The 72089-nt window shown below is 46.5% G+C and overlaps 1 protein-coding gene across 1 annotated transcript; it reads left to right on the forward strand.

Annotated features, from left to right (window-relative positions):
* Nucleotides 1–9305: 9305 nt before the first annotated feature.
* Nucleotides 9306–46155, forward strand: LOC146019777 (up-regulator of cell proliferation-like). Its single transcript, XM_083152329.1, has 3 exons — nucleotides 9306–9364; nucleotides 37846–37910; nucleotides 39398–46155. The coding sequence occupies exons 2-3, from the start codon at nucleotides 37895–37897 to the stop codon at nucleotides 44131–44133; spliced, it is 4752 nt and encodes a 1583-aa protein (XP_083008455.1). The 5' UTR covers nucleotides 9306–9364; nucleotides 37846–37894; the 3' UTR covers nucleotides 44134–46155.
* Nucleotides 46156–72089: the final 25934 nt, after the last annotated feature.

Consider the following 72089-nt stretch of genomic DNA (forward strand, 5'->3'; position numbering starts at 1 on the left):
ATGCTCCGTGTTCTGTAGCTATCAGCCGCTATGATACAATGCTCTGTCTTCTGTGTGTAGCTATCAGCCGCTACGATGCAATGCTCTGTGTTCTGTGTTTAGCTATCAGCTGCTGTGATACAGTGCTCTGTGTTCTGTGTGTAGCTATCAGCCAGTATGGTACAATGCTCTGTCTTCTGTGTGTAGCTATCAGCCGCTACAATGCAATGCTCTGTGTTCTGTGTTTAGCTATCAGCCGCTATGATACAATGCTCTGTGTTCTGTGTGTAGCTATCAGCCGGTATGGTACAATGCTCTGTGTTCTGTGTGTAGCTATCAGCCGGTATGGTACAATGCTCTGTGTTCTGTGTGTAGCTATCAGCCGCTATGATACAATGCTCTGTGTGTAGCTATCAGCCGGTATGGTACAATGCTCTGTGTTCTGTGTTTAGCTATCAGCTGCTGTGATACAATGCTCTGTGTTCTGTGTGTAGCTATCAGCCGCTATGATACAATGCTCTGTGTGTAGCTATCAACCGGTATGGTACAATGCTCTGTGTTCTGTGTGTAGCAATCAGCCGCTATGATACAATGCTCTGTGTGTAGCTATCAACCGGTATGGTACAATGCTCTGTGTTCTGTGTGTAGCTATCAGCCACTATGATACAATGCTCCATGTTCTGTGTGTAGCTATCAGCCGCTATGATACAATGCTCCATGTTCTGTGTGTAGCTATCGGCCGCTATGATACAATGCTCTATGTGTAGTAATCAGCCGCTACGACGCGATGCTCTGTGTTCTGTGTGTAGCTATCAGCCGCTATGATACAATGCTTCGTGTTCTGTGTGTAGCTATCATCCAGGATGATACTTTGCTCCATGTTCTGTGTGTAGCTATCAGCAGCTACGATTTCTGTGTGTATATATCAGCCGCTATGATACGATGATCCGCGTCCTGTGTGTAGTTATCATCTGCTATGATACAGTGCTCTATGTTCTGTGTGTAGCTATCAGCCGCTATGATACAATGCTCCGGGTCCTTTGTGTAGCTATCAGCCGCTATGATACAATGCTCTATGTTCTGTGTGTAGCTATCAGGCGCTATGATCCAATGCTTTGTGTTCTGTGTGTAGCTAGGCCTCCTGCAGCACCCACACATTGGCCTTTATTCAGATCTGATCGCAGTGCAAATTTTTCGGGAAAATGGGCAAAACCATGTGTACTGCAGGTAGAACAGATGTAACATGTGCAGAGAGCGTTAGATTTGTGTGAGTTATTTTGTTTCTGTGCAGGGTAAATACTGGCTGCATTATTTTTACACTGCAATTTAGATTTCAGTTTCAACACACCCCAGCCAAATGTAACTCTCTCTGCACATGTTACATCTGCCCACCTGCAGTGCACATGGTTTTGCCCATTTTCCAAACAAATTGTACTGACCTGGGAAGGATGCTCTTGTCATTTGGACAAATTGAGCTCCCTGCGCACCATAGCAGTCGCGTCTGTGATCGCGTTGCAGGATTGGTTGACAGCTGAATACATTAGAGGACAAGTACAGGGCACATAACCATAGCTGCATCAGCAGAGGACACTGACATATATATCAGGGGGCAGAGAACAAGGGATCCACAGCGTCCTATTACAGAGTATATAACCCAGGAGACAGTGACTTACAGCTGTATCCCAATAGAGGACAAGTACAGGGTACATAACCATAGCTGCATCAGCAGAGGACATTGACATAAGTATCAGGGGGCAGAGAACAAGGGATCCGCAGCACCCTATTACAGAGTATATAACCCAGGAGACAGTGACTTACAGGTGTATACAATAGAGAACAAGTAAAGGGCACATAACCATAGCTGCATCAGCAGACGGCACTGAATTAAGTATCAGGGGGCAGAGATCAAGGGATCCGCAGCGCCCTATTACATAGTATATAACCCAGGAGACAGTGACTTACAGCTGTATACAATAGAGGACAAGTACAGGGCACATAATCATAGCTGCATCAGCAGGGGACACTGACCTAAGTATCAGGCGACAAAGAACAAGGGATCCGCAGCGTCCTATTACAGAGTATATAACCCAGGAGACAGTGACTTACAGGTGTATACAATAGAGGACAAGTACAGGGCACATTACCATAGCTGCATCAGCAGAAGACACTGACATAAGTATCAGGGGGCAGAGAACAAGGGATCTGCAGTGCCCTATAACAGAGTATATAACCCAGGAGACAGTGACTGACAGCTGAATACAATAGAGGACAAGTACAGGGCACATAACCATAGCTGCATCAGCAGGGGACACTGACATAAGTATCAGGCGACAGAGAACAAGGGATCTGCAGCGCCCTATTACAGAGTATATAACACAGGAGAAAGTCACTTACAGCTGTATACAATAGAGGACAAGTACAGGGTATATAACCACAGCTGCATCAGCAGGTGGCACTGACATAAGTATCAGGGGGCAGAGAACAAGGGATCCACAGCGCCCTATTACAGAGTTTATAACCCAGGAGACAGTGACTTACAACTGTATACAATAGAGGACAAGTACAGGGCACATAACCATAGCTGCATCAGCAGACGGCACTGAATTAAGTATCAGGGGGCAGTGATCAAGGGATCCGCAGCGCCCTATTACATAGTATATAACCCAGGAGACAGTGACTTACAGCTGTATACAATAGAGGACAAGTACAGGGCACATAACCATAGCTGCATCAGCAGAGGACACTGACATAAGTATCAGGCAACAGAGAACAAGGGATCTGCAGCACCCTATTACAAAGTATATAATCCAGGAGACAGTAACTTACAGCTGAATACAATAGAGGACAAGTACAGGGTATATAACCACAGTTGCATCAGCAGGTGGCACTGACATAAGTAGCAGGGGGCAGAGAACAAGGGATCCGCAGCGCCCTATTACAGAGTATATAACACAGGAGAAAGTCACTTACAGCTGTATACAATAGAGGACAAGTACAGGGTATATAACCACAGCTGCATCAGCAGGTGGCACTGACATAAGTATCAGGGGGCAGAGAACAAGGGATCCACAGCGCCCTATTACACAGTATATAACCCAGGAGACAGTGACTGACAGCTGTATACAATAGATGACAAGTACAGGGTATATAACCACAGCTGCATCAGCAGGCGGCACTGACATAAGTATCAGCGTTACAGAAAGCTGCAGGATTTGGTGCCATCAGAGTTGGTTTAGGTAAAAGCAGGGAAAGCACATGAGGGAAGAGGGTCCTGCTCATGTGAGCTTACATTCTAATATTCCTCATGCACAGTTGCACCAAATGGCCCCCTCGGCCATCTAGGTGTCCTGCGACTCACCTGCTCTGAGCGTCTTAATTGCTGGAAATGTGACTTAAAACAGCTGTCAGTGATAGGGCTGCATTGCATACACTGAGCACCGGGACGTACAACATTTGTACATCTGTCTGTGATGGTGTCCGGATCTGTGTACACAGGACCACAATTGAGCGGCAGCGGCATTTCCTCAGGATGATTCTGTTGTGTGTAAAACCAACTCCTGGGTGATTGAAGCCGCAGCCCAACGTGCACTGTGATTGGATTTTGCTGCGATGCGACTATGAAGCAAAACTTCTCAGTGCACCTCGCTCGCGCTGTATGGTGTAAAGACACCCAGTGCACAAGGACACATCTATACTGGTCAATAGATATACAGTAACTAAGGTCAACAAGCATTAGGTCGACACCATTAGGTCACCATGCATGAAGGTCGACATGCATGAATGTCGACATGACTGAAGTTTGACATGGGTTAGGTCAATAGGTCATTAGGTCTTGACCTTTTGACTGTCGAACTTCCCCATGTCGACCTAATGCTTGTGTCGACCTAATGACATGTCGACCTTCATGCATGTCGACCCTCAGTAATGCGACCTATTAGCTGTCTATCCTATGATCCCATTCCATGTGAATATTATCTGTGAGGTCATTGAAATTCTTCCAAAGCGTTCATCATTGTATCACTGTACGGCATAAGCCCTCTCCGCCTCTGGAACTGGTAACTGGAACTGTGCTCTGTGCTCCGCTATAGGACTACAGGACATAGTGGTAATTATAGTAGTGGTATAGTTACCTCAGGACCTCTCGCACTCAGCAGGAGCCCTCGGTGTCTGATGATTGCAGGACGTAGTGGTAATTATAGTAGTGGTATAGTTACCTCAGGACCTCTCGCTCTCAGCAGGAGCCCTCAGTGTCTGATGATTGCAGGACACTCAAGCAGGAGAATGGAATGAGAAGATACCCCAGTAATACAATTCTAATAGAGGCAGCACAGACCCCTCCCAACAGGTTAATAATTTGAATCCTGACATTCACTGAAACATCACTTTCTCATTTCTGCTTAATATACACATTGGCTGCGGAGTGGCCCCTCGGGGTGATTATGCCTTGAGGGGCCCTGTGCTGGAACATGATAGCTGTGATTCATAGCATGACTGTTACAAGCTGTAAACAGTAACTGGAGCTGGGAATGAAGCCGCTGTTAGTGTGGATTAGATACAACATGTAATCAGACCACGGGAACCTATGATGCTCTGAGGAGAAAACCACTGTTGACATCTGATGCTCTGACGAAAAGACCACTGTGAGCATCTGATGCTCTGACGAAAAGACCACTGTGAGCATCTGATGCTCTGAGGAGAAGACCACCGTGAACCTCTGATGCTCTGAGGAGAAGACCATGGTGAACCTCTGATGCTCTGAAGAGAAGACCAACATGAGCCTCTGATGCTCTGAAGTGAAGATCAGAGTGAACCTCTGGTGCTCTGAGGAGAAGATCACGGTGAACCTCTGGTGCTCTGAGGAGAAGACCACTGTGAACCTCTGATGCTCTGAGGAGAAGACCACTGTGAACATCTGATGCTCTAAGGAGAAGACCACAGTGAACCTCTGATGCTCTGAAGAGAAGACCACAGTGAACCTCTGGTATTCTGAGCAGACCACTGTGAACCTCTTATGCTCTGAGCAGAAGACCATTGTGAACATCTGATGCTCTGAGGAGAAGACCCAGTGAACCTTTGATGCTCTGATAAGAAGACCACGGTGAACTTCTGATGCTCTGAGTAGAAGATCATGGTGAACATCTGATGCTCTGAGGAGAACACCATGATGAACCTCTAATGATCGGAGGAGAAAGCTATGGGGAAGCTCTGAGAAGAAGACCACCATGAACCTCTGATTCTCTGAGGAGAAGACCACAATGAACCTCTGATGCTCTGAGAAGAAGTCCACTGTGAACCTCTGATGATCTGAGAAGAAGACCACTGTGAACCTATCATGCACCAAGGGGGCACATGGTCTCTACAGATTCCAATGGGTCTGACCATCAGTATGGAATCATCTGAAAATGTCCATCCAAAAATGTCCGCCGCCTTGGAGGAGACAGATGCTAGAGGTCCTACTGGACAGATGAATAGATGCTACAGGTCCTGCTACTGGGTAGTGTTTATTGCTACCAGGAAGTTACAGATTCCGGTAGCTATATATATATATTGCCCCTGGCAATAAGCATGTATCTTCCTGGCAACGAGCATGTAACCCACTGGTAACAACCAAAAACCACTGACATTGAATTGGAAATCCCTAACAATGAGCATGTAATCCCGGGCAACGGGCATGGAATCCCTGGTGACATCTTTTTTTTTCTTTTTACAGGGGGGCACAACATTTCAAGTTGCGCCGCTAGTCCTATTCAGTAAAATTTTGGGTTTGTGGCCTTATCGCAGGAGGCGTAGCCACCACCCATAATTAGGCCATGCCCCCAAAATGTTAAGGGGGGTTGAAAAAGCACTCCAAACTCAGGGGGGGGGGGGGGTGTTATTGTCACCCCACCACAGCAGCAGCAGTACACACCTACAGCATGTGCTGTGCTGACAGCAGGCTCGGCATGAGCTCTCACGCTGTCAGTGAGTCTCTCATGCTGAGCCTGCTTTTAGCACAGCACCTGCTGTAGGTGTGTGCTGCTGCTGCTGCTGCCCGGGAGGGATGGAGGGGGAAGGGGGGCTTTCGGGTCCAGGTAATTAGTACCCACTCCCCCCTGCTTTCGGCGGCCCTGGTCCTATTCAGTTTGATCACGCCCCACCAAAATCTAATCTCTCTGCACCTGTTACATCTGCCCCATCGGCAGTGCAGCATAGTTTTTCCTAGTTGTGTGTTTTTGCTTTACAGTACTTATAATATACTGTACTTGCCTACCCTCCTGGAAGCTGTGGGAGGCTCCTGATATTTGAGGCAGGCCCCCACAGCCACAGGAGGGTAGGCAGCTCCTAATGAATCAGGTAACACTCACCAGCTAATATGAGGGCAGCAGAAAAGGGAGGGACTAAATTCCAAAACATATATTTTGTTTCACTCTGTGTTGGGGAGGGGCCTAATGACCACCAGTTCGGACCCGCCCCCTGAAGTGGTCTGAAATATCTCCTCTCTGGGCATCTCCTGGAGCGGACAATAAAGAAGTATGGCTTACAGACCTGAATCAGGCCCATAGTGAGATGAATGAAGCACTATATGGACCTGTGCTGCATTGTGTATAATAGGTGGACTCTGTTGCCCAAGGAGATTACATTTCTATTGAGATGCACGATATCAGTGATGAGGGGGAAGATGTACTAAGTGAAAAGTGAAAAGGAAGAGAGAGATAAAGTACTAGCCAATCAGCTCCTGTCATGTAACGCATACCTCATTATTTTGGGGGGACCGTGTCCTGCAGGGGGGGAAGGGGGGGATTGAGAGTCCCCACAGCTACCCGCTGCTATGCTGAGCAAAGCATCCATGAATAAACACTGCGCGCATGTGCATAGTGTCTAGGGATGGCCATCGACCATCGATGATTAGAAATCATCTCGATGGTTTATGGCCGATGTCGAATAGTTTTGCCATCGATGGGGGAGAACCAGATGGTTTCCCACCATCGATGTAAAGCTTAAACGAATGTCCCTAAACTTAAACAAATGTCCCTAAAGTGCCGGGACATGGAGCATAGCTCTGCCCCCGACACCCGTGAAGCCCCGCCCCTGTATCTTGATTGGCCCACAGGCCACTCAATCACAGAAAATGGATGACTATCGATATACAAAAACATTGATGGTCATCCATTGAATAGTTATGCACTATCGATGGTCAGTTGCACTTTTACCATCGATAGCAACCATCGATGGCAAAGGCAACAATAGCCATCCCTAATAGTGTCCATTCAGTGAGACAGAAGGGCTGGGGGCAGGAAAATGCAGGGAAAATAGGACGCCTGGCCTCAGGGGAGTACCACGATCATAGGCCATGCCCCTTGATGCCCCCTTTTCCAAGGCACTCGCAAATATCCCTCCTCCACTGCCACCAATGTTGGGAGGTATGCGTTACAGGCTGTGTTTGAAAGAAGACAGCAGCTGATTGGTTGGTAGTTTATCGAGTGCAACTTTACCACTTTTCAAGGCTTAGTACAGGTTTGTACAAACTTTTTGCGACGAGGGCCAGATTTGGTGAAGTATAAATGTGTAGGGGCCGACCATTCAGCCTGACATTCTTTGAATCATTAATCAGAATGGTCCCCCACTCTGCCCCCATTCACTCTATGTCCACCAGCCTGCCCCTCCACTGTATTTCCCCCAGTCTGCCCCCATTCACTGTATGTCCCCCAGCCTGCCCCTCCTTCACTGTATGTCCCCCAGCCTTCTCCTCCTTCACTGTATGTCCCCCATTCACTGTATGTTCCCCACTCTGCACCCCAGCCTGCCCCCTTCTCTTAATGTCAATCAGTGCCTCCATTCATTGTATGTCCCCAAGCCTGACCCTCCTTCACTGTATGACTCCCATTCACTTTGTAATGTATGTCCCCCAGCCTGCCCCTGCTCCCCCTTCTCTGAATGGCCATCACTGCCTCCATTCACTGTATGTCCCCCAGCCTGACCCTCCTTCACTGTATGTCCCCCAGTCTGCCCCCTCCCTTCTCTGTATGTTTCCCAGCACCTTGTGTGAGCCAGAGGAAAGAGAGGCAAAGCAGGCACTGCAAGGACAGGAGATGCTTGGGCTCCCACTGCTGCCCTCCTCCGCTCTGCATGTTACGGGAGCAAGCTGCCCCCTTGCTCACCGGGACCCCACCTTTAGTGTCCTGTGCTGTGCTTCCCACATCTGATGCTCTGCCCCAGTGGCGTAACTAGATACACGTGGGCCCCATAGCAAAAGTGTGTAAGGGCCCCTATTCATCAACTAATGTTGAAAAATGTACATAGCACATGATACTTTGACAGGCAAAGTGGGCCCTTCTCAGCTCTGGGCCCCATAGCAGCTGTACCCCCTGCACCTATGGTAGTTACGCCCTTGCTCTGCCCGCTTCCAGCTGGAGGCTGTGGGCCGCTTGAAATGACAGCACGGGACACAATTGGCCCCCAGACCTGACTTTGGACATGCCTGGCTTAGTACATCTGGCCCAAGATAAGTAGAAATCAGGGCCTGATAATAACAATGAGAAGGAGGAGGAAATTATATGCAAACAAAAGCAAAATACGGGGGAATATTCTGCAGAAGAGATTTGGGTACTTATGTAATATCTGGACTCCCGTTTTTCTTATGAGACCGCGTCCCCTCGCGGGGCTCGCTGCGCTCACCACGCTTCGGGCACGGTGGCTCGCTGCGCTCGCCACACTATATAAAATCAACTCCATGCGTAGTTGGATAGTAGGGGTATGATAAATGGGGTGCATTTAACATGGGAGTCCAGATAATACATAAGTACCGAGATTTGGAATTTCCCCTAATGTCTATTCATAAGTCTCATGCAGGGAAACACGTGGGAGATAATAGATATATATCGCCATCTAGTGTTACAAGTGTAATATAGCGCATCAGCATAAAGACGCTGAGAAACATGTGGGGTGAGATGTACAAGGGTGTAAATTTTTTAGGTGTCTAAAAAAAATTGCACCAAATCGCACGTCACATTTGTGCTTTTTCCCTGAAATTCGCAAATGTACTATGTGAGATTTTTTTGGCAAAATCAGAATTCGCTTGCGATTTTTGGCAATTTTTTTAGCAACGGAATTGTTTTTTAGACAGGTCAAAACGTGTGAATTTTATTGCAATTCCAGAATCTTGCACCCCGCTGCAAGGTTGAAATTTCGCCTAAGGTGCGCTAGTGCCAATAGGTGTTAATTATGGCTGTGAGGCCAATAGTGCTGAGGATGACATCGAATAAGCCCGTTTGTAGATAGATCATAGGACGGAGGGTGCATCGGACTGCGCCCAGGAAGGTCAGGTCTCATCTTCTCTACTTCCTCCTAGATCCTCGTGTCCAGGTGCAGACGAGTACCAAGACCAGCGGTTTGTCACAGCCCGAAGGTGAGAGAAGCCCGGAGAGGAGACTTTCAGCAGTGCTTCTGGGGGCGGGGTCCAGTGCCTGACATCATCGAGCCCCACCCTTAGAAATGTCGCTGTTTGCGGATGAACGTGGAGGGGCTGGGAATAAAATGATGTGATTTGCATATTTTTAGCCCCGCCCCCTCTACGTACACCCGTGAATGACGGTAATTAGCCGGCTGGGTAGGAGGATGCTGGGGGAGAATGCGGTGGTCCAGGGGGATGCGGGAGGGTTGCCCACCCTTCCGGGAGGCTGGGGGGGGGCTACCCAAATTTTGGGAGCCTTGCGACCTTTCCGGGAGGGTAGGCAGGTATGTGTTACAGGTTGTGTGTTTAATAATATTGGTTTGAAGAAACACAACTTTCAACTGTGTCTTATATGTGAATAAGAGACATGTTAAAATTTCTGCCGACTGGAGGAGAAAGTCACTTTCTTGTACAACGAAAGAGTTAAATGATATAACGACATCGTACAATCTGCATCTTGTGCTGGGGATTTGTATAAACGTGCCGAGAAATGGCGCATATAGTTATGTTCTGCAAGCAGAGACAGCACTGTGCTGCATCAGCAGATAACAGACACTAAGGTGAGCAATGCAACAGCTATATACATATATATATATATATATATATATATATATATATATATATATATATATATATATATATATATATATATATATATATATATATATATATACATGGAGTCCTATAACTATGTGATCTCCATGCGGCTATACCTGCTGTGGGAAATGCTGATCGGCAGGATAACACCCAACGGCTGCAATTATTGGGCTGTGTCCAGAATTCTCTCTGATTGTCATCCAATGTGTGTGTGGCAGTCATCGCATAAGATTTTTTCTCCACTATTTATCAGAGTGAAGCTGACTGAAGTGTGAGCATGATATGAATATTGAAAAGTGTCAAATATACATTTATCTTTACATTTTGCTGGGGACCCTGCTCCTCCCACTATATAACTCAGTCTGTGGCTTTCTGCTGCCCCCATTCCCCTCCTCACATCATGTCACTGCCCCTGTCACATGCAGCCCTGTCCTCACTGACACATCCCTCATCTCCTGATACACTCTGTGCTGCTGGGGACCCTGCTCCTCCCACTATATAACTCTCAGTCTGTGGCTTCCTGCTGCACCCATTCCCCTCCTCACATCATGTCACTGCCCCTGTCACATGCAGCCCTGCCCTCACTGACACACCCCTCATATCCTGATATACTCTGTGCTGCTGGGGATCCTGCTCCTCCCACTATATAACTCTCAGTCTGTGGCTTCCTGCTGCCCCCATTCCCCTCCTCACATGTCACTGCTCCTGTCACATGCAGCCCGGTCCACACTGATACATCACTCATCTCCTGATATACTCTGTGCTGCTGGGGTCCCTGCTCCTCCCACTATATAACTCTTAGCCTGTGGCTTCCTGCTGCCTCCATTCCCCTCCTCACATCATGTCACTGCCCCTGTCACATGCAGCCCTGTCCTCACTGACACATCACTCATCTCCTGATATATTCTGTGCTGCTGGGTGACCTGCTCCTCCCACTATATAACTGTCAGTCTGTGGCTTCCTGCTGCCCCCATTCCCCCTCCTCACATTATGTTTCTGCCCCTGTCACTTGCAGCCCTGTCTTCACTGACTCATCTCCTGATATACTCTGTGCTGCTGCGGACCCTGCTCCTCCCACTATATAACTCTTAGCCTGTGGCTTCCTGCTGCCTCCATTCCTCTCCTCACATCATGTCACTGTCCCTGTCACATGCAGCCCTGTCCTCACTGACACATCACACATCTCCTGATATACTCTGTGCTGCTGGGGGATCCTGCTCCTCCCACTATATAACTCTCAGTCTGTGGCTTCCTGCTGCCCCCATTCCCCTCCTCACATGTCACTGCTCCTGTCACATGCAGCCCGGTCCACACTGATACATCACTCATCTCCTGATATACTCTGTGCTGCTGGGGTCCCTGCTCCTCCCACTATATAACTCTTAGCCTGTGGCTTTCTGCTGCCCCCATTCCCCCTCCTCACATTATGTTTCTGCCCCTGTCACTTGCAGCCCTGTCTTCACTGACTCATCTCCTGATATACTCTGTGCTGCTGCGGACCCTGCTCCTCCCACTATATAACTCTTAGCCTGTGGCTTCCTGCTGCCTCCATTCCTCTCCTCACATCATGTCACTGTCCCTGTCACATGCAGCCCTGTCCTCACTGACACATCACCCATCTCCTGATATACTCTGTGCTGCTGGGGACCCTGCTCCTCCCACTATATAACTATATGTGGCTTCCTGCTGCCCCCATTCCCCTCCTCACATCATGTCACTGCCCCTGTCACATACAGCCATGTCCTCACTGACACATCACTCATCTCCTGATATACTCTGTGCTGCTGGGTACCCTGCTCCTCCCACTATATAACTCTCAGTCTGTGGCTTCCTGCTGCCCCCATTCCCCTCCTCACATCATGTCACTGCCCCTGTCACATGCAGCCGTGTCCTCACTGTCACATCACCCATCTCCTGATATACTCTGTGCTACTGGGGACCCTGCTCCTCCCACTATATAACTCTCAGTCTGCTGCCTCCATTCCCCTCCTAGAAACACCTAGTAGGTGGCATTGAAAGTTTCCTGGGTTTCTCCCACTGTAATAAATGGTGGGAACGGCTACCAGGCAATAAAGCCCCTACAAAGTGTACAAAGTGTGAGACGCACAGAAATATCTGATAGGTGCATACCTCCCAACTTTTGAAGCGCTGGATGCGGGACGATGCTCCTGCGCGCCGCAGTCGCGCCGAAATTTTCGGGGGGGCGTGGCCTAATTTGGGGGCGTGGCCTATACTCGCGGCTCTTCCGCGAGGCCACGCCCCCATTTTGCCGCTATGGGGGCATGACCCAGAGGCTCTGTGAGCCTCTAGCCATGCCCCCAGCCCCCTGGCTGTGGGAATAGACGCTGTGCGCATGCGCACAGCGTTTATTCCCCGCTGCTTAGCAGCTGACAGGGGGGACTCCCAACAGCCCCCCCACACCGCGGGACACTGCCGCCCGCGGGTGGGACATCGGGACAGCCCCTGATAATCGGGACTGTCCCGATAAAATCGGGACTGTTGGGAGGTATGTAGGTGGCAGCTAAGCCGTATAATCTATATTGCACAAAGAGATACTAGAGAGCCTAATAGGTGGAGATAATAGAATAATACCTGGACTCTGCAATAGATATAAGACTCCATAGTACCCCATGTGGAAGTTACCAACCCGGACCTACTAATAAATAATCCAGGTTTATAAGGTACTCCATTACCGACACCAATCTGTGCTGAAAAAATCAGACATTTTCCAGGCTGACACCAGTATTTTAGCACACACCTTTCTCTCTTTCTTTTCACCATGATACACATCCTATGTACTGTATGTACGTCTATATGTGTAATTTTTAATTCTTGGTAATTTCACTGTTACCTCCCGGAAGAGATTATCTAAGGGAGTCTTAAAATATTAGACATTAAAAGTTATATTTTAATAATTTTCTGTGAGTTCCCGAGAACAGTCCCCTTCTCTTTTTCTGTGTATGCTATGATAATCCCTGTCTGTTGGAAACTGCACCCCCATAACAAATGCATCTTGGAGATAAAAAAACGTTTCAAAGATTATCAGTGTGCAGGTATATACCCGGCTCCCAAAAGGAGCTAACACCCTCTTGTGGTTGACCTAATGTAAGTCGACGTTCACAGTGTTGACCCAGCGGCCGTATCCCCACACAGTTTGGGAACCTTGTAACTCTCATATCCTGTCTGCTCACCGATAGTGAATAGAAATGTTTATAGTGCAGAGGTCAACAATCAATTGGTCGACACTAAAAAGTAATTCAACAACTATAAAAAGTTGACACACTAAAAGGTTGACACGGAAAAAAGATCGACACATGCAAAGGTCAACATGGTGTTTTTACGGCTTTCGATGTCTGTAATATCTGGCGTTCTCTCCCTTACGTTCCTGTGTGTCGGTTTTACAATGTAAAAGTTTAATAATAACAATTTTACAGGTAAAACTTATATAATAACCTTTATATCATAACCTTTATATCATATCCTTTATATCATAACCTTTATATCATAACCTTTTATATTGTAACCTTTATATCATATCCTTTATATCATAACCTTTTTATCATAACCTTTATATCGGTATAATAAAAAAGAAGCCAAAAATAAATGTCTGTTTTGACTGTGTAACTTGTTCCTGGCTACATTGTAATTCTATGACCTGCAGCCTCGTGTGTTCTAGACTGTACTCAATGAACTTCCTCTATGTCTGATATTATCCTTATATTTCACAGTATGGTCTACATCAGCGGTTCTCAAACTGTGGGTGCTGACCCCAAAGTGGATCCCGACCTTCTCAGCACGGGGTCTTGACTCCATGTTGCTGACCGTCAGGCTGATGACTTTTCTAATCTCACTTAAGGCCCATACACACTGGGCGACTTTGAGCTGAAAGCTGCTCAAAAAGCCGCCCAGTGATGCTCATCTCCTGGTAATACAGGCAGATGAGCGGCTTTTGAGGGTGGCACCATGCAAAGCCGTCCTCTCCCCTCTGTCAGCGCTGGGCAGGGGGAAAGCCGCTCAGTGTGTATGCAGTGTGTATGCACTGAGCGGCTTTCCCCCAGCGGTGAACGCTATTATCACTGTCGCCCAGTGTGTAGGGACCTTAAGTGATTCAAGGAGTATGAAACATCTGTTGAAATGTCTGTTATTTTAGACTCCTCCCAGCCAGTGGCGTAAGTTTGTTCCAGATGCCCGGAGGCAAGATATATATTGGTGCCCCCCCACCACACACACACACAACCCAATAAAACCTTATATAAAATATATATTTCTCAAAACTCAGCAACAGAAGCAATATTGCTGGCTATTAAACAAATGATTTATACTTTCATGGGGAAGAGAGGTGCCCCCTTGGGAGCAGGAGCCCGGCGGCAGATGACTCTATTGCCTCCCAGAGTTCTGCCTCTGCTCCCAGCACTCTGTACCTCCACAATGCTGCCATGTATGTGCTGTCTGCTGACTACACATGTGATGTGATGGGTTATGGTATATTAGACTCCTCCCATCACTCTGTGCCTCCACAATGCTGCCATGTATGTGCTGTCTGCTGACTACATGTGTGATGTGATGGGTTATGGTATATCAGACTCCTCCCATCAATCTGTGCCCCTACAATGCTGCCATGTATGTGCTGTCTGCTGACTACACGTGTGATGTGATGGGTTATGGTATATCAGACTCCTCCCATCACTCTGTGCCTCCACAATGCTGCCATGTATGTGCTGTCTGCTGACTACATGTGTGATGTGATGGGTTATGGTATATCAGACTCCTCCCATCACTCTGTGCCATCACAATGCTGCCATGTATGTGCTGTCTGCTGACTACACGTGTGATGTGATGGGTTATGGAATATTAGACTCCTCCCATCACTTTGTGCCTCCACAATGCTGCCATGTATGTGCTGTCTGCTGACTACACGTGTGATGTGATGGGTTATGGTATATCAGACTCCTCCCATCATTCTGTACCTCCACAATGCTGCCATGTATGTGCTGTCTGCTGACTACACATGTGATATGATAGGTTATGGTATATTAGACTCCTCCCATCACTCTGTGCCTCCACAATGCTGCCATGTATGTGCTGTCTGCTGACTACACGTGTGATGTGATGGGTTATGGTATATCAGATTCCTCCCATCACTCTGTGCCTCCACAATGCTGCCATGTATGTGCTGTCTGCTGACTACATGTGTGATGTGATGGGTTATGGTATATCAGACTCCTCCCATCACTCTGTGCCATCACAATGCTGCCATGTATGTGCTGTCTGCTGACTACACGTGTGATGTGATGGGTTATGGAATATTAGACTCCTCCCATCACTTTGTGCCTCCACAATGCTGCCATGTATGTGCTGTCTGCTGACTACATGTGTGATGTGATGGGTTATGGTATATCAGACTCCTCCCATCACTCTGTGCCATCACAATGCTGCCATGTATGTGCTGTCTGCTGACTACACATGTGATGTGATGGGTTATGGTATATCAGACTCCTCCCATCACTCTGTACCTCCACATTGCTGCAATGTATGTGCTGTCTGCTGACTACACATGGGATGTGATGGGTTATGGTGTATCAGACTCCTCCCATCACTCTGTACCTCCACAATGCTGCCATGTATGTGCTGTCTGCTGACTACACGTGTGATGTGATGGGTTATGGTATAATGGACTCCTCCCATCACTCTGTGCCTCCACACTGCTGCCGTGTATGTGCCGTCTGCTGACTACACATGTGATGTGATGGGTTATGGTATATCAGACTCCTCCCATCACTCTGTGCCCCCACAATGCTGCCATGTATGTGCTGCCTGCTGACTACACATGTGATGTGATGGGTTATGGTATATCAGATTCCTCCCATCACTCTGTGCCTCCACAATGCTGCCATGTATGTGCTGTCTGCTGACTACACATGTGATGTGATGGGTTATGGTATATCAGACTCCTCCCATCACTCTGTGCCTCCACAATGCTGCCATGTGTGTGCTGTCTGCTGACTACACGTGTGATGTGAGGGGTTATGGTATATCAGACTCCTCCCATCACTCTGTGCCTCCACAATGCTGCCATGTATGTGCTGCCTGCTGACTACACGTGTGATGTGATGGGTTATGGTATATCAGACTCCTCCCATCACTCTGTGCCTCCACAATGCTGCCATGTATGTGCTGTCTGCTGACTACACGTGTGATGTGATCTGTTATGGTATATCAGACTCCTCCCATCACTCTGTGCCTCCACAATGCTGCCATGTATGTGCTGTCTGCTGACTACACATGTGATGTGATGGGTTATGGTATATTAGACTCCTCCCATTACTCTGTGCCTCCACAATGCTGCCATGTATGTGCTGTCTGCTGACTACACGTGTGATGTGATGGGTTATGGTATATCAGACTCCTCCCATCACTCTGTGCCCCCACAATGCTGCCATGTATGTACTGTCTGCTGACTACACGTGTGATGTGATGGGTTATGGTATATCAGATTCCTCCCATCACTCTATTCCTCCACAATGCTGCCATGTGTGAGCTGTCTGCTGACTACACGTGTGATGTGAGGGGTTATGGTATATCAGACTCCTCCCATCACTCTGTGCCTCCACAATGCTGCCATGTCTGTGCTGTCTGCTGACTACACATGTGATGTGATGGGTTATGGTATATTAGACTCCTCCCATCACTCTGTGCCTCCACAATGCTGCCATGTATGTGCTGTCTGCTGACTACACGTGTGATGTGATGGGTTATGGTATATTAGACTCCTCCCATCACTCTGTACCTCCACAATGCTGCCGTGTATGTGCTGTCTGCTGACTACATGTGTGATGTGATGGGTTATGGTATATCAGACTCCTCCCATCACTCTGTGCCTCCACAATGCTGCCGTGTATGTGCTGTCTGCTGACTACACATGTGATGTGATGGGTTATGGTATATCAGACTCCTCCCATCACTCTGTGCCTCCACAATGCTGCCATGTCTGTGCTGTCTGCTGACTACACGTGTGATGTGATGGGTTATGGTATATTAGACTCCTCCCATCACTCTGTGCCTCCACAATGCTGCCATGTATGTGCTGTCTGCTGACTACACATGTGATGTGATGGGTTATGGTATATCAGACTCCTCCCATCACTCTGTGCCATCACAATGCTGCCATGTATGTGCTGTCTGCTGACTACACGTGTGATGTGATGGGTTATGGTATATCAGACTCCTCCCATCACTCTGTGCCATCACAATGCTGCCATGTATGTGCTGTCTGCTGACTACACGTGTGATGGGATGGGTTATGGTATATCAGATTCCTCCCATCACTCTATTCCTCCACAATGCTGCCATGTGTGTGCTGTCTGCTGACTACACGTGTGATGTGAGGGGTTATGGTATATCAGACTCCTCCCATCACTCTGTGGCTCCACAATGCTGCCATGTCTGTGCTGTCTGCTGACTACACGTGATTTGATGGGTTATGGTATATTAGACTCCTCCCATCACTCTGTGCCCCCACAATGCTGCCATGTATGTGCTGTCTGCTGACTACACGTGTGATGTGATGGGTTATGGTATATCAGACTCCTCCCATCACTCTGTGCCCCCACAATGCTGCCATGTATGTGCTGTCTGCTGACTACACGTGTGATGTGATGGGTTATGGTATAACAGACTCCTCCCATCACTCTGTGCCTCCACAATGCTGCCATGTATGTGCTGTCTGCTGACTACACGTGTGATGTGATGGGTTATGGTATATCAGATTCCTCCCATCACTCTATTCCTCCACAATGCTGCCATGTATGTGCTGTCTGCTGACTACACGTGTGATGTGATGGGTTATGGTATATCAGACTCCTCCCATCACTCTGTGCCTCCACAATGCTGCCGTGTATGTGCTGTCTGCTGACTACACGTGTGATGTGAGGGGTTATGGTATATTAGTCTCCTCCCATCACTCTATTCCTCCACAATGCTGCCATGTATGTACTGTCTGCTGACTACACGTGTGATGTGATGGGTTATGGTATATCAGATTCCTCCCATCACTCTATTCCTCCACAATGCTGCCATGTATGTGCTGTCTGCTGACTACACGTGTGATGTGATGGGTTATGGTATATCAGACTCCTCCCATCACTCTGTGCCCCCACAATGCTGCCATGTATGTGCTGTCTGCTGACTACACGTGTCATGTGATGGGTTATGGTATATCAGACTCCTCCCATCACTCTGTGCCTCCACAATGCTGCCATGTCTGTGCTGTCTGCTGACTACACGTGGGATGTGATGGGTTATGGTATATCAGACTCCTCCCATCACTCTGTGCCCCCACAATGCTGCCATGTATGTGCTGTCTGCTGACTACACGTGTGATGTGATGGGTTATGGTATATCAGACTCCTCCCATCACTCTGTGCCTCCACAATGCTGCCATGTCTGTGCTGTCTGCTGACTACACGTGTGATGTGATGGGTTATGGTATATCAGACTCCTCTCATCACTCTGTGCCCCCACAATGCTGCCGTGTATGTGCTGTCTGCTGACTACACGTGTGATGTGATGGGTTATGGTATATCAGACTCCTCCCATCACTCTGTGCCTCCACAATGCTGCCATGTATGTGCTATCTGCTGACTACACGTGTGATGTGATGGGTTATGGTATATCAGACTCCTCTCATCACTCTGTACCTCCACACTGCTGCCGTGTATGTGCTGTCTGCTGACTACACGTGTGATGTGATGGGTTATGGTATATCAGACTCCTCTCATCACTCTGTACCTCCACACTGCTGCCATGTATGTGCTGTCTGCTGACTACACGTGGGATGTGATGGGTTATGGTATATCAGACTCCTCCCATCACTCTGTGCCTCCACAATGCTGCCATGTCTGTGCTGTCTGCTGACTACACGTGTCGTGTGATGTTATGGGTTACGGTATATCAGACTCCTCCCATCACTCTGTGCCTCCACAATGCTGCCATGTATGTGCTGACTGCTGACTACACGTGTGGTGTGATGGGTTATGGTATATCAGACTCCTCCCATCACTCTGTGCCTCCACAATGCTGCCATGTCTGTGCTGTCTGCTGACTACACATGTGATGTGATGGGTTATGGAATATAAGACTCCTCTCATCACTCTGTGCTCCCACAATGCTGCCATGTATGTGCTGGCTGCTGACTACACATGTACTAACATTTATATCTGATGTACCTCAATCCAGCCTAACTAATGTCCTCATGAAGATCATTGGTGAAATTACAGGCTTGAATCCTAGAAGCAAAATATTGTTGGATTAAGGCCAAAGACCCCGATGTCTACCATTGGATAGATGTTGTGATGTCATTGGCAGATTCTATTATTAGCTCGTGAGCATTGACATCTACAGTGACAAAATGGTACATGTCCACTCACAGATAACGTAGCAAACTTGGTCTGAAACACTGATGAGGCTTCCTGTTTACCCGACAAGTCACCCAAAATGACAAGGTTGCTTCATTGCACACTACATCGGATCAATATTTTCTTCATTATATCAGGAATTCAACTTCTATTCATCCCGGGATGGACTGCCATAATCACCAAGTCATGGCCCCCAGATTGATGCCTGGTCCTGGTGCATCTGAGGATACTTGCTAAAGTGACCGCCATGACTGGGATCATCACATTATCTGCTACAATCATGTTTTATTAATGTTCTAGATTTGTTTTCATTGTTTTCCCACTTGTGACCATATTAACCCCTTGAGTGGTGGGTTTTGCTGGGGCGGGACAAACCTACCAGGGCAGGTTTGTCCTCCCCCAGCAAAACCCACCACAGGCATTTGGAAGCCCCCCTCCCTCACCTGAGCTCCGGTGTTAGTACGCCGGAGCTTCCTTGTTGCCTCTCTCCCCCCTGCCTAAGCCGCGGCGCCTGTCACATTGAGCAGTGACGTCGGCAGCAGGCTGGGGGATGATCGCGGCGGCTTGGAAGGACTCGGGTGCCTGAGCGCTCCCCAGTCCCCCCGAGTCGTGCCGACCATACTGGAGCCTGCCGCCGACGTCACTGTATAATGAATGACGGGCGGCTAATTGGCGGGCTGGTCAGTGGAGCTCTGGCGAGCCGATCGCCGGAGCAAAGGTAATGGGGGGGATGGGGGAGGGACAAGTTTGTGGTGGTGGTGGGGGGGTGGTCACTAGAGGTGGTGCACACCTGGACATCACTGGCACTCACCTATTGTCTATTAGTGGTATGCCCGGAGATTTTCCGGGACAGCCCGCTGCCGCAGCGCAGCTGAGCCCGGAAAATCTCCAGGCATACCACGCAAGGGGTTAATGTCCCTTTGTGAGTTTGACGGTTAATAGGCTGATCTCTATTGTTCGTTAGGTCATAGGTCGACACGGTCAAAAGGTTGATACATACAATAGGTGGACATGGGAAAGGTCAACATGAAAAAGGTTAACGTGAATTTCTCACAGTTTTTTCTAAAACAGGTGTTTTTTCATCATTTACCATCCAAGTGGACAGCGAGGGAGACTATAATAGTGCGCTGAGCGCAGCGAGGCAGTGCCCGAAGAATGGCAAATGTGTCGACCAGTGGTCGACCTAATTAATGTCAACATTTTTTTAGTCGACCCTATGACCATACCCCTTTTCATTGTGTATTCTTATTTGTGCATTATGTATAGAGATGTTCAGGTTCTGATTTACTCTGATTTCAAAGTAGGATCTTATTGGCTATCTCAAATCACATGACAGTTGTTGATAGCCAATAAGATCCTGCATTGAAATCAGAGTAAATCAGAAACTGCACATCTCTAATTATGTATACCTTATAAGTATTGTGCTTCCCTCTCCTATGCCATCACTGCCCTCTGCCCTCTTCACAGGTGACTTTTAGATTTTGTTTTAACATAACGTACAGTAAAACAAAATTTAAAAAAATTGGGAAAAGTTGTTTAATGTAGGTTTTGTACAATTTTGCTATTAATATATAACATGGGATTTAAATGTTTGCAGTGGTGTAACTACAATTATTGCGGAAATTTCAGCAGTGTCCACCTGCCCCCCCAGTTCACCCCCCCCCCACCAGTACAGTTAACCCCCCCAAAAGCCGCTTCAGTAATTTCTTGCACCTTGTCTGTGGTCCCGGCCCCAGCTTCTAATGGCCGCCCCCATACAGCAGACAGTTTTTGAGACATACTCAAAAACTGTCTGCTGTATGGGGGCGGACATTTTGTGATGGTCCATTTAGATTAGAACAAAGCACTGCAGAACCCAGGAGGGGACAGGGGAACCAGACAAGTTGCGGGAACCTGCTACAGAAGCGGCAGATGAGGTCCCAGCAGGCGGCAGGGGCAGCAGCATTACAATAGCCCCGCAGACCCCCGGATCCCACACCTACACAGTGCCTCCCCGCCACCGCGAGGTCTGCGGGGCTATTGTTACGCCAATGTATGTTTGTTACGCTTGGCACCTGTAATATTTGTTTTATTATAAATTTTTGATGGACATTGTTTGCATCTGGCAAGTTTTCTAACATGCAGAGGTCTCACTTTTACTGTAACTGCCCCTTTTCCACTAGCATAAATAGCCCGGGATTTTGCATTGGGCCCCATCGACCTGGGTTTTTTGATAGTGGAAACGCATCCTTGGTAAAAAATCCCAGGTTGACTGACCCCGGCAATCCAACCCAGGTAATTACATGAGTTGGACCAGAGGTGCTTCCTGGTCCAGGGGCATTGGAAACGGGTTGACGGGACCCGTGTCCCATTCACTGCAATGCAATAGCTGGTGCTGGGAGATGTAATCTTCTCCCAGCGCCAGCACAGGACCTGCCCCCGGTGACATCACCCGCCAAACATAATGCTCTTCAGCTTTAATAACAGATACTGGTCCCAATTCAGATGCGGTTGAGATCAGGACTGGAATAAGACTTGGGAGTGTGCCCGGGCACTTAAATCAGGGAAACCCTGGTGGATGGTGGTAGTGGTGGGGTATATATATATATATATATATATATATATATATATATATATATATATATATATATATACTTTTGTAGATCCGGCACTCCTGCTTCCTGATGCAAGTGGCCTGAGTGCCTTTGCTCGATTTGAATAGAAGTTTGTGGTGTGTCCTCCGCAGAGTAATGCACCGCACGGCACTCCAGTAAGTGAAAAAGCTAATTTATTGTGCAACAGTTTCGGAGCCTACCGCTCCTTCGTCAGGCTTACAGCAGAATCAAAGATAAAATGGCAAGGTGCCTACCTTATATTGTGAATGTATGAAAGACCTCCCCTTCTGCGGCTCAGATCCTGCTTGGTGCTGGGACGGATGAGGCCGGAAACCGCGCTGTGCACGGAGCCTCACTTCCGGTTTCCCAGACTGCTCCCTGCTGCGTGTGCTATTCACGTTCCCCGTTGCCATGCAAACAGGGACGCGCTGTAACCACGTTGCCTGGGTTACCAGTACACAGGATCATACGGCCAGGGGCTGGAAGTAAAACAGTGTTAAATGGTGCTGCGTGTTAACAAAAAAGTGTGATAACATACATACAATATTAAAAACACAGCCAGCAGTATTTCTTATGACAAGCATATATCTAGACAGTATAAAAAAGCTGCTCGAGAAAAAAAAGTTCCTTTAACTGCGGTATGTCCATGTGATGGTCATGTCGGCACTTTCACGTGTCGACCATCAAGCACTTGTTGCTCAAAAAATGTAAAAAGATGAAAAAATAGAAGAAATAGCATGTAGTTATTTTTAACAGGAAACAAGAGTACTATGTCCGAAGATATTAATTATGTGAGGGTGTTCCACATAATTCGTTCATTTAGTCCATGGGGTGATGTTGTATTAAGGCGGAAGATCCACCTTGCCTCTAATCTTAAGAGGGCTTTTTGTCTGTCACCTCTCCGTGGCATCGGGGGGACATGATCAATGATCTGATATTTTAAGGCTGACAAGGGGTGTCCCATTTATTTGAAGTGGACAGCCACAGGTTGTTCCATAGGCTTGTTCTCCAGGGCGGCCCGGATGGCCGACCTGTGCTGGGCCATCCTTTCCTTGAATTCTCTTGTCGACATTCCCACATAGTGGAGTCCACATGGACAAATAATGATATATACTATATATCTTGTACTACACGTTAACACGTGTCTGATCGGATATGTAGTATCATTGTGTGGATGTTTAAAGGAGGTACCTTGGATTAAATATGCACAAGTTGTGCATTTAATGCACCGGTAGCAACCCTTAGCTTTGGTTCTATTTGTGGTTACTTGACCTTCATCGAAGCCGGTGATATCTGTGTGCACTAGGATATCCCGTAGGTTGCGTCCTCTCCTATAGCATGTCATGGGACGAATGCCAGTGAAACAAGGTAGACTCTTGTCCGTTGCTACGATAGGCCAAAGTGCCCTGCTAGCAATTGGGATGACACTACTGTTAATGTCATATGTGGTTGTCCAAGGGAACACTTCTCTTGTTGTTTTCTCCACTTTAGGTTTCAGCAGACTGTCTCTTCTGATTTTCATTACTTTTTGTTTAGTTGCTGTAAGCTCTTTGAGCTGATATCCTCTCTGATGGAATTTTTCTAATACTGTGTCAAGAGCTTCGGACAGTTTGCTGGGATCACTGCATATTCTTGCTGCTCTCAGCATCTGGGAGTATGCTAATCCTTTTTTAAGTGGGGGCGGGTGGTGACTGCTTGCTAAAAGCAGAGTGTTGCGGTCAGTGTTCTTATAATAAATCATGGTGTTAATGATGCCCGCTTTTAATGATACTGCCACATCCAGAAAATTGATTTCCTCTCTATGCCACGTATATGTCAATTTGATGGGTCCTGGTAGATTGTTGATTCCTGTTAGTAGGATATCTAGTTCTTCAGATGTTCCACGCCATACCATGAATAGGTCATCTATAAATCGACACAATAGTATTATATTGGATGTCGACATCGGGTTGTTGAAGAAAAGTTGTTCCTGTTGTACCATATATGTGTTGGCGTATGATGGTGCCACCGCCGATCCCATGGCACAGCCCTCTAATTGGAGGAATATTTGTCCATCGAATCTAAAGAAGTTCTTGGTGAGTACCAGCTCCAATAGACGAAGGAATAAAACTTTGTTGAACTTAAATTCTTCTCCGAGGGACTCTAAAAAGAGTTGCATGGCCATTAGGCCTTGGTCATGGGGAATTGAAGTATATAATGATGTAACGTCCATGGTACACATAATGGCAGTTGGGGGTAATATCGGCAAATTCTTCAAACGATTTAGAAAATCAGTTGTGTCCTTTAGATGAGTCTCATGCTGTATTACAAACGGTTGTATCAGTTGGTCTAATAGCTGAGAGATGGGCTGGAACAGACTACCCCGGGCCGAGATTATTGGACGGCCAGGTGGCAGAGTGGCATGTTTATGAATCTTTGGGACGCTGTACAAAATCGGCATAATCGGATGTGTGACAGTCAAAGCTTCCATTAGTTTTTTATCAATGATGTTGTTCTTAACTGCCTCATTAAGTACGGACATGAGTTCTTTCTTGTATACGTCTGTGGGGTCTCTTTGCAATTTTTTGTATACTTTTGTGTCCGCCAGCTGGCGGTTGAGTTCAGCCTTATAGGCACTGAGATCCTGTATAACAATTGCCCCGCCTTTATCAGCGGGGCGTATGGTTATGCTTTTATCTTCCTGTAGGGTCTTTAGAGCTTTTATTTCTTTCTGATTCAAATTCGGATGGAATGGGGACTCTGTTGCTATAAATCGATCCATGGAGGCATTCATGAGTCTTGAATAGGTTTTGATAGATGGGTTCTGAGAGATGGGGTCGAATGTGGAATGGCTATGAGTTTTTTTGAAAGTGGCTATAGGTGAAGTGTCCTGTTGAGGGATAGTATTCTGAAAATGTTCTCTTAGCCGTAATTTACGGCTCATTCTGTGCATATCCATTTGCCAAGAGAAGGGGTCGTGTCGGTTAGTGGGCACAAAAGAGAGCCCTTTGTCCAATAGCTTTTCCTCTTCTGTAGTCAATGTTCGACTGGACAAATTGAAAACGGCTTTAATTAGCGGCCTCTTGCTTTTGAAGAGCCTTTCGGCTTGGCCGCCGCGGTTTCCGGCCTCATCCGTCCCAGCACCAAGCAGGATCTGAGCCGCAGAAGGGGAGGTCTTTCATACATTCACAATATAAGGTAGGCACCTTGCCATTTTATCTTTGATTCTGCTGTAAGCCTGACGAAGGAGCGGTAGGCTCCGAAACTGTTGCACAATAAATTTGCTTTTTCACTTACTGGAGTGCCGTGCGGTGCATTACTCTGCGGAGGACACACCACAAACTTCTATTCAAATCGAGCAAAGGCACCCAGGCCACTTGCATCAGGAAGCAGGAGTGCCGGATCTACAAAAGTATACAGTGGTTGTCTTGTTTTCAAGAGGACTAAGGATCAAGGCACCCAGCCCGATTTCAGCAAGGAATCCTACCCGCAACCAGCAGCAGCGCATCATCAATTGCCCATTTACACCAATGGAGCCGTCCAATTCGCAGCCTGGAACAAGCGGTATCACCATCACACCAGTGGGTGAAACCCTCAGCCTTTCAGCTGATGAGGCAGCCCGTATTCTATTCGGTGAGGAACCGCAATCAGCGGTGGAAGTGGAAGATTTATACCACACATTGGTAAAGTTAAAGCGCCGGGAGATTGACTATCACCTCCACGGCCAGACACTGTCGGATTATTTCCGCAAAAAATTCATTCCAAGAGGCTTCAGAGTCCGCAATGTCCCCACCATAGGCAGGTCAAGTCCAGAGTTTTGCAGGCGTTGGGTGGCCGTGCTCAACAAGTGCAGCCTGGACTTGATGCTGCTTGTGGTGGAGGAGGCGGGCAAAGAGGTTAAGAAAACCAAAGAAAAAATTGAAAACATACAGATTGAACATCGAGAGATCCTGTCATCCAGTGAATTTGAAATATGGTCCAATAAGATCAAGCAACAATGCGAGACCTACCGCAAGGAGCTGGTGAGGTTTAAGAAAACCAAACTCGCAGTAGTGGAAAATGACTATGAGTCAAATCAGGTATACCGCTGGCTTACTGGGAATGAGCCCCAACCCAGGAACACCAGATCATTTAATCGAAGAAGTTGGCGTACTAGGAAGTCAGAACAGCCGAGGGGTACTAATACATCTCAATCTGATAGTGATTTTCTACCCAATGAATCTGATGAAAGTGCATCCAGTAAACGTCCCCCTTTAGGGGTAACCACCAGGAGAGGTCGCGGCATAAAAGAACCCGCCGCGGCGGCCAAGCCGAAAGGCTCTTCAAAAGCAAGAGGCCGCTAATTAAAGCCGTTTTCAATTTGTCCAGTCGAACATTGACTACAGAAGAGGAAAAGCTATTGGACAAAGGGCTCTCTTTTGTGCCCACTAACCGACACGACCCCTTCTCTTGGCAAATGGATATGCACAGAATGAGCCGTAAATTACGGCTAAGAGAACATTTTCAGAATACTATCCCTCAACAGGACACTTCACCTATAGCCACTTTCAAAAAAACTCATAGCCATTCCACATTCGACCCCATCTCTCAGAACCCATCTATCAAAACCTATTCAAGACTCATGAATGCCTCCATGGATCGATTTATAGCAACAGAGTCCCCATTCCATCCGAATTTGAATCAGAAAGAAATAAAAGCTCTAAAGACCCTACAGGAAGATAAAAGCATAACCATACGCCCCGCTGATAAAGGCGGGGCAATTGTTATACAGGATCTCAGTGCCTATAAGGCTGAACTCAACCGCCAGCTGGCGGACACAAAAGTATACAAAAAATTGCAAAGAGACCCCACAGACGTAAACAAGAAAGAACTCATGTCCGTACTTAATGAGGCAGTTAAGAACAACATCATTGATAAAAAACTAATGGAAGCTTTGACTGTCACACATCCGATTATGCCGATTTTGTACAGCGTCCCAAAGATTTATAAACATGCCACTCTGCCACCTGGCCGTCCAATAATCTCGGCCCGGGGTAGTCTGTTCCAGCCCATCTCTCAGCTATTAGACCAACTGATACAACCGTTTGTAATACAGCATGAGACTCATCTAAAGGACACAACTGATTTTCTAAATCGTTTGAAGAATTTGCCGATATTACCCCCAACTGCCATTATGTGTACCATGGACGTTACATCATTATATACTTCAATTCCCCATGACCAAGGCCTAATGGCCATGCAACTCTTTTTAGAGTCCCTCGGAGAAGAATTTAAGTTCAACAAAGTTTTATTCCTTCGTCTATTGGAGCTGGTACTCACCAAGAACTTCTTTAGATTCGATGGACAAATATTCCTCCAATTAGAGGGCTGTGCCATGGGATCGGCGGTGGCACCATCATACGCCAACACATATATGGTACAACAGGAACAACTTTTCTTCAACAACCCGATGTCGACATCCAATATAATACTATTGTGTCGATTTATAGATGACCTATTCATGGTATGGCGTGGAACATCTGAAGAACTAGATATCCTACTAACAGGAATCAACAATCTACCAGGACCCATCAAATTGACATATACGTGGCATAGAGAGGAAATCAATTTTCTGGATGTGGCAGTATCATTAAAAGCGGGCATCATTAACACCATGATTTATTATAAGAACACTGACCGCAACACTCTGCTTTTAGCAAGCAGTCACCACCCGCCCCCACTTAAAAAAGGATTAGCATACTCCCAGATGCTGAGAGCAGCAAGAATATGCAGTGATCCCAGCAAACTGTCCGAAGCTCTTGACACAGTATTAGAAAAATTCCATCAGAGAGGATATCAGCTCAAAGAGCTTACAGCAACTAAACAAAAAGTAATGAAAATCAGAAGAGACAGTCTGCTGAAACCTAAAGTGGAGAAAACAACAAGAGAAGTGTTCCCTTGGACAACCACATATGACATTAACAGTAGTGTCATCCCAATTGCTAGCAGGGCACTTTGGCCTATCGTAGCAACGGACAAGAGTCTACCTTGTTTCACTGGCATTCGTCCCATGACATGCTATAGGAGAGGACGCAACCTACGGGATATCCTAGTGCACACAGATATCACCGGCTTCGATGAAGGTCAAGTAACCACAAATAGAACCAAAGCTAAGGGTTGCTACCGGTGCATTAAATGCACAACTTGTGCATATTTAATCCAAGGTACCTCCTTTAAACATCCACACAATGATACTACATATCCGATCAGACACGTGTTAACGTGTAGTACAAGATATATAGTATATATCATTATTTGTCCATGTGGACTCCACTATGTGGGAATGTCGACAAGAGAATTCAAGGAAAGGATGGCCCAGCACAGGTCGGCCATCCGGGCCGCCCTGGAGAACAAGCCTATGGAACAACCTGTGGCTGTCCACTTCAAACAAATGGGACACCCCTTGTCAGCCTTAAAATATCAGATCATTGATCATGTCCCCCCTATGCCACGGGGAGGTGACAGACAAAAAGCCCTCTTAAGATTAGAGGCAAGGTGGATCTTCCGCCTTAATACAACATCACCCCATGGACTAAATGAACGAATTATGTGGAACACCCTCACATAATTAATATCTTCGGACATAGTACTCTTGTTTCCTGTTAAAAATAACTACATGCTATTTCTTCTATTTTTTCATCTTTTTACATTTTTTGAGCAACAAGTGCTTGATGGTCGACACGTGAAAGTGCCGACATGACCATCACATGGACATACCGCAGTTAAAGGAACTTTTTTTTCTCGAGCAGCTTTTTTATACTGTCTAGATATATGCTTGTCATAAGAAATACTGCTGGCTGTGTTTTTAATATTGTATGTATGTTATCACACTTTTTTGTTAACACGCAGCACCATTTAACACTGTTTTACTTCCAGCCCCTGGCCGTATGATCCTGTGTACTGGAAACCCAGGCAACGTGGTTACAGCGCGTCCCTGTTTGCATGGCAACGGGGAACGTGAATAGCACACGCAGCAGGGAGCAGTCTGGGAAACCGGAAGTGAGGCTCCGTGCACAGCGCGGTTTCCGGCCTCATCCGTCCCAGCACCAAGCAGGATCTGAGCCGCAGAAGGGGAGGTCTTTCATACATTCACAATATAAGGTAGGCACCTTGCCATTTTATCTTTGATTCTGCTGTAAGCCTGACGAAGGAGCGGTAGGCTCCGAAACTGTTGCACAATAAATTTGCTTTTTCACTTACTGGAGTGCCGTGCGGTGCATTACTCTGCGGAGGACACACCACAAACTTCTATATATATATATATATATATATTTACTGTATATATTTATTTATTAGATTAGATTATGCTTATCTCCCCACCCACAGGGTTATTCACCTCTGCCCGAATGTGAAAATTCTTGGCTTCATCCATATGGGATGCAGTTATATTCCCGGCGGTTGGGATCCCGCGTTCAGAATCCCGGCCGCCGAAATGCCGACACATTCTCCCTCCGTGGGTGTCCACGACAACCCTGGAGGGAGAATAAATTAGCATGCCGAGCGTAGCGAGCCCGCAGGGGGGGGGATCCCCGTCCCCCCCTTGTCGGCATTTCGGCTGTCGGGATTCCGGCGTCGGGATTCTGAACGCCGGGATCCCGTCCGCCGGGATTCAGTACTGAATCCATCCATATGGTTAGGCCTGGTAGTACTATGCCAATGAGTAAGGCCTGGCCTGGACAACTCCGCTTTAATCATTGGATTACAGTGATCCGTAATATGTGGTGCAGGCTCCATCCTGGACTTTCTTCCATTTTCTGTAGGCAGTCCTATAACAGAACCTGCAGCCTTCACCTCCATCGCTGGTCCTGTTCGAGCCTCGCATGCTGCACAATAAAAGCAGTACGTGCTCACCTAGACAATACTATAAATCTATATATAAATAGGACAGAACAGACATTCTTCCTGGTGCTAAATATAACCTTATTTACATACAATAGTTGTTTTCTTCCTGGATAAAAGTCTAAACAGAAATCTAATAAAACCGACTGGAAAACCATAAACCATGTAAACTAGAATATATAAAACCTGGAATTGTACTGTATACTGTGAGGGTGGTTCAATAGATAAGGTAACAAGTCACAATTTACCCCACATGCACAAATACATGAGCCCAATAGTATGGCCAGTACTTGTGTAGTTTCACGGCGCCCTATATATCGGATGCGATATCGGGCAATATATCGGATGCAATATTGGCCAATATATTGATGCGATCCAATGCAATTTTTTACCTATTCATAACCCCCTATCCACGACGCATGGAGTTGATCTTATATAGTGTGGCGAGCGCAGTAATCCGCGTCTGCTCGCCGCGCTTCGAGCTCGGTGGCTTGCTGTGCTCGCCACACTATATAATATCAACTCCATGCGTAGTGGATAGTGGGGTTATGAACAGGCCAAAAATTGCATCAGATCGCATTGATATATCGGCCGATACTGCATCTGCTATATCGTCGGATATCGCATCTGATGTATCGGGCGCCGTGAAGCTACACAAGTACCGTATGGCCTTAGTACTAGTACAGACTAGTTCAGGGGCGTAACTATAGCACCGCAGCCCCCGCCACCGCGGGGGGGCGCTGTGCATGTGGGGGCGCCGGGGGCTGCGGTGCTATAGTTACCCCCCCCCCCCCAATCCCCCGCAGACTTACGTATTTTGCTGGTCCCGGCGGCTCCGTTCTTCTGATGAGGACCACAACAAAATGGCCGCCCCCATATAGCAAACAGTTCTCTGAAACTGTCTGCTGTACGGGGGCGGCCATTTTGTGGTGGTCCTCAGCAGATGAACGGAAGGAGCCGCCGGGACCAGCGCAATAGGTAAGACTGCGGGGGAGGGGGTTAGCATAGGCGGCGGGGCGACGGGGGGGGGGGTGCTCGACGGGACGGGGGGGTGCTCGACGGGGCGGCGGCGGGGGGTGGGTATGGGCGCCCAAAACGTAGCTACGCCACTGGACTAGTTGTCCACATGCTGTATTCCCCAGACTTGTCCAAGCCTTTGTTCCAATGTTACACCAAGGGGCATCTATCCCGGCACAGCAGAAATCTAGTACCGGAAACAAGGACATGGCGGCTGACGAACTTCACCGTTAAGGTGGCCACACACGGATAGATATCGGATCCAATCCAATATCTATGCAATTTCCCTTGAAATCCAGAACACCCCTGATCGCGGCCACTCACAGATCAGGGGTTTACTCAATCGTTCTGTGCGGCCATGATCAGAGGGGTTCAGAAACTAAAGTCCGATGGGAATGCGATCGACAGTGACTAGGTCGACACAAGTTTTTCATGTCTATTTTGACGTAGGTCGACGTGGACACCGTAGAAGTGTAACGCATTCCCTCGCATGGCTCGCTGCGCTCGGCAGACTATTTTATTCTCCCGCGCTGGGACCGTAAAGTATGATCAAGTCGGATAAATAAAAAAAAATCATGAAAAACCTTGTGTCGACCGCGTGACTATCGACAACGTTTCAGTCAATCTTTAGCTTGCGTCAATCTTCTTTTAGTCTCCCACGGTGACCAAGCAATAAGCCAAAAGTGGGCGGAGTGTCAGCGCTTTGTCAGGGGCTGGGGAGGAGGCAGCGCTTGGGGCTGACCCTGTCCCCAAATGCTGCCTCTTCCATAGTGCGAGCGGGACACGGGTTACCCCTTCACACTGCACAGGATTACCCTTCTTTTATCCCGGGTCGGAACACTGGGCTGCTGGACCTGGGAAAGGCCTTTTCAGGATGCACAGAGACGTGGGTCAACCCGACAACAACTCAGGATCGAGCCGGGTTATTGTTGCGATGTAATAGGGGTATAATACCCTTTCACATTGCATAAATAGCCCAGGTCAGACCCGGGTTATTGCTCTAAGTGCTGATTGGTTCAGTTTCAGTGTCCATCTGAGGCCTGCACAGCACTGCACAGTGAGGACAAGCATAATAGCTAAAATGTGGCAGTAAGAAGTGTTCTGCACTGCACTGCACTTTGTTTCTATCTACTATACTGCACTGTACAGCCATATACTTCTACCTACTATACTGCACTGTACAGCCATGTACATTCTACCTACTATACTGCACCGTACTTTGTTTCTACCTACTATACAGCACTGCACAGCCATGTACTTTCTAACTACTATACTGCACTGTACAGCCATGTACATTCTACCTACTATACTGCACTGTACTTTGTTTCTAGCTACTATACTGCACTGTACAGCCATGTACTTTCTACCTCCTATACTGCACTGTACAGCCATGTACTTTCTACCTACTATACTGCACTGTACAGCCATGTACTTTCTACCTACTATACTGCACTGTACAGCCATGTACTTTCTACCTTCTATACTGCACTGTACAGCCATGTACTTTCTACCTACTATACAGCACTGTACAGCCATGTACTTTCTACCTACTATACTGCACTGTACAGCCATGTACGTTCTACCTACTATTCAGCACTGTACAGCAATGTACTTTCTACCTACTATACCACGCTGTACAGCCATGTCCTTTCTACCTACTATACAGCACTGTACAGCCATGTACTTTCTACCTACTATACTGCACTGTACAGCCATGTACTTTCTACCTACTATACAGCACTGTACAGCCATGTACTTTCTACCTTCTATACTGCACTGTACAGCCATGTACTTTCTACCTACTATACAGCACTGTACAGCCATGTACTTTCTACCTACTATACTGCACTGTACAGCCATGTACGTTCTACCTACTATTCAGCACTGTACAGCAATGTACTTTCTACCTACTATACCACGCTGTACAGCCATGTCCTTTCTACCTACTATACAGCACTGTACAGCCATGTACTTTCTACCTACTATACTGCACTATACAGCCATGTACGTTCTACCTACTATACAGCACTGTACAGCCATGTACGTTCTTCCTACTATACAGCACTGTACAGCCATGTACGTTCTTCCTACTATACAGCACTGTACAGCCATGTACGTTCTACCTACTATACAGCACTGTACAGCCATGTACTTTCTACCTACTATACCACGCTGTACAGCCATGTACTTTCTACCTACTATACCACGCTGTACAGCCATGTCACACTGGAGTGATGAAGAAATATTGGAGTTGCAGCAGATTAGGGGTGAGGAGGAATTCTGTAGGCAAATCACAGGCACAGTCAGGGATGCAATAATTTATCACAATATCAGTAAAACTTTAGCGGCATCTGGCTTTATTAGGACCCAACATCAAACATTCACCGACCCCCTATTTCTATAGACCTCACCCCCTCCTTTGTTTAAAACTCGGAGACCAATGAAGTACTTTAAAACTTCACACTGGTTTTAACATGGGTGACCCGGGTTGAGTAAAAATGCACAAACCCTGCAATAACCAGGGTCAATAATGCATTATATATTACTCTGACCTGGGTCAGACCCAGGTTTGATCCTTATTCAAAACCCAGGTCTGACCCTGCTTTTGCGATTTGAAAGGGGTAGCGAATGCTATATAAGGCGTCTATACATTTATTTGGCTTGAACCTTAGCATACACTTTAAGCTAGCTTAACTAAAGAATAACTGACTCTGACACAATAATGACACGGACACCAAAGCAATTAGATTTAAAGGGCATAGTATATTTATTATGTGGTATGACCCTTCTTCGTAAAGGGCTGGCAATAAGGCGTCACGGCGCCCAGCTCTAGTCACATCAAAAATGGCGGCGACTTAAACGCCCCAACTGACTGATATTAACATGGGGACGACTGAGACGGCCCCATCCGACTAAGGCACAACCTAACGCTGGGAAGTCTCACCACCCCTTCTCTGGCTGGTGTGGACACTCCGCTGACGAAGTGCCCACAGCGCCCCCCCGCAAAGGCAGGACACCCCGCCGTCTTTTCCGGGGGTAGTGCCTCCCAGCGCCCTCTCATGCCACAAGTGACCGCTGGACCGTGACGCCCTACCGCCCCAGTTCTGATAATGGTAAATGTACCAATGAATTGACTATAAATTTGAAATGCCAAAGGCAAGGGAGGGTGGGTGGGGCTGAAGAACTTTTCCAAGAGGAAGCATTTCCTGTAAGGACCTGCCTATATACCCCTCTCCTAAGCTCACGCCCCTAAGCTCTCCCATAGTCTAACCACAAAACTGAAACTAACTTTAGGCAACTAGCAGTCATTAACTCTTTCCTGCCAACCCAAAAAATGTAATCCTCTTAAGTACGCTCTGGCTTAGGCAGCCCTCGCTTTATCTAATTGGTAGAGCAGTGAGGTACTTTAGCGCCCTCTAGTGTATCTGTTAATATATTATAACTCTCAAGATAATTCACACCAAATAAAGAGTTAAACATTTTAGTAAATAATTAACTGTTATTGCTAGAGTAAAAAATCACCACAATAAAGTATATTTCCTACACAGCTGAGTAACATACAGTATATATAAGTACGACTCAGAGAAATTTCGTTGTCATTCCTACGACTACAGCAGGAGGTAAGAAAATCCACCTTTGACATTATCTACATAAATATACTTTCATCTATGTGTAGTAACAATACTATGGCCACTACTACTTGTAATAATAACAACGGCTGTAACTGCTGTAGTGTGGTGAGAGTATTGTGCTCATTCATACTGCAGTATTATATTATATTACGGACAACTGGGGTGACATTTAATAGGATGCCATATTTATTCATTTTCAAATTCGCCCATTATCGCACTTTTTAAAATTGCATTTTTTGCCGCAAATCCGTATATATAATGAGGTGCGTATTCCGGGTAAAGAAGTCCGATAAAGGGTGAATTTTAGTCATGAAAATGTGCGATGTTGAGGAAATGTGCAAATTTGTGTTGAAAAAAAAAAATGGCGTGGGGTCCCCCCTCCTGAGCATAACCAGCCCCGGGCTCATTGAGCTGGACCTGGTTCCAAAAATACAGGGGGACAAAAAGCGTAGGGGTCCCCCGTATTTCTGAAACCAGTCCTGGACTCTTGGACCGGTCCTGGTTCCGAAAATACTGGGGACAAAAAATCTGGGGGTCCCCCGTATTTTGAAACCAGCACCGGGCTCCAACAGCCCACAGTGTCATGCCACAGCCGGGGGACACTTTTTACATAAGGTCCCCCGGCCGTACCATGAGCACCGTGGCTGATCAGCCTTGGACGGGGTACCTGGAGGAGTGGGGACCCCCCCAATAAAGGGGTCCCCCCCAGGCTTCACCCGTCCAGGGCTGAAGCCCAGGGCTGTCACCGGCGTCCGTGGCCAGTGGACGCCGGCCTGATAGTGTTAAATCACACATTCCTAACATTGCTTTATGCAGGTGAACTACAAGTGCCAGTGGGAATTGGAGAACCACAAGTCCCAGCATGCGGGGCATTAATGGGCCCGCTGGGACTTGTAGTCCACGTGTAAAAAGAATTCGAAAATAAAACACACACACACAGAAAAGTATAACTTTATTACACACACACACACACCTCACTTTTACACCAACATATTTACCAATCCAGGATCCATCACTGGTCTGTCTCCTACAGCGAGGAGAGCCGGCTTAATCCTGCACAGCTAACACCTACTGTCGCGCTGTCCCAGCGCTACAGAGGCTGATAGCGTCTTTGGCTTATGCGTCTCCATGGAGAAATAACATTTTCGCATCTCATTAAATGTCACCCCTGGTGTCACACTGCACTGACTCCTGTATTACAACATATTGTATTTTCTATCTAAAAAATTTTTTTATGGGGTTAATACTTATCATAACATCATTCTGTGGACTTTGTGACCACAATGGCCGTATGATATTGTCCTGTCGGCCGGATACCCACTTGTATCTAGAGAGGTAAAAGCACTCTAATACTTTTACTCAGCAAGATACTGATTCGTCCCAATCTTTTATTGGGACAATCTCGGTAGAATGACATTCAGGAAACTAACACATACCAATGAGAACTAACTACTTGTTATTATCATCTAGCACAGTAACTATCAGCCAACGCTATAACCTAGATGAATTTCTATATTTGGAAGAATTTTACACTATAATGAATAATAATTGATAGCCAGATTACTTCATTCTTTGGTATAAGAACAAGTTACTATTCAATGTTGGGTTTTATCATTCCTATTTTACTGTAGTTTAAGAAAACTTCTGTTCCTCTGAGACCTTGGGTGAGATTTAATGGGTTGCGATTTTTAGTAAGGTTCCGAAATCGCACCTTAATGCATTTTTCTGAACCTCTTCATTGAGGGGATCTCCACTTCCCCGGGATCCGTGCCCAGGCTGACCGGTCAGGGGGTAAATGCTTTGGCAGGGGGGACTTGTATAAAAAGTCTCCCCCCGGCTGTGGCATTTCCCTGCTGGCTGGTTGGGCCCAGTGCTGGTTCTTGTTAATACGGGGGACCCCTACTCATTTTGTACCCCGTAATTTTGGGAACCAGGACCAGCCGTTGAGCCTGGTGCTGGTTTTAAAAAATCTATGGGACCCCTAGTCGGTTTGCCCCGTGATTTTTTTAAAACCAGGACCAGCTCTTTGAGCCCGGGGCTGGTTATGCTCAGGAGGGGGAACCCTCATGCCATTTTTTTTTCCAATTTAAAAAAATATATATATTTACACATTGTTTTGGGCAGCACTATGCACAGATCACAGATCAGAACCTGGTCTGTTTGTCACAAGTATGTTACAGAAGATGTAGCATGTGATAAGTGTATTGTGGAAGTGTCCCAGGTATGGCATCTGATGAGTGTATTGTGGAAGTGTCACAGGCAGAGCCAGATTAAGGTCTAAATGGGCCTGGAGCTGAAAATTATCAAGGGCCTATTATGCGCAATAATAGGGGTTGTGGCCAGCACCTAATAATGTGGGGGTCGTGACCAGTGTTCTGGTTGGGTGGTCTGCTCATGGGTGTGTCTGTATTTGTGTAAATACTTTCCACTAATTATATATGCCTGGAAAAGGCAGGGGGCTGGCATAGGAAAAATGCAGGGAGATATATTGGTGGGTGCCCGACAAAGGTGCACCCACAGGATGCAGATGTCCTAAGATATATGCTGGGTGAGGCGGCACTCCGTCATAAAAATAAAATTGAAAGCCGAAAACTTGGTAGACAACATTTTAGCACCTTTTATGTGGTCACCTAATTTCACTACACCATATACCCCTTATACAAATCATGCAACACAATAGTAACCCTGTATACTGTACTTGCCTCTTATACATTATGCCACATGGAATGAGCCAAAATTCACAGTATGGCACATGGATTGAGTCAAAATTCACGTTATGCCACACAGATTAAGGCAAAATTCACATTTTACCAAATGGATTGAGCCAAAATACACACTATACCAGGCATGTCCAAACAGTGACCCTCCAGCTGTTTTGAAACTACATGTCCCAGCATGCCTTGACATAGTTTTAGTATTCCCTAATAGCAAAACTGTGGCAATGCATGATGGGACTTGTAGTTTCACAACAGCTAGTATGTCGCAGATGGTTTTGTGGATTCAGAAGCACGGTTATGTACATTGGAGCCCATTCTCTCATTAAGTATCTGTACCTAGATTGGGGCTGGTGTAGGTTTGAATGGCGCAATCAATGAAGATGCTGAGAGTTGGTGAGTCAGTCCTTGCTCAGTCAGATGCAGGGCCGGTCACCAGGGAAGTGCACTACGTGGCTCTATTTGTATAAAGTCACACTTGTGCAATTGGCAAAAAACATGGATGTCACTGTGTTTAACTGAGAATCAGGTCTAAAATGTGCATCAGTCTAACCTAACCAAATCCTGCCCCATTATGTCTAATAACTATACATCTTTCTGCTGTTTGTTTAGATTTGGGATGTGACACACATGATACAGTACAATAACACAAGATCTCACAATGGCGACAAAACATGGTAAGTGTTTTTTTTTAGAATAGATTTCAACACCTCAAAGCTTCCTCAATAGGTTTAAGATGCATTAATAGCGGGTTTCAACTCCGGTCCTCCAGTACCACCAACAGGTCATATACTCTGTTGTGGATTTTGTAAATCATGCAAAGGTGAGTTACTCTATGGTCCTGGGTCAGTAATGATCCCAGCTGCTGCCACGGACAGAAGTCATCAAAACTTGACCTGTTGGCAAAACTAGATGGAGCTAAATAATGTCCGTATTGAATAAGAAAGTCCTCGTAAGTTATATTTACATTTCCAGTAGTAAAATCCAGTGGTTTTTGCTGCTGTTACAATCATTGAGTCACCGGAGAATGGTGGTAGTGTAGAAGATCCACAGTAATTTGATAAACAGTTATAAGTCAACATTACAATGGTCAACAAAGTCAAGAGGTGGATGTGCAAAAGGTTGAAGAACATTTCAACAGGGTCAAAAGTACAACAAGGATATGTTCAACAAAAGGTCTTCACATTTTTTGGGTGTCATTTTGTATGTTTCATCATTTGTGACCACAAAGACTGCTAATGTCTACCATTATGAGCTATGACTGTGCGCGTGGTTACTATTCAGAAGCGTAGTGAACGTGGATGTTAAATCAAGTAAAAAAATATTTGAAAACCCCCCAAAACTTGTGTTGACCATTGTGATGTCAGTCTTTTGAAAGATGAAACAGAAAGTGTGCGTAGTCCCTGGCAATAAGATCTCTACACACAATGAACAAGTGGGACTCATTATCTGCAGTTTGTGTGTATGTGCCAGTGATGATTCTCGCTCATCATTCACAGCAAAGGGGTAAACTGGCCCTGATCCCTGTCCAGTACCTATTATTCTGTATTGAAATCTCTTATGCCAAGAACTACTGTGTGGGACCACCAGGCAGTATTCCTTGTTGGCCAGCCAGTGACGTGCAGTGAGATCAATAGTAGGTGGGCACTGGCTAATATCAAGCCACCCAAGGAGGTGGTGCAATGATGCAGGGAGAGGAATAAGAGCAGAGAGATAGAGAGAGCTTGGCTCCGCCCCACCCTTCTGCCTATTTGGAGGCAGAGCTCTCACTGCCTTCAACTAACATTTTGCTAGGATTTCACTGCAAAATTAAGCAGAATAGTATAGAAGGTAAGAATATCTGTTACAGTTTTGTAATTAAGACTGTAAAGCTACTGAACTTCTACTGAACAAGATGATATAAATCAAAAAGATAAATAGCTAAAAAAAAATTGTAAAAACTTAAAATGAGGACAGGCTGTCATATTATCCGTGTAACCTTGTTATACACCACGACCGTCCAAATGCAGGATTCTGGGCTGTGGTGAAAATTAGGGGAAAAAAAACTAGTTATTCGGACTGTAACTTTGTCACTTTGGAACAATGCCACCCACTGACCACTTTTCATATTTTCCAAACATTTTTTGCAGCACAACAATAATATGATGTTTGTACTTTTCTGCAGGTATCGGAAACAATCTTCAAGATTTAATGTTGAAGTTGGGACTTGAAGAATTTATAACTACAAAACTTACACTGAAAAAAGTTCTTCATATTGGACCAAAAGATTTTGAAAAGATTGAACTGCAGCCTTTGGAGAATGTTCCCTGGTATTTCCTTAAAAAACTCATGAGTTTAAATGGAACTGCTCGGAGCATAATCCCAAAAGACACAGACGCAACTAATGATGATGATCGAGAATTTAATGTAGAAGACTTATTTACAGATAGTGACGATATAACAAAATCTGTCCACCCTCTGGACTTGGTGTGCGCTCTATTGCATTGTTCAGAGCATTTGCTTAGAATGGAGATTATATCAAAAATGTCCATGTGCCAGTTCGCTGTCCCTCTGCTGCTCCCTGCTGGTGATGGCCCAGGTTGCACCTACATGCTGTGGGCAATTAGGGACATTGTAAAGAGATGGAGACCACAGACTTTAGCAGAATGTAAGGGGTACGAAGAGGAAAGTTTGGTGAACATTTCCATACCAATATTTTCTTTTGTGAGGTTGGGGGGATGTCATTTATCCAAATCTAATATCCTCAATCACATTCTCAACCATGAGGAGCAACATCATGACTATTTTGTGCATAGGGACATGAGTGGTGGGAATGTACGCAGAGTCATTTCTGATGGATTAGTGGAACTAGCCTGGTACCTTCCTTCTGGCAGTAATTTTGATCTTTTCCCCAATCCAGTTGCTGTTTCTAACCTGCGGGGAGATCTACAGTGTAACAGGAAACAATTCATCTTTCTTACGAAGGTCTCTTCAACGGTCTTTGTGTTCATTGATGATGAAGATCAGAAAAGCAAATGTTTTAAAGACTTTGAAGTTTCAAATTTAAATTACTTTTACATCATCAGCCTATCCTCTTCCAGCATTATAAAAGGAACATTGAAAACATTCTTGGAAGACTTATCACACTTTACAAACAATAATTATCTATTCATCATAAGTAAGAATGAGAATAGTTCTGCAGGCAAACAAACAATTAAATATCTGTCAACGTTATTTTCAGATTTAAGCAAAAGAATTATAGCACTGAATCCAAGAACATCTAACGACAGGCTGATTGCAAAAACACTGAGATCATTGATAAAGGAAAGATCAATATTAAACAAAAACGAAAATATTCTCGAGAAAATGTCATGTTTCGCTGAAGAAACTGGCATAGAAGTAGACGAGCACTCCCCGGTGTGTAAGAAGACAAAAACGATGGCCTATGAAATCACTAAACACATAAAGGATGTGACAGAATTTAAGAAACAAACAATGAAGCTACAGGGAGATCTGTGGTCACAATTAGCTGAAAATGAGAAAGAAATGTGCCGAATGAAGATGCAAGGCAACAGGTTCGGACAGGAATACAGGTCCCAATTATTTAAGACAAATTTAGACCTACGCAGGCAACAAAGTCGACAGCCAATTCCTGAGAGTATCAAGATATTCCAGAATGCATTGATTGACCTGTCTCAGAGGGAGAAACATTACTTTTTGAAGTGGATGAGGTTCTACCTTGATTCAATATCTAGAAAGAATATATCACAGTTACAGGTCCAGGCAGCTGAAGGCAAAAGCGTAGGACCTTTAATATATGAAAGCAATCTAGGGGTTGAGCATTTTCTGCGTGAGCTTGGACAGTTTTATGAGGCTGAATGTTTCATGGTTAAAAATGGAGAAATGAATATAAATCAATTTAGCAGTCTCCCAGGAATCGCTGCTGATCTTCTGCTGGACGGGTTCCCATTGGAGCTGATTGATGGCGATGCCTCCAACATCCCCCTACAGTGGATAACTGATGTCCTGACTGAGTTGGACACCAAGACAGGAGGACACTGCAGAATGAGAGTAATAACTGTGCTGGGAGTACAAAGTACAGGGAAATCCACCCTTCTGAACACCATGTTTGGGCTACAGTTCCCGGTGGCCAGTGGACGGTGCACACGAGGAGCCTTTATGAATCTTATTAATGTGGAGAAGACTTTCCAAAGAGAAATAGGCTGTGACTTTATTCTGGTGATTGACACCGAAGGATTGAGAGCCCCTGAGTTGGCTTCTCTGGATGACAGCTCAGAACATGACAACGAGCTGGCCACACTAGTAGTTGGGCTGAGTGACATCACCATAGTAAACATGTCTATGGAAAATACATCAGAAATGAAAGATATTTTGCAGATTGTGGTCCACGCATTTCTAAGAATGAAACAAATCGGGAAGAAGCCCAACTGCCAGTTTGTACATCAGAATGTCAGCGATGTATCCGCTCATGAACATAACCTGAGAGAAAAAAAGCTGCTTCTGGAGCAATTGGATGAAATGACAGCAGTGGCAGCAAAGATGGAGGGCTACCCGAATATCACAAAGGTCTCTGATATCATTGAATATGACATTGAAAAGCACAATTGGTACATTCCTGGCTTGTGGCGCGGAGTTCCACCCATGGCTTCAATTTGCACAGGATATAGTGAAAACATTTCTGATCTGAAAAAATATTTATTGGATTTTATAAAACAAAAATCCCATTCTGACTCTTGTAACATTAAGGAATTTATTGAATGGATAAAAAGTTTGTGGAATGCCGTGAAACATGAAAAATTCCTCTTCAGCTTTAGGAGCAGCCTTGCTGCCGATGCCTACAAACAGTTGTGCCTAGAATACTCAAATCTAGAGTGGAATTTTAGGAAAAGTGTGTACAAATGGATGACTGAGACAGAGAACCAGATCAAAAATCAGTTAGCTTCTGATGAAGAAACAGACATGTGGATGGAGCTAAAAAATGGAATACATGATATTCTACAGACGCAAGAACAGGAAATAAAGAAATCCTTAAAATCATATTTTGAAAGTAAAAATAAGCATGTGAGGTTGGTAAAAAACTATGATGATGACTTTATGAGAAGCACGTCAATGCTGAGAAACGAACTTGAACATCAACTCAATAACAAATGCAAGGAAGTTATCTCCATCCAAAAGGAGACAAATACAATTAGAGACATACAAGGAAATTACCAGAAGAAGATTGAGGAGCAAGTCGAAAAACTCTTGAATAAATACAGAGAGAAACAAAGCAAACTCAATGACACAGAGCTAGAATCGGAGTTTGACACTATGTGGAGTGAAACGTTGCAAAAATTTAACCTAAGAAATTTACAGAAACTCAACATCGAACAATTACTTCTGGAACATCTCAGGAAAGATATGAAAAACAGTGCAGGCCATGTGAACGAAACACTTACTACACTGGACAGTCTAGAAACATATCAGAAAAAAGACTTCTACATGAAGATGAAATACCTAAAAGGGCACATGGTCAGTGACAAGAAAATGAGGGAGCCTGAATTCTGGAACGATGCAACTACTTTGGTTCTCATAACTATGGACAGATGTCATCGTTATGTGGCTGAAAAGGTTACCACAAAACAAAATTATAGTGACATATTTGGTCAGAATTTACTGGTCATCATCAACAAGAGCCTTAAGGAGAATTTGAAACAATTTGGGTTTAAAACATTTCTTGAGCTGGATCTAAAAATTCTGGTATTAGCAAAAGCAGCACCAATGTTCCAGAAGATGCATGATGACTTCATCCAATATAATGATCCAAAACGATGTCTTGAAAACCTGAGGCTACATTATTTAAATACATTCAAACAAGTATATCAAGAAAAGGATGACTGCCACATTAGAGCTGAAAGGTTCTGTGAAATGTGCCTAAAACCAGCAATTACTGGATATGTTTATTCAAATCTTGGCAAAGACATTGTTGATGATGTGTTAATGAGTGAAGAGTCGCAAAGATATGGCAGTCGAACTTTCTTCCAGTCTGCTTTGCTGAAGGACCTACTGACTAAGAACATATTTGATGAATATGTGAATTATTGTCTTCAATATGAGATCTTTGCCAAAAATTGGATAACAAAACACATACAATTGAGGTACGAAAGACCTGAGAGGTTGAAAAAGTTAACATCAGCCAATCTAACGGCTATTACAAACAAAGTCCATCAAGTTCTTGAAGAAAAATCGGTTCTACAACAAACAAAACTGTCAAAAAGTTTGGGAGCATTTTGCAAGAGACTAAAGAAAGACCTCGTAATGTCACAGAATGACATAGACGTGGTCACATTTCAAAATACAGCAAATGTTTTCCAGTTCCACCAATATGTTAGGACATTCCTAGGTGGCCTTAAAGAAGAATTACAAATGCAGTTGAATTCTTTGAATATTGAACATGTACTCTCCAAGGTCACTGTGAAGCCTCAAGATGAGCTCTTTAAGAAAGTGTTTGGCTGCGGGAAACAGTGTCCATTCTGTAAGGTGCCCTGTGAGGCTGGAGGCACAGACCACAAGAAGCACTTTGCATCTGTACACCGTCCACAAGGATTAGGACAGTATAGAGTCTTAAGCACTAATATCCTTTGCCATGAGCTGTGTTCAACAAATGTTGTGGGTAATAGAGTATTTAAGAGTGATGACACGGACTGGAAGCCTCATCCTTACAAAGAGTATCAGATGATTTACCCAGACTGGAAAATTCAGCCGGATCCAAGCATTGAGGCCTCGATATATTGGAAATATATTATCAAAGAGTTTAATGAGGAATTTGCAAAAAAATACAATGCTAAACCAGCAAAAATCCCTGAAGACTGGAGGAACATAACAAGAGAGCAAGCTCTTCAAAGCCTGGCATTAGACTGAAATGATCAACACACATGGACATTAACTAAATTGCAGTGGAACAGTATATCCCCCAGTGGCTTGGAGACACTGGGTGGCTTGTGGGTGCTGGGGTTTCTGTTGGGGCTATTGCCAATACTGTCTGGTCTGCAGAAAGAAAATAGTTTGCTGTCCCATTGTGCCGGCTCCCATTGACAAATGTCCCTCTCAAAATGTGTGTCAACAGTTATTATGGCTGCTAGAAGGGCATGGCCATTTTGGAAGGGACAATGTTATTCTGGGCAGACGCGACATATCCCGGTTCTGTCCCGAGGGAAGGAGGGAATCCCCTACTATGAGTAGACCTGCATGTATACCACACTGTGTTAATACCTTAAATTGTCATATAATATAAATATACATCCAGTAGACTTTTTTTATTGCTACATAAATGTATTACTATATGTAAGGTTTGAAACAAATATAACTTTAATCATGACAAGACTTTGCTACAGCACCTGATTCCCTTAAGTGTCCACACTTATCAACATAGTATTTTTTAAAAAAATAATTAAAAACTCCATATACAATAGTAACGGGACTGTATGCTGATATTTTAATGTCACTAGCAGCTGAGAACATATATAGACTTCATTGTTAGCGCAGTCTAAATTGTGACTTCTTGTTTAAACTCTCCAACATAATTTGCCCTGTACATGATGTGGCAGAATTAGTTGGATTTCCCTGTTTAGCACACATGGATCCAGCCCAGGTTTTGGTTGCTGCTCAGGAATCAGCTGCAGTGGAGTTGATTGAGGGCACATGTGAGCTGTCTTTAAAAATGGTTTCTGTGGACCAGTACAAGGGCTCCTGATGGTGGACTAGCTGCCCAGGTGATAAGCCAGGCGTATGGGCTACTGTAGGAGACATCGGAGTTCTGTACCAAGATTGTGAACTGTGATGCTATTACCTGTATCCTGCCTGCTGATTTCCATCTGATCCTTGTCACAACTATTCTAACTGTGTGCGACTGCCCCTGATCTGTGTAAGAAGGGCTACGATGGCATTTCTCACACCGACTTCCATTGTGCGTCATCTGTGACTTTGTACACGTGTGAGTTGCAGCCCAGCATCTATAATGCACTGTAGGTGTTTCACTGCTTTTGTGGCACAAAATGTACAGAACAGTATGGTACCCCGCACCTCTCAGGCCGGATCAGTCTTTGCAGGTGTCTCGCCGTATAGACGCTACGGGGGAAATTTACTAAGAATGGAGTTCTAGAAGATTTTCTAGAAGATAATAGATAGTATCTGATTGGTTGCCCATAGCAACATCCCATGTGAATTAGGACTCCCATCTTAGTAAATTTCCCCCGTGTGTAAGGACGCACCTGTAATTAGCTTTTATCATGTGCCCTCTAGGAAATCATAGCTAGAAGCTGATTGGTTGGCAGGGACAACATCTCTACTTGTCCACTTCTTACATGTAGAAGAGTTGGTACATGTTCCCATATAGCTGAAAAATATCAAGTGCTAGAACCACCGCTGACTTATATCCTGCCATAAATCTAACTGAAAAATATCAAATGCTAGAACCACCGCTGACTTATATCCTGCCATAAATCTAGCTGAAAAATATCAAATGCTAGAACCACCGCTGACTTATATCCTGCCATAAATCTAGCTGAAAAATATTAAATGCTAGAACCATCGCTGACTTATATCCTGCCATAAATCTAACTGAAATATATCAAATGCTAGAACCACCGCTGACTTATATCCTGCCATAAATCTAGCTGAAATATATCAAACGCTAGAACCACCGCTGACATATCCTGCCATAAATGTAGCTGAAAAATATCAAATGCTAGAACCACCGCTGACTTATATCCTGCCATAAATATAGCTGATAATATACAGTACTGTTATCTAAAAACAAAACATAAATCAAATATACTGGAACAACACAACAGGTAAATTATGGGGATATTTATCAAAGCTTGTCGAGAGATAAAATTGTAAATGATAAAGGGCCTGATTCAGACCAGCGATCAGGTAAACACAGCCCAGCCTGAATAAGGCCCACAGTACCAGCCAATGTAGCTCTTGTCTGTCGTTTTTTCAAGTATTTTCTATAACATGGCAGTTAGGAGCTGATTTACTTAATGTCATTTGTATCCGTTACACATCCCTTTCTACAATACTGCAAAAACCATGTGAAAGAAATTGAGCCGCCACATCATGGACTTATTTACTTCTGTCCTGATACAATCTTATACTGTATGTTAATATTTTGTTACACGTCACTTACTCCTCTAATGGAAAATGATCATATACAATTAATAAAAGTTATATTTGAACATTCTTTATACAGACTTGTGTGTTCACTCTTCTGCTTAATTCTCAATGTAATGGGACAAGAATTTCTATAAAGCCTCAATATGAGCTCTTACAGCAAGTGTCCATTCTGTGAGGCACGAGGCACCGACCATAAGGAACACTTTGCATCTAATCATGGCCAACAGGGATTAGGACACAACTAAAACTAAAGCACACAAATTATTTGAGCTGTGTTCCACAAACATTGTCATTAATAATGCATCTGACAGGGACAACTCAGACTGGAAGTCACATGCCCTCAATGAGTGTTGGAGAATAAATCCAGACCGGAAAATCCAATCTTATCCAAGTATTGAGGCTGCAGTGTATTAGAGATGCGCCACCTCGGATCTCAGAGATCTGAATCAACACAAACTTACTTGATCCAAGGGAATCCAAGTGGCGGCTGATGTTTTCCCACATTCTTCAGATTCCAAAATGAGGTAAAACGTTTTCATCTTTTGTGGGATTTTATTGGGTTTTGGATTTGATATAATGACCATGTGGTGGGGAATCTGCACCATTTCACAACAAATGGAAGAGAGGGAGTACATCCACTTGTCTACTGGGGCACTATTAATTACAATAAACAATAATAAAAAAAAAAAACAGCAGAGACTGCATTGACTTGTCAGTCATTTAAAAAGGTATTTTTTGTTTGTACCACTGGTGTGTGCCGAGTTTATCGATATGGATAAAAATAATAATTAGTCAAGAGAAGAGCAGGAGCAGCAAACAAATAATAGTACCGCAGGTGCTATCACCAACATGATGATACTATTCCTTCAACGTAATCTACTATAGCAGATGCTTAAGGGCCTAGAGGGTTTCAGTTAGGGCCTCTGAAATCAAATAACCAATGTTTTACCACAGTAAATGAAAAAACACCTGAAAGGTAGACTTTACTGCAGAAAAATATAAAATTGCCACAATGGGAGCAGCCCTTACCTTTGATAAGAAGAATGCCTTTGTCTTACTGTATTTGTGGAATTGTTTTACCCAATTCCTGACACTTGACACTGCCATCGCAGCACCTGCAACCTTCACTGCCAACACCTTCACCATCAATATCCTCACTAATGATCAGAAATAGTTCTGCATCCAGGATAAAGCTACAGGACTCATCCCAAACCAGGATTCTTCAGAAGAATCCTTCAGCGCTAGGCCTGATGCTGGGGTTGGATATTCATCCCAGAAGGGGAGCAAGACGACTACTGGTAGTTTGTAGCAGCTTTCAAGAGGAAGCTAGAAGGATTTCTGTCACCCAGTTGCACAGTGGATCTCTGACAATATAATGACTATGCTAGTATGAGATCTGCATCCATGTCATTGTAACTACTGTCTACTTAACCACACATGTGGACAAGTGGAACTGGGTGGAGTAATTATTAGAGGACTGTGAAAGCCCACGTGGTGGGTGATTGTGGCACCCAGAAAGCAATGCCAGCTCATTCAGAGGCAGGCTACTCTGTGTATCAGCTGATTCACTAACAATCATACCCCTGTAAACCTCTAAGACTAACTAAGGCAAGTCATAGCAAAATTGCTCATCCTGATAGGACTCATAAGGATTGGTGATTTCTGATAACTCCACAAATATTGTGAAAGCACTAAAGCTGGGTGAGATGCCACGTGCCCCATGTTTTGCTCACCCAGCTTGGTGGTAGAGAGTCATTTAAGTAATGACAGGGGCGTGCAGGAGATGCTTAGGCGGCTATGTTCCGTGAGACCGACGGGACACCTGCATCTGGATACGATCAGCTTTCTGTGTCTGCATTAATGGTTTGATGGCTGTAACAGTTACCATGGTGTGGACATACTGTAAGTTCATCTCTGCTATATACTCTTCTATAGCAGCGGATATATTATCACAACTCACCCTGTATAAATTGCATGTAGGGGGAGCATAGCGCTGGACAAGTTGCTGGACGGTAAACCAAGATAAAGCACTACTATGTTTATAAAGGAACCAGGTGTGTTTTATTCCTTCTGTTGTTAATGCTGTGATGATGGCTGTTGATGCAATTAGGTTTATTATTGTTTCCATTTTATGAATACATTTGAATATTTGTTTTATAAATTGAACCCTCGCATTATCCAGTTATATGTGCAGGAGATGCTGTCTGTGGCCCGATACATTTCAGGACATTTTCGGCTTTCAGCAGCTGCATAAAGAAAACTGCGTCAACTGCAAGAACAGATCAATTTGTCCTGCACCCAACTAAAGCAAGAGGCAGTTACAAGGTGGAAGTCCACTCTTACACCAGAGATGGAAGAACAGCAAAAGTCCATCCAAAGCTACACAACATGTGGGGAGAGGAGGGGACAGAACCCTACCCCAGCTCAGGGGAGAACATTTCCTGCAAGGTACATAAGGCCCGATTCATACCTGCTTGCTGGATTGCGCGTGTTTGGAGCGCAGAGAGTAGTTTAATGCCACTCCACTGAATCCATCACCCCCCCCCCCCCTACGCAGGGCTGGCAACAGAAATCTTGGGGCCCTGTGCAGTTATATTTCCCAAATCCACACAACCCTCTTCTGCATGAGCCTCATTTAACCTTTCGCTGCTCCAGATCCTGCTTTCAGGTGCGGACTTCTCTCGTTCTCAGTCCTGTTGGCCTGGCTCCTGGCTCCTGCTGCTGCTGGCTCCTGCTGGCCTGTCACTTTCACAAAAGAATGCCGAGCACTACAAGCAGGCACGGAACAGACGACCCGCACATGTGCTATAAAATACAGGAGCCCTAGACTGAGGCTACAGTGCCAGCGGCGAGTATGACTGTGCACCTGAGGCCACAGGCCATGTGCACACACAGAGTAGATGGCTCTGAGCACCGAACGGAAGGGCACACACACAGTAGACAGCAGCGGCTCACAGTGTCCGTCAGACTCAGCCACACACAGATGGTGCACAGTAGACGGCCTGGCCGCGAGGGTCACTGACAGGCCAGTGGCCGTGATGGGGCATGGAAGCTCTGGGGCCCTTGAGATTGCTGGGGCCCGTCACACTTGTCCCCCTTGACCCCCCCTGTCGCCTGCCCTCCCCCTTCGCCATGCGAGTCCTTGTGCAGGGCTGCGAATGGATGTGTACGGGTAGGGGGTTGCCTGCATTCAGTGAATGCATGCCCAGCATTTCTATGGGTGTGTCCACCATTTTGGGAGACATGCCCATGAAACCGTGGGGTCCACCCAGGAATACCCACTGACTGTCACTCAGGCTGCGAGTGCCTCAGCAAAGAAAAGCTTACCCGAAGGCGCTTGCAGCAACAATGCGCATGACCTGAACCAGGGCGCAAATTCCGACATGCTGCAAGCAGGTCTGAATTGCCCCAATAGATCTACAATCCATGTTGAAAGGAGTATAGATCTACAATCACATGATCCACTACTCAATCGAATGTGAAAAGGGGTTGAAATCGCCCCGTGTGTATGCACCTTTAAAATTTGAGTGAGGTTTGTTTAAACTGAAAACTACATTCCATTGTACAAATTAAGCAGCCTGTATTTACCCTGCACAGAAACACACTAACAGCCCCACAAGGATATAATTGCAAAGGAGTATAGCCATATATTAACACTTTATTATCATCACGATAAGATATTGTTTACTACAGTACATATTGCAAGACAACATGTGGCTTTTTATGAATTTCAGATGATGGGAGTCCACCTTGTGTATTGAGGAATTAAGTTGCTGAATATAAATTATTTATCCTAATATAGGTGGCCAACTAGTTTATTTAATATGTGGAATTTTTAATAGTGAGAATAAATAGTCATATTAATCAATTACTTGTATGGTATATTTTTTCAGCCATATTGCACGTTTTTTAATCATGTATCTCATATTGATATTGTTCTTGATGTAACATTGGAGATCCGCTCCATAACTTCATTTCGGTGTTTGTGCACAGACACACCTGAGGTCTGCAGCTGTATAGAAAAAAAACCGTTGAATAACACATTTATACAGTATATAGTGCCCAACCACTGGGGAAATTTGTTATCAGCCCCGTCAGCAGTGCATATGGTTTTGCCCATTTGAGAACAATTTTATATTTGTGATCAACTCTGAATCAAGCCCATATTCCATTCAAAGTAATCACATGTGAAGTGAGTTTTTAATCTGACTGCTTAAGTCAGGTGATTCCCCTAATTATACTCTTGGAAAAGCAGCTCAAGAAACTGAGGGAGGAGATGAAATGAAGCCATTTTGCTAAATGTCAGACTTGTAGATCAAGTTATTTTAGTCACTTCACCAGGATTGAAGGGTTTGCAATATCTTGAAATCAGATCACATTTAAGAGACCGAGCTTGATGCTAGGTTTAAGTCATATGTCATGTCTTTTTTCCAACTGACCAAGATCTTGCGCGATATAAAGAGCTCCCGGTGAGCCAGCTGTTAGCTTAAGTAGTACACAACTCAACAACATCTCTTCCTTCGGTTTCTCCAGCAAATGTTGCTGCCAGAAATAAATACAGCTTTTCCAAGAGATACAGTGGTGATACAGACGAGTCAACACATATTGCCATCTGATTGGGCCTCAAAGAATTAATGTCGAACGTGTTAAAATACTGACACAGTTATAATGTTGACATGGACAACATATAAAAGTGTAGCGTGTCCCCTCGCATGGCACCCTGCACTCGCCATGGCACAGGCACAGTGCCTACATGCTATTATAGTCTCCCTCTATTCCCAGTGGGATGGGAAAGTATGAAAAAGCTGGTTTTTGAGACAACGGAGGAAAATGTAAGAGACAATGAAACACCTAAGAGACACCAGATGTGGATGACGATGATGCTCCTTATGGGAGAGGAGATGTTGGGAGAGGAGATGTTGGGAGAGGAGATGCTGGGAGAGGAGATGTTGGGAGAGGAGATGCTGGGAGAGGAGATGCTGGGAGAGGAGATGCTGGGAGAGGAGATGCTGGGAGAGGAGATGCTGGGAGAGGAGATGTTGGGAGAGGAGATGCTGGGAGAGGAGATGCTGGGAGAGGAGATGCTGGGAGAGGAGATGCTGGGAGAGGAGATGCTGGGAGAGGAGATGCTGGGAGAGGAGATGCTGGGAGAGGAGATGTTGGGAGAGGAGATTTTGGGAGAGGTTTATTCATGTGTATTTATTAATCAGTGAGTTCTGCTTCATTCTCATATATTCCCTGTGCTGTGCACATGTCTGAATGTGCAAGGGCAGCTGCTGCCTGTACAGGGTGTCCTTAGATGAAGCATCAGTACAGCATCGATCGCACCTCACAAGCCTTGCAGAAGCCCTATGGCCGATGCAGTCTACGTCTGGGTATGGCTTTCAATGAGAGCACTGACACGTGACACCCCCTTAGCACCCCCATAATAGCATATCCCAGCTTGCCATTTCCTGTTGGCTCCCAGATGCCGCCTTGTAACTCCCCATATATTGCCCATACAGATCATAGTGCACGTACCTGAATGCTTTTGAAATTCTAGGGTTTTCCATGAATGTGTTATAGTAAAATATCGTTCAACCCCATGAACATCAGCATTGTGCGCGGCTCTGAATGAGGCCCATATGCTCCCCACATAATATACCCCTGGACTTCAGCAGATCTACTGTATTACCCAGATCAGGAGAACTTAGTAACTATACAGTCATAGCGTCGGTGTACATTCACACCACACGTTACCTGCTTTCCCCTCATCTATAGGTAATGGCAGCTACTGAGGTAAATCTGCAGCTCATACTAATATTCATTTAATGCCGGCTAATGTCAGATGATGACCATGATCTTACAATGTCTAACATTCACATGTGCAGCAACATTGTTTCAATGAATTATACAATTAAATAAGTGTCTGTGTGTTTATATATATATATATATATATATATATATATGTAACGATCAGATCAGGTGATCGATCAAATTAACGTATGCCTCCTGTTATGATTATCTGTCCGGTCAATGTATGTCTGATATTGGTGTAATAGTTATGTCTCCTGTGAGTATTGGAATCAGGACATGTCTTGTATGTAAACTGTAGGTGACCCTGGTTTGAGTTTGAGGCCTGTATTTCCTCAGTGTGACATCTGTGGACTCCTCCGGAGTTAGGATGTAAGATAAGATCTGAGCCCCTCATAAACCATGGTCCAGGAGAAGAGGTTAGAGTTTGTCCCCTTCCTTCACATCTCTTATCAGTGGGTCTGCTATGCAAGGAAGGAGGATCAATCACTTTGAAAACAGCAGACTGTGAAGATACATTGCCAGGGACCTTCCACACTCCTTCAGCATGGAAAGAGTGGAATCCCAAGGGTGGGAGGGATGAGGGAGTCTGCAAGGTATAACTAAGACCTTTCTCCCTATAGTCAGTGTCACTACCTGGGGGTCTAGCAAGCAGGCTGTAGGCGACGAGAGATTTCTTGTGGAGGACCCCCCCACTTCAGGATTGTAGGATACGGTTCTGTCTTTTTTTTTTCCTTTTATTTTATTTCTGAAATTTGCATTTAAAACTTGTGTGTACTTTTAAAATCATTGTAAAATCTTGTAACTATTTTCTAAAGCTCTGTAGTATTTCTAGGAATAAATAATACATATTCCCAGTTATGGTTCTGTGTTCCTAAGACTCATTAGCTTCGGAAGAGAACGGCTGAAAAACGTTACCATTGTTATCTTGTATTGTGTGGTCAGGGGCGAGCCAAGCCGCCCCTTGCGCAGTTTCAGGCGCTAAAATCAGGTTTTGGCTGGTGGCAGTGTACCTCAAGGAAAGGACCCGAGTGTCCTGAGTGAACCCCAGTCACGGCCGGCGCTGCTCAGATTGACGTATCGGAGCAGGCGACCGGTGGGTCCGTGACATTTGGTGGCAAGCGGTGGGGTGGAGAATTCATTTTTCTCATTAAGAACTTAAGTGAGTGTGGGTAGAATTTTGTGAGAAATACCCACATCACCAGAATCAGAACTCAGAGCTTTACTATAGTTTTAAAAGTCACACAGTGGATGCAATTTCTGTTCCCTCCCTTCTCTTGTTTTTCTTTCCTATCATTTTATTTGACAAGTGTGAGACTCCGGATGGCTGATTACCTGCAGATGAGGAGAGATGACCTGGCGGTCGTGTGTGTGCAGAGGAATATCCCTTGGTCTGGCCAGAGTAGAAAACGTATGATTCAGGCACTAGTGGATGCCGATCGGACTCTAGCTGCTGGAGGAAACCAGTCCATGGACAATCCTACCCCAGGGGCTCAGTCAGCACTGGACAGTACAAACGATTCCGCGCCAGGGTCAAACACTTCTGCTGGACCCAGCAAGTCTACACTGCCGAGCGACCTTCTAGCTGTTATCAGGCAAATTAAGAATGTGAACCCCGTATTCGCTTTGCAGCTGGTGCAGTTCTGCCAAGGCATTGTCGACAGAGAGGCTGCGGAGCGCAAAGCCATTGTCGACAGAGAGGCTGCGGAGCGCAAAGCCATTGTCGACAGAGAGGCTGCGGAGTGCAAAGCCAGACGAGAGGCTGAGGAGCGCAAAGCCGTACGTGAGGCTGAGAAGCGCAAAGCCGTACGAGAGGCTGCAGAGCGTCATGCCGAGCGTGAGTACCAGTTGGAACTGGTGAGGCTCAGGGGGCTGATCGCTGTTGGTGAACCAGTGGAGGATGATACAGGGCATCATGATGGCGAACCTTTTACGTGAGACTTTATCTGCCGTGGCTACTGAGTTAGCAGAAGATGGGCTTCGTACTGAACTTTTACTGTCTGCGGAAGTAAATAATGTGTTGGATCATGGTGTGGACTCTGTTATCAATCATGGGGAGCCTAACAAGGGACAGAGGTCCCAAATCACCGCTGACGCGAATTTCACCGGACCGCGTCATGCACAGTTCCCTGTCTTGGAAGCAGACAGAGGAAGCCAAGTGAGTGTCAGCTTGGTTGTGAATAATGAGCTGGCCCTGGACACTACAGCCGATGCTCAGAGAGGTGACATCTCCGCTAGCACCAGGGAGACTGTAGGATGTGTGGCAGTCAGGGAGACTGCAGAGTACCAATCCCCTACAGCACCAGAAGAGCCCAGTGAGTATTCTGACCCATATGGTGATGATTATCCGTTTAGGCTTATGAGCCCAGAAGAACTCACTACAGAATGTCAGCTGCAAGGTATCTCCTGCCCCAACAATTCCCGCTGGGAGATGATCAAGCGGCTCACCCGGGCACAAAATGATGAGCGCAATGTTTTCGGCATGTATCGCGGTGAGTTTCTAACCTGGGGTCCCGATGCGACTCCTTGGTTACTGCTGAGAGACCTGACGGACTGTTTTGAAATAGCGCAGCAATATGCTTATGATTGTAAAAAGCTCGATACTCCATGGTGGAAAGAGCAGTGCCGCTGGGCAGAGGCTGAAAGGAATCGCCTGGAACAGCTTCTATCACCAGCTATGGAACCAACGACACAGCCTACCGGGGTTTCCCTCATGGACATGGTACCCGGGCCTGCTACAATCGGTGTGGAACCTGTTCCAGAGACCTCACATCACAAGGCCCAGTTTAAACTGCTGGAAGATGTGAGCAGCATGTTCCCTCCCGTTGCTCCAGATTTGTTGCCGGAAGCGGCTGGCTGCATAGTGAAAGTATGCAGGGGAGAGACTATGTCGGAAATAGGAATGGGACTTTCTGACTGTATGCACACAAGTATGTGTGGGACTACTGATGTGGGACTTTTATTAACTCCACACATATCTGTCACTAACCCTTCTGAACCATATGATGCATCTCAGGTAGTATGTAACCATGCTGAACATTGCAATGTTGTTATTTTGTGTGAAGCCCCTGGGATGATCTGTGATAGTGCCGTACCTTCGGTAGAGGTGGAGGGTGAGTTAGAGACAGGTATAGTGGGTAATCCTTGCCAGTTTGTGGGGTTAAATGAATGCCCTAATCTAGTTGGGAATGAGACACCCTCACTCACCAGTGGTAGGAGTGCTGCTGGTGATGTCATTAAGGTTGCTGTGCTAGACGTTAACCCTGTTCCTCCAGTGATGTCTGGTTGTGACATGGTGCCCGGGGACGCTAACTGCACAAATGGGACCGATCTGAGTTGGTTGCAGGCAGCGCATGTACCTGCCAATAAGTTACTGGTGACAACATGCTCTGATAACCCCATTCCTGCTCAGAGACAATGGGACCCAGATATAGCGGGTTTGCCATGGTGCAATTGTAAGCCAGCAGGATGGGCCCCATGTGTTGTGGAAGATGCACAGGCTAATTTGCAGGTATTGCAGGATGTCTCCCCAGGTTATGATAGTGATGTTGCTGTTGATAATGTGATGTCTTGCGCTACTGTGGGAACTGTGGTACCAGGTATAATAAGTGACCTGGTGGGCCCTGTGTGCACTGTAGACCTGTCAGATAGGGAGAGAGTGTCCCTTACTGCAGCTTTCCCCCCAAACCCCCCTCCTTACTGTAGCCACACAAGAACAGATACAGGAACACAGCAGGGGTTCCCTCCAGACACTGAGAACTCTCCAGAGAGTGCATTTTTCCAGCATCACTGGATAACGGATGCCTCTCCTGAGAACCTCAGTGGCACCACCCCAGCCACAGAACCTGCGGGTCTGGGAGGGAAGGTCAGGCTCAGGAAGGTGTCCTGGACTGCCATGGAAAGCTCGGCTTTCCACGCAGAACTGAGAATCAACCCTGCACAGGCTGCCCCATACCTGGGAAGTGGGAAAGATACCCCTGGGTACAGTGAAAGGGTTGTTTTAGGAATAGAGCCAGTGGCTAGTAGGGAAGCTGCTGTGTGTAACCAGAAGGGTGGGAGGGCCCGTGAAGAACAGGTAAACTCAGCTCCATTAACCTCAGAAAAGCTGAGCTGGGATGTTCCCAAGACAGGGGACAATGACCTGCTGGTATTCCCCCTTGCAGAAACGTGCCCCCCTTCGCAATTCACACACACAGACACAGAGGGCGAATCTCCTCACAAAAGGATGAGGTGTGAGGTGTTGAGTGAGTGGACCTTCCCCCCAGTGAAGGGGAGGGGGGGTCAGTCAGCTCAGGAGAGGTGCTGGGAAGACATTTTTAAGTCTGTATATAGTGCTGGGAGAATGCCCCACACCTGTGGTATAGTTAAACGTGCCGAGCTGCGAGTCCCAGGGGGATGGCCGTTTGGGGTGTGGCGGAATGGTCTGGTACTGATCTCAGTGAGTAAGGCCAAACTGCCAGCTGCAGGGGAGAATCCGTGCCCAGGAGTACGACGCACAGCTGTGGTGGGCTGTGTGTCACACTCAGCCGCGGCGGTGCGCGGCGGGCATATTACTCACCCGTCCGCGCCCGCCGTCGGCTAGCGTGTAGTGGTCTCCGGGTCAGCGGCAGCGGGCAGCGGCAGTCTGGTGGGCAGCAGGCAGCGTGGGACGTCGACAGGTGTAGCAGTGTGTGCTGTAATGGTGCCGGGAGGCCGGCGCCGCCATCTTGGTTAAGGGCAAAATAGCAGATTGGCCCAGGTCTGAGGTTTCCTCCCATACTGACCTGACAGCCAATGGCAGCCGCCCTCTTGGGATATAGGGGATCTGCCTAGGGCTGTTCAGTGTCAGTGCAAAGAGTCTCCAGAGGCGTTCACAGCTCCCAGCTGACTCCGGCTCTCTGACTCACCTCTCCTGACCTTGGTGCCTTGCTCGTGCTCTGTGTTGGTCTAGGTTGCTGCTTAACCCCATCGCTGCCAGTTCTCTCCACAGTCTGGTCTCTGCCTGTATCCCTGAGCTTCCTGGCCTAGCCCTTCAAGTCTCCTGCTTCCAAGCAATTCTTCAATCTTCATTCATCATTCATCTTCTTCCAGTCTTCAAGGATCCTTCATTTACCATCAAGTACATTCTCTTTCCGGATCCTCTTATTCTTCAAGACCCCAGCCTGCCGTCCTATGCTATTTGAACTGTCATTATTCAAATGAACTTTCTTCTTCTAAAGTGCCTTACTGGCTCAAGTATTGTTTATCACTAACTGCCACTTTAAGAAAGTATTCAAGTGTGTATTGTTTCCATTTATGAATTCTATTATTAAACCTGCACGATTTAATCCTTCATCCTCTGGTCCGTCTCCAGTCGCTACACACCACACGACTTCATCCAGCCCTTCAGCCGTGACAGTTTGGACTGACCCGATGGAGTCGGGTGAAGTACAGGCTTCCATGGCGGACGTCTTTCAAGGTATCGTGACTCGTCTTGAACAAGTGGAAACTACCCAACGCCAAGTGGCTCAATTTCTTCAGGCCTTGTCCCCGCCCCAGGCGGCTCCCTCAGTGTCGGTTGCTCCAGCACCAGAGATTCCAGTTCCTGTTTCCACACCAGGATCCGTAGTTCCTCATCACATGCAACTCCCTACTCCCAGCAAGTATGATGGTTCGCCAAGGGCATGCCGTGGGTTCCTGAACCAATGTGATGTCCACTTCACCTTGCAGTCATCTCACTTCCCAACCTCCAAGGCAAAGGTGGCCTATATTGTGTCTCTCCTGGCAGGGTCAGCTCTGGACTGGGTGTCCCCTCTCTGGGAACGCTCTGACCCCCTGCTCAATGACTATGAAGCTTTTATTACCTCTTTTCGTCGCATCTTCGATGACCCTGGCAGAGTGTCCTCTGCCGCCACTGAAATCCTGAGGATTCGCCAGGGTAGCCGATCAGTGGGACAGTATGTTGTGCAGTTCCAGACCCTGGCCTCAGAATTAAAATGGAACGAAGAGGCTCTCCTCTCTGCCTTCTGGAATGGGCTGGCAGGTCGTATCAAGGATGAATTAGCTACTCGTGACTTCCCGGCTACCTTGATCGAGCTCATCTCTCTGTGCAACAAAGTAGATCTACGGATGCAGGAACGCCAACTAGAGAGAAATCGCTCTGATCGTCTTCGCCCTCGCTTCACCCCAAATGCTGTTCCCGTTCCTAGACCAAGTCCTTCCACAACTACACCACCTGATGAACCTATGCAGATCAATCGTTCTCGGCTCTCACAGGAAGAAAAGTCCCGTAGACGACGGGAGAATCTCTGCATGTACTGCGGGTGTGCTGCCCATTTGCTGTCCTCCTGTCCATTGCGTCCGGGAAACGGCCGCTCCTAACCTCCCCGAGGGAGGCCCGGTTAGGAGTCTTGCTTTCATCTCCCTCCTCAACTGTTTCCACCATTCCAATTACCATTGTGTGCCCTCAAGGGGAAAATAAAGTCCAGGCCCTATTGGATTCCGGAGCGGCAGGAAACTTTCTTTCTTCATCTTTCGTCTTTCAACACTCCCTGGCAGTACAACCCTTGACCCATCCCCTGGTTCTCACTGCAGTGGATGGGAGTCGTATCTGTAGTGGGCAAATCACCCTTCAAACCAATCCAGTGACAGTGCTAGTGGGTGCTCTACATCAAGAGACTCTAGAGTTCTTAGTTCTTCCTCAGTCATCACACCAGGTGGTCCTGGGTCTACCATGGCTCGCTAAACACAATCCTCATATTGATTGGACCAGCATGGAGATCAAGGCCTGGGGTACGAACTGTTTAACCACTTGCATGACTCGTATCATTCCACTCAATCAAATGAATCCTCAAGAAGAGGGAGGTTCCAGTCTTCCGTCTTCACCAGCTTCACCCTTGTCTATACCCACACCATACCATTCTTTTTCTGATGTCTTCAGCAAGGGAGGTGCCGATTCTCTGCCCCCTCATCGTCCTTGGGACTGTCCGATCGAGTTGGTACCCGGGAAATTTCCACCGCGGGGTCGTATCTACCCCTTATCTCTACCTGAGACCAAGGCTATGTCTGACTACATTCGTGAAAACTTGAATAAAGGCTTCATTCGTCCATCCACCTCGCCAGCCGGAGCGGGGTTTTTCTTCGTTAAAAAAAAAGATGGGACTCTCCGGCCATGTATCGACTATAGGGGTCTCAACGATATCACAATCAAGAACCGCTACCCATTACCCCTCATCACCGAACTCTTCGATAAGATCAGAGGGGCGTCTATTTTTACCAAACTGGATCTGAGAGGGGCGTACAACTTGATCCGAATCCGTTCCGGTGACGAGTGGAAGACGGCTTTCAACACCCGGGATGGCCACTACGAATACCTGGTGATGCCATTTGGCCTTTGCAATGCCCCGGCCGTCTTCCAACAGTTTGTAAACGACATATTTCGGGACTTACTGTATCATTCTGTCGTGGTGTATCTCGATGATATCCTCATATTCTCTCCTAACCTTCATCTCCATCGTCAAACTGTATCTGAAGTCCTGCACCGTCTACGCCAAAATCAATTGTTCTGCAAGCTAGACAAATGCGTCTTCGAGGTCACTTCCATTCCATTTCTTGGCCACATCCTCACCAGCACTGGGATAGAGATGGACCCAGAGAAAGTAAGAGCCATCCAAGACTGGACAGCGCCTACCACGCTCAAAGGTATCCAGAGGTTCCTGGGTTTTTCAAATTATTATCGTCGCTTCATCCGGGACTTCTCCACCCTTGCTGCACCCCTTACAGCTCTAACCCGCAAGGGAGTAGATCCTAGTCAGTGGCCACCCGAAGCCTCGCTAGCTTTCCAACAACTAAAGAATGCATTCGTCTCTGCTCCAATTCTTCTTCAGCCGAACCTCGACAAACCCTTCATTATCGAGGTGGACGCATCCTCAGAGGGAGTCGGGGCAATCTTGTCACAGAAAGGAGAGGACCAGGAACTTCACCCATGTGCTTTCTACTCTAAGAAGTTTCTTCCAGCAGAGAAAAATTACCCCATTGGGGAGCAAGAGTTACTAGCAGTCAAGTTAGCGTTGGAGGAGTGGCGGTACCTCCTGGAGGGGGCACGACATAAGATCACGGTATACTCTGACCATAAGAATCTCTCATTTCTCAAGCATGCCCAATGTCTTACTGCTCGTCAAGCCCGCTGGGCCATGTTCTTCGAACGATTTGATTTCCAGATCAGATTCAGACCCGGGTCGATGAATGCCAAGGCCGATGCCCTTTCACGCTCCTTCGAGACTCCGGCCGACCTAGAGACTCCTCCTCGACCAATCCTCGACCCTCTGGTTTTTGCTCAAGTTACGGTCCAACCTTCACCTCCTCCGGGCAAAACCTTTGTTCCCCTCAATCTTCGCAAAAGAGTGCTGTCCTGGGCACACGCTTCCCGTTTTGCAGGACATACTGGTGCACAGAAGACCCTAATGTTCCTGTTACGTTCATATTGGTGGCCCACCATTCGTCAAGATGTAACCAGCTTTGTCGCTTCCTGTGTAAAGTGCGCCCAGCATAAGTCCCCCAGAACATCTCCTGCCGGTCCTCTTCTACCTCTAGCCATTCCTACAGAACCATGGTCCCACTTGTCTATGGACTTTATCTGTGAACTTCCTCCCTCCAAAGGGCATACGGTAATCTGGGTGGTGGTTGACCGGTTCTCAAAAATGGCGCACTTCTTCCCATTGAAAGGTCTTCCATCCGCTCCAGTTCTGGCTCAGCTCTTCATCTCCACAATCTTCAAACTTCATGGGTTGCCCAAAGAGATTATATCTGACCGTGGAGTGCAATTCGTTGCAAAGTTTTGGAGGGCTCTCTGTTCCGCTGTACAAGTCAAACTCAAGTTCTCCACTGCATTCCACCCACAAACCAACGGGCAGACGGAACGGGTCAACCAAGACTTGGAAGCCTTCATTCGTTTATTCATCTCTTCTTCTCAAGACGACTGGGTCGATCTTCTGCCTTGGGCGGAATATGCGCACAATAATTCTTATCATTCATCCTCCGGCACCACTCCCTTTTTTACTGTTTTTGGCAAACATCCCCGATCTCCAGATTTCTCAGACTTATCTTCATCCGATGTTCCTGCAGCTGCTGCTTCTTTACAACGGTTTGCGAAAATCTGGTCAGATGTTCATACCGCTCTCCTCAAAGCATCCGCTCGATACAAAAGGATGGCGGACAGGAAAAGAAGAGCGGCTCCCAAATTGAAGGTTGGAGATCGAGTGTGGCTGTCTACCCGCCACATACGCCTTCGGTTACCATCCATGAAGCTGGCTCCCCGATTCATCGGACCGTTCCCAATCACGCAAGTTATTAATCCTGTTGCATACAGACTACAGCTTCCTTCTTCCCTGAAGATCTCAAATTCTTTTCATGTGTCTCTTCTAAAGCCCTTGAGATTGAACTTATATCAAAAGAAGGTGCCCAAACTGCCCAAGATTGGTTCTGAAAGAGAGATTGAGTTCGAAGTGAGACGCATCATCGACTCACGTTGTCGCAATGCCCATCTGCAGTATCTGGTGGAGTGGCTTGGATTCGGTCCTGAGGAGAACTCCTGGGTTGATGCTGCAGATCTCCATGCTCCCCGTCTGGTGAGGCAATTCTTTCAAAGGAACCCACATAAGGTGCGTAGGTGCCCTGGGGTCACCCAGAAAAGGGGGGGTACTGTCACACTCAGCCGCGGCGGTGCGCGGCGGGCATATTACTCACCCGTCCGCGCCCGCCGTCGGCTAGCGTGTAGTGGTCTCCGGGTCAGCGGCAGCGGGCAGCGGCAGTCTGGTGGGCAGCAGGCAGCGTGGGACGTCGACAGGTGTAGCAGTGTGTGCTGTAATGGTGCCGGGAGGCCGGCGCCGCCATCTTGGTTAAGGGCAAAATAGCAGATTGGCCCAGGTCTGAGGTTTCCTCCCATACTGACCTGACAGCCAATGGCAGCCGCCCTCTTGGGATATAGGGGATCTGCCTAGGGCTGTTCAGTGTCAGTGCAAAGAGTCTCCAGAGGCGTTCACAGCTCCCAGCTGACTCCGGCTCTCTGACTCACCTCTCCTGACCTTGGTGCCTTGCTCGTGCTCTGTGTTGGTCTAGGTTGCTGCTTAACCCCATCGCTGCCAGTTCTCTCCACAGTCTGGTCTCTGCCTGTATCCCTGAGCTTCCTGGCCTAGCCCTTCAAGTCTCCTGCTTCCAAGCAATTCTTCAATCTTCATTCATCATTCATCTTCTTCCAGTCTTCAAGGATCCTTCATTTACCATCAAGTACATTCTCTTTCCGGATCCTCTTATTCTTCAAGACCCCAGCCTGCCGTCCTATGCTATTTGAACTGTCATTATTCAAATGAACTTTCTTCTTCTAAAGTGCCTTACTGGCTCAAGTATTGTTTATCACTAACTGCCACTTTAAGAAAGTATTCAAGTGTGTATTGTTTCCATTTATGAATTCTATTATTAAACCTGCACGATTTAATCCTTCATCCTCTGGTCCGTCTCCAGTCGCTACACACCACACGACTTCATCCAGCCCTTCAGCCGTGACACTGTGTCAATATCAGCCGGGATGGACACAGCTCCCACTATATCAGTGTGCTCACAGACTATGGGTTCGAGGACACCTGTGTGCTTTTAGTTTGCCATCTCCTGCGAGAGGGACAGGGACTATGCCCATTGCCCACCCTAGCCACGGCTATGGCGTCAGGTGGTGCCATGACAGACGTCAAGTATAGTGAAGTGTTAGTACAGATCCCGCAGAATCAGTGGCAGTCTGTCTCAGCACAGAGACCACTGCTACCTGTCCAGGTGATGTAGTTAATAGCGCACTGATGAGACGGTGACGTGGGTCACCGCCTCTGTGCGCCATTTTAAAAGGGGGAGGTGTAACGATCAGATCAGGTGATCGATCAAATTAACGTATGCCTCCTGTTATGATTATCTGTCCGGTCAATGTATGTCTGATATTGGTGTAATAGTTATGTCTCCTGTGAGTATTGGAATCAGGACATGTCTTGTATGTAAACTGTAGGTGACCCTGGTTTGAGTTTGAGGCCTGTATTTCCTCAGTGTGACATCTGTGGACTCCTCCGGAGTTAGGATGTAAGATAAGATCTGAGCCCCTCATAAACCATGGTCCAGGAGAAGAGGTTAGAGTTTGTCCCCTTCCTTCACATCTCTTATCAGTGGGTCTGCTATGCAAGGAAGGAGGATCAATCACTTTGAAAACAGCAGACTGTGAAGATACATTGCCAGGGACCTTCCACACTCCTTCAGCATGGAAAGAGTGGAATCCCAAGGGTGGGAGGGATGAGGGAGTCTGCAAGGTATAACTAAGACCTTTCTCCCTATAGTCAGTGTCACTACCTGGGGGTCTAGCAAGCAGGCTGTAGGCGACGAGAGATTTCTTGTGGAGGACCCCCCCACTTCAGGATTGTAGGATACGGTTCTGTCTTTTTTTTTTCCTTTTATTTTATTTCTGAAATTTGCATTTAAAACTTGTGTGTACTTTTAAAATCATTGTAAAATCTTGTAACTATTTTCTAAAGCTCTGTAGTATTTCTAGGAATAAATAATACATATTCCCAGTTCTGGTTCTGTGTTCCTAAGACTCATTAGCCTCGGAAGAGAACGGCTGAAAAACGTTACCATTGTTATCTTGTATTGTGTGGTCAGGGGCGAGCCAAGCCGCCCCTTGCGCAGTTTCAGGCGCTAAAATCAGGTTTTGGCTGGTGGCAGTGTACCTCAAGGAAAGGACCCGAGTGTCCTGAGTGAACCCCAGTCACGGCCGGCGCTGCTCAGATTGACGTATCGGAGCAGGCGACCGGTGGGTCCGTGACAATATATATATATACACTGGCGTAACTTGTGTAAGGCAGCCCCCGCCACTGCTTGGGGGAGCGGGGGCTGCGTGGGCGCCGGCTCCCGCACGGAGAGTCAGGATCTCATTATCCTGTACTCCCTGTCAGCAGCAGCACCGCAACGAGTGAGTCTTCATTCTTCTGCAGCTCCTCGGTGTCTCACTCTCAGCAGACGCAGCTTCCCACTGCCAACCTCCAGCTTCTCAGTGTCACCAGAGTCCCGGCACCTGCATCTACTAGTAATCACCAGTGCTGCAGTACAGGAGCAAGCAGCGCTACCGTCGCTTCCCTAATGACGATGCCTGGGGAAAAGTATAGTAGTTGTTCCTATGTGTGCGGCTGTACCCGTGCGCTGCTAGCTCTCGTTACTGGCGCTGCTGCTGCAGCACCGGTGGTTAATAGTAGACGCAGGCGCCGGGCCACTGGTGATGCTAAGACGCTGATAAGATGGAGGTTGGTGGCAGGAATCTGCTGCTGTTGATATTCACCAGACGCTGGGGCTGTGGAGACTAGGAGCTGGAGAATGCTCCTGTACTTTTAGAGGTCAGTTTATAAAGACAGAAGGGAGGGGAAAAATTAGTGTAAAATAAACAAAGGGTGGGGGGTGAGTGGGATACATACATTTTTAAGGCTTGGGGGATTATAGATAGTAAGGGGGGGGGGGTCAATATATTATGAGTGGTCATGAATGAGTTTCACTGGGATGGGGGGGGGGGGGGGGCAACAAAAAATATTTTGGCTTGGGGGAGCATCATTTATAGTTACGCCACTGTATATATATATATATATATATATATATATATATATATATTTGTGTGTGCATGTGTGTGTATATGTATGTGTGTGCACATATATATATATATATATATATATATATAATCCACTGTTGCCCGGCAATCCTCAAGATTACACGCTGTACTTGCCCGGTGCCTTCCTCCCTGGACCCAAAGGTCCTGTGTACAAGCGAATAGATCAGGCGGCACTCTCAGGAACTTCAAAGTGAATAAACAGGTGCTTTATTGCTCCAACATGTTTCGGGCTACTGCCCGTCCTCAGGGATCAATCTGACACTCTCAGTGAAACAAAATATATACCGTGCACAATCAAAAGAAACACACCCCCCAGGCAGTGTAGTCCCGCCCGCCAGACACTTACCCGCGGCCTCCAGGCCTGTCTCTCCCGTTCTGTCATGGAGTCATGGTGCCGTCTCGATGGGGCGCATGTCAGAGGACGCCGTCTCTTCCGGCTCCTTCCCCTGACGTCATCCCCCCGACCCGCAACACGCTCCGGACTTCCTGGGTTCCAAGCCTCACTTTGGATGCCGCTGTCAACTGTCTGCGTGCGCAACTCTGCAAATACAAAGAATACACAAAAATATTACAATAAATTCAAGTGATATCAAAACGCATTATTAAGAGGCTAATAAATTAGCCATATAGGAGGCCAAATGACTCTAAGCTTTTATTGGCCATTTGGCCTCCTATATGGCTAATTTATTAGCCTCTTAATAATGCGTTTTGATATCACTTGAATTTATTGTAATATTTTTGTGTATTCTTTGTATTTGCCGAGTTGCGCACGCAGACAGTTGACAGCGGCATCCAAAGTGAGGCTTGGAACCCAGGAAGTCCGGAGCGTGTTGCGGGTCGGGAGGATGACGTCAGGGGAAGGAGCCGGAAGAGACGGCGTCCTCTGACATGCGCCCCATCGAGAGGGCACCATGACAGAACAGGAGAGACAGGCCTGGAGGCCGCTGGTAAGTGTCTGGCGGGCGGGACTACACTGCCTGGGGGGTGTGTTTCTTTTGATTGTGCACGGTATATATTTTGTTTCACTGAGAGTGTCAGATTGATCCCTGAGGACGGGCAGTAGCCCGAAACATGTTGGAGCAATAAAGCACCTGTTTATTCACTTTGAAGTTCCTGAGAGTGCCGCCTGATCTATTCGCTTGTACACAGGACCTTTGGGTCCAGGGAGGAAGGCGCCGGGCAAGTACAGCGTGTAATCTTGAGGATTGCCGGGCAACAGTGGATTCTAGAAAGGAATTGGCAACCACGTGCATCCGGGCTGTTTCATTCCAGCCAAGGCACCCCATCACAGCATCTACAATCCTGTTACAAGGGAGAAACATTGTCCAGCGCAGTTTGGAACACAATACAGGACTGTAACTGTGTCGACAATTGTGTCAACCCTGTGAGTGCCAGTATCCAGCATTATGGAACAACCCATACCGGGTGTAAACCTTACACAGATCGATACTGGTGAGCGGTTCAGCTATTCGGACAGCGATGCCGACTTGATTGTGCAAGCTGCTGCAACACACACACAGACACCTGTTGTAGAGAATGATGAACTCTACAGAGATTGGTACTTCTTAAAGAAGAGGGAAGTGGACTACCAACTGCATGCTTCCACCTTAGCGGACTACTTTAAAGAAAAACAAATCCCGAGAGGATTTCGGGTGCGAAATGTCCCCACCATCGGCAGGCAGAACATCGCCTTTTGCAAACGTTGGGTGAGCATACTCAACAAATGCTCCATGGACTTATTGCTACTGGTGATCGACGAATCAACAAAAGAGCTAACAGCTACCCACACCAAATTGGAGGCATTCGAGTCGACACACGTGTCGACATTCACCAGTGACACCAGCACCGATTGGCAATTAAAGTTGAAAAACCAAATCGAGCAGTACCAAAAAGAACTTGTTAAGTACAAAATAGAGAAACCCAGGAAAGTGCAGGCGGATTATGAACAAAACCGCGTATACCAGTGGCTAAGTACAGCAGGGCCACAAAGCATGATCCCCAAGCGTCCACGCCGACGCCAACCACACAAGTATGTGGATTATGAAGAAACTAGCACATCTGCAAGCGAAATTGACCAGCAAGCTCCCTCCACATCCAAGCAGGCGGTCCCTTTAGGGATAATGACCCGGACGGGTCTCAAGCCAGCAGGAGGAAGAGAAGGCGGACGAGGCGCGGGCGGCAAGCCGAGAGGCAAGGCAAGCTGCAGAGGCAACCGCCACTAAAAGATTTGGTTTTTAACTTATCTAAGACCCCGCTAAGTGACCATGAAATCTCAGTACTTTCAAAAGGACTTACCTTTATTCCCAGCCACATCCCTAATAAATTTGAGTGGAGGGTTGACTGCTATGAATTTGGTCGGACCCTACGTCTCAAATAATTCTTTCATGATAAACCTACCAGTGGTCCCAGAGGAGAAGACATCCCTGCTCAGGTTCGGAGCCTTCAACCAAGATCGAAATTTGACCCCCAAGTAGCCAACGCCACAATAAAAACCTTCTCCCGCATGATGGAGTCGGCAGGAGAAGAATCTAAATTGGACTCCAGATTCATTAGCAACCTCTCTAAGCCAGAGAGGAATGCCTTGGCAGACCTGCAAAAAAGGCAGGATATAATCATACGCAAGGCAGATAAAGGTGGCTCAGTGGTCGTCCAAGATCTGACGGACTATGTACTAGAATGCCAGAGACAACTCGATGACACCAACATATATGAACTTTTACGTCAGGATCCTACTGGGACGTATAAAAGTGAGTTGGACAATCTGGTACAGTCGGCAATTAAAGACAAAATGATCTCAATTGAACTGGATGCAGCACTAATGAGTGATTTTACCATCATCCCCATGTTCTATACTTTGCCGAAAGTGCATAAGATGATGGAGAGGCCTCCTGGCAGGCCAATTATATCCACCAGGGGGTCTCTCTATCAACCTGTCTCCACGTACCTGGATGCACTTTTGAATCCCTGTGTACAATTGACTAAATCCTACCTGAAGGACACTAACATGCTATTGGAAAAATTGGATAATCTGGGCACATTGCCAGATAATTTATGGCCTTATTTTGGTTCATTCTTTCTGACAAAATCCTTCTTAGATGGACAAAACCATGTGCACTGCAGGGGGGGCAGATGTAACATGTGCAGAGAGAATTAGATTTGGGTGAGTAATTTTGTTTCTGTGCAGGGAAAATACTGACTGCTTTGTTTTTACACTGCAAGATCTCACTTTGAAGTAAAACCCCACCCAAATGTTTTTCTCTCTGCACATGTTACATCTGCCCCACCTGCAATGCACATGGTTTTGCCCATCTAAGAAGGACTTTGTCAGAAAGAATGAACCAAAGTAAGGCCCTTAATCATGTGTAGTGTCGATGTAGTGGGGTTATACACATGTATTCCCCACGAGGAGGGAATGAGAGCAGTACAAAATCTGTTGGGGTCTAGTCCAGCATACAAGGGGCCGGACAGAAAATTCTTCCTTGACCTTCTACATCTGGTACTGAATAGGAATTACTTCTATTTCAGTGGCCAGATGTATAGCCAACGGCAGGGCGTGGCGATGGGGTCCAATGTGGCCCCATCGTATGCCAACACATATATGAACGAGATTGACCAACAACTCATCTTTCAAGCACCCCATGCAGACAAAGTGTTGCTTTATTTACGATATATTGCCGACCACCTGATTTTTTGGTTGGGTAGTGAGACTGAACTTGGACAGATATTGGATAAACATAATGCTAGCACATGTCCAGCCAAGTTCACCTACCAAATGAGCAGGGAGGTAATCAATTACCTAGATGTGAAGATCCGTATCCAGGATAGGAGAATTATTACATCCATCTATGTGAAAGAGACCGATCGCAATACATTATTGAGATATGAGAGTTGTCATCCAAAATCTCTGCGATACGGCCTCCCATATTCACAAATGCTGAGAATCAGGAGGATTACTAGTGATGAGGAGCAGGCCAAAAAAGATCTAGATGAGATGCAAATAAAATTTGAGCAGAGGGGGTATAAGAGGAATGACTTATGTAAAATAAAACAAAAAGTTCTGAATTTGCCCCGTAGTGCAGTCCTCAAAGCTACAAAAATGAAAAAAGCATTGGAGGACAGGATCCCGTGGGTCACACAGTATGCGGATGGTAGCAGCGAGGTGACCCAGAAAGTTAAAAACCTTTGGCCCCTGGTTTCCACTGATAGAGAATTGAAAAATTTAAAAAACTCCAAACTTATGCCAGCAGATAAGAGAGGAAAAAACCTAGCTGATATGCTGGTCAAAGTAGATGTGACTGAGCTTAAGAAGAAAGTGGCACCTGCCCACTTTATGACATGCCCTAAGGGCTGTTATAGATGTGTAGGATGTGTGACCTGCAGCTCAATGCTTGGGGGGAGTACTATCAGTCACCCACACAATGGCAGCAAAATTACCATCAAGCATTCGGTTACCTGTTCCACAAAATTCATTGTGTATGTTCTGTCCTGCCCATGTGGGTTATACTACGTGGGCAAGACGGAATGTCAATTTAAAGAACGCATAGCGAATCATCGCCATGCTATAAGGCAGGCACTGAGCTCTGGCAACAGTGAGCAACCGGTTGCCAGACATTGTGCCTTATTTAAACACAGTATAGCTAGTATCAGGTCAAAAATAATAGACCATATTCCACCTCCTAAAAGAGGAGGAAACAGAGGTAAGCTTCTGCTTCAAGCTGAGGCTAGGTGGATTTTCAGGCTTGACACAATTGCCCCTAGGGGCTTAAATGAACAGCATGGGCTACAAAGTTTTTTATAAATAAATCAATATTTATAGCCCATTACTAGAACACAGTACATTAGCAGGGGATGTGGATTATTAATTACTTATAAAAAGTTTTTTATGACATACTGTACCAAGAAAAAAATTGATCTTGCCCCTGTAACCTGTATTTTTTAATAACGTTTTTGTGTCTTTTACTATCTATGTATGTTTTTTTCACTCTAAGCTTTTATTGGCCATTTGGCCTCCTATATGGCTAATTTATTAGCCTCTTAATAATGCGTTTTGATATCACTTGAATTTATTGTAATATTTTTGTGTATTCTTTGTATTTGCCGAGTTGCGCACGCAGACAGTTGACAGCGGCATCCAAAGTGAGGCTTGGAACCCAGGAAGTCCGGAGCGTGTTGCGGGTCGGGGGGATGACGTCAGGGGAAGGAGCCGGAAGAGACGGCGTCCTCTGACATGCGCCCCATCGAGACGGCACCATGACTCCATGACAGAACGGGAGAGACAGGCCTGGAGGCCGCGGGTAAGTGTCTGGCGGGCGGGACTACACTGTGTGTTTCTTTTGATTGTGCACGGTATATATTTTGTTTCACTGAGAGTGTCAGATTGATCCCTGAGGACGGGCAGTAGCCCGAAACATGTTGGAGCAATAAAGCACCTGTTTATTCACTTTGAAGTTCCTGAGAGTGCCGCCTGATCTATTCGCTTATATATATATATATATATATATATATACTAGGTGATTCATCGCGCCCTACGGGCGCTCTTCACACCGTCGTAAGGGGCTGCGCCCCCTTAATTTGTGAACATTTGTATATGAGAAAGATGGTTAGAATTGTATGTAAGATGCCTGTATTGCAACTTGAGTTATAGGTGAAATGTGTTAAATAGAGAGTATATGATTTGGAAGGGGGTGTGTATTGTTTTGTTTAATTAAAAAGCGGTTACAGAGTAAGATGTACATTGATAGTGTGGATGGTACAGTGACATTTGTGGGTGTGGGGGGGGGGCTGTGTGTGCATGTTGTTTAGGTGCGTGTGTGTGCAATAGTATAGTAGGGTGTTTTTGAGTCAGCGGCTCCCCACTGGCGGAGGTCACGACACAGGAAAACAGGAGGCTGGGTTGTGATAGGGGTGTGTGGGCATAAGGGGGACTAAAGAGGAGGGTGGGAGATACTGTGCAGCTTCTGCCAGTGGGTGAGGGTCCAGCGTGGCAGTACAGGAGTACAGGATGGTGGCCCTTAGTCAGTGTCTCCTCCTGCTGGGTGGGAGTTAGGGTGCATGAGAGCAGGAGGCTGGGCTATGAGGCATGATAGGGGCATGTGGGCAACACAGCGTCAGCGACTCCCCAGTGGTGGAAGTTACAGTTCAGGAGAGCAAGAAGCTGGGTAGTGATAGGGGTGTGTGAGTATACGGGGGACTAAAGAGGGGCTTAGGGGTGCCGTGAATTGTGGGAGGGGCGTGGGGGGTGCCGTGAATCAAGGGAGGGAGGGGGCGCAGGTGTCCGCGAATCGCGGGAGAGGGTCCGCAAAGCGTGGGAGGGGGCGTGAATTGCGGGGGGGGGGTTTGCGAATTGCGGGAGGGGGGGTGTGCGGGGGGTGGCGTGAATCGTGGGAGGGGGCGTGAATCGTGGGGGGGGGTGTGCGGGGGGTCCGTGAATTGCGGGAGGGGGGGGCACGGGGCGCGATAAATCACCTAGTTGGTTATATATTCTTGTAGAAGGATGGTAGGATGTTGCTGTCATTTAGAATGCATTTACATAAACAGTTATAGTAGCAGTAAAAGATCTGACTTAAAACACCTACAGTAAAACAGAACAGGTGTTATATATTATACAAAGAATTGGTTGATGATGTGTAGGTTGATTTGCACATAGTTGTCACTAAAAAAGTTGCTACAAAAAAAATCAACACAGAAAGGTCAACACATGTAAATGTTGATATAAGTGTGGCACTTCATTGGTGTCCATGTCGACACATGAGAATGAATATGAAAACATTCAAAAAAGAAAAACAAATCTTCAAAAACTCATGTCAACCTTTTTCATTGTCGACCATAGCCGTGTCAGTGTTTTGCATGTGCCATTTAATCCTGGGGTTGCCGTAAATCGCGAGCGGGGGTGGGGGGGAGGAGGTGAGGTGTGTCCGCGAATCACGGGAGGAGGGGTCGTGGGTGGATGCCGTGAATTGCGGGAGGGGGGTTGCGGGGGGGGGGGGGTGTGAGTGCCGCAAAACGTGGTAGGGGGGGACGCGGGGGGTTGCAGTGAATCGTGGGAGGGTGGGTCGCAGGGGCGGGGGGTTGCCGCAATGACAGGGGGGGGAATCGCGGTAGGGGGGGTCGCGGGGGTGGGGGGTACCGCGAGGAAGGGGGGGCCTGGGGGGTTGGCACAAATCGCAGGAGGGGGTGTGTCACGGGGTGGGGGCGCAAATTGCGGGAGTCGCCGCGAACTGGGGGGGGGGTGCTGTGAATCACGGGAGGGGGGTCGCCGGGGGGTGCC

This window comes from Crinia signifera, chromosome 7, assembly GCF_055691185.1.
Source record: "Crinia signifera chromosome 7, ASM5569118v1, whole genome shotgun sequence".
In the NCBI taxonomy this organism is placed as follows: domain Eukaryota; kingdom Metazoa; phylum Chordata; class Amphibia; order Anura; family Myobatrachidae; genus Crinia; species Crinia signifera.